The sequence below is a fragment of the Erythrolamprus reginae genome, chromosome 2 (assembly GCF_031021105.1).
Source record: "Erythrolamprus reginae isolate rEryReg1 chromosome 2, rEryReg1.hap1, whole genome shotgun sequence".
NCBI classification, from domain to species: domain Eukaryota; kingdom Metazoa; phylum Chordata; class Lepidosauria; order Squamata; family Dipsadidae; genus Erythrolamprus; species Erythrolamprus reginae.
In genome coordinates, this window is record NC_091951.1 from 182317035 (window position 1) to 182389123 (window position 72089).

Here is a 72089-nt window from a genome sequence, read left to right on the forward strand (position 1 = left end):
TTATTTATTTATTTATTTATTTATTTATTTATTTATTTATTTATTTATTTATTTATTTATTTATTTATTTATTTATTTATTTATTTATTATTTAGATTTGTATGCTGCCCCTCTCCAAGGACTCGGGGCGGCTCACAGCAGAGAAAAACAAATCATAAATAATCTGAATACATTTAAAACATTTAAGATTTAAAAAGAAACCCCATATAGTACATACACACTCACAAGCATACCATACACAATTAATAATTTGGGAGATACCTCCCTCTTACTTCAGTTTGACAGATTTATATTCATTCTTTTATTTTCTATATACATCTAATAATTTCTAAACATTGAACTCCTGAAAAACATTTCTATTACTCATTATTCAGCTACATGCTATTCCACTGCTAATGATCACTCTCTTCAACCAAAACATTTCAAAATCAATCCAGGAATGCTTACTACGTTCCTTTTGAAGGAAAGGCTGGAGAGATAGATGCCATAAATTGTTGTCCATTTCCATAGGTTACTAGTCAAACTTGACAAGACTGACTGCATTGCAGAAAACAATTAAAAAGACATTTCAAAACTTTTCAAAAGATTTCAGTTGTCAAATTTAATACCCATCTAGCTAGTAAATTATATAGAGTAAGTTTCTCGGAGTTAAAATATTTGTGAACTATTGCGAGATGTAACAAGGGTGAGGTAATCCCAAAGAAAATTAGCAATATTTAGCAGGTTTCAATAAAAATGGAATGGTTCAAAACCAAGCCCTTGAACACTTTGAATTACTTTCATTTCACTTGTCCAACCAAGCCTACTTTGGGTAGTCATACATAAAGGATCACTTTGCGGCGAGGCTATCGAACTGTATATCTCTTTATGGCTGTTACCATCACAATACAGAATTGACTGTTGAATACAAAAGTTTTAGGATGAAAGATGGGGTCAGGTACTGGATAGGACAGAAATAATTAAACCAAGGTGTAAAAGCAGAGGAGGAGCAGAGTTGGGTTTCAGCAGGTTCTGACCAGTTCTGGAGAAGCGATAGCAGAATTTTTGAGTAGTTCAGAGAATGGGTAAATATCACCGCTGGTCCTACAGCCATCTATTCTCTACCTCCAGAGAGCTAGCTGATGGGAAGAAAATGAGGATTTTGCAGTATCCTTCCCACAGAAGTGGGGAGGGAATGGAAATTTTACAGCATCCTTCCCCTGCCATGCCCACCAAGTCACACCCACCAAGCCATGCCCCTCCCATCAGGCCACTCCCATAGAACCATCAGTATTTTTTTTATGTGTGGGGGAATCCACCACTGGAGAGGAGTAAGCAGAAACTCTGGCTTTAATAGCAGAAGTCTCCATAATCTTAGTGGGGACAATAAGTATTTCCCAAACTATGATTTCCAGGAGGGACTTCCCATGGATGCAAGTTGATTTGGTGGTGGTCCTGGGCTTTCTTTAGGTGGGTTTGCTGGGACTGGATGAGACAATGGCAACTTTGGTAATGGTCAACGTAACCTCAGCTTTTTTAGCTCTGCTGAGTGATGTTCAAGTCTGCTATTACCACTTAAAATGGAAATTGACCCTGAGATGTTCACAAAGAAGAGCAAACTGAGAAGAAATTTTCCTGTTTCCATTGACAAGATGGGAAATTGAATATGAAGTTTGCATATTATGATAAGCTAAGCTTCAACTGGGAAATGAGCCTAGTCATACTCCCTGTTTTCTGCCTGCTTAATTGTATTTCCAGGGTTATACGAATCAGGCACACTAGTTTCTTCTGCCTTAAAGTATTAGGAAAACAAATCCTAAACAAATCATGTTCAAGAAGGAAAAAAACAGGAATTTGTGGTTTCCTTCTCCTGCCATGCCCACCAAGCCACACAGGTGGTTTATACAACACAAGAAGATAGATTAGACAAACTTTGGAAGGTTCCTAGCTACATCTGCTAGTGGGCAGGTAAGCAAAGATCAAGTATTTTTGTTTTGCGTCATAGAAAATATTTATTTATTAATTTAATTTATTTATTAGATTTATTAGATTTGTATGCCACCCCTCTCCATAGACTCGGGGCGGCAATACTCCTAACTGGTGGGCCCATGCTAAAAAGTGTTTCCACTTTTTAAAATGTTGATCTGTGTCTTTTATATTATGGATATTTGTCTGGCATCAACAAAGTCCTGGATGAAAATGCCTTGCTGGTGTTTCAAGACTTTCCAGAAGATATATGATTTATAGAAGAGATACTTGATAACTTTTGTGATGTCCTCTTTGATCTTTCTATAAAAAAAGACAAGCAAAGCAAACTACAGTGATATCTCACTACTGTCCATCCCAAGCAAGAGTTTTGCCAGCATTCTCCTGAACAGACTTGCCACTTTCTCATAAAGGAACTTCCTGGAAGCTTGGTATGGCTTTTGGCCAGAATGAAATATAGTAAACATGATATTTGCCAGGAGACAGGTCCAGAACTTGCCTTTTTTGACTTGACAAAGGCATTTGACATTGTAAATAGGGAGGCTCTCTGGATCATAATGAGATACTATATATCAGGGATGGGGACTGTTTATGGGCCCTTTATGATCTGTGAATTTTACGTCCCAGAATTCCTGAGTCAGCCATGTGGGAGTTGAAGTCATAAAGTTGAGATCATAAAGGAACCATAGCTGTCCACCCCTGCTATAGATGCCAAGAAAATTTGTGAACAAATTTCAAGGACAAGTCCTTTACAATGATTATATGTTAATTGCACTTGCCATTACCAATGAGGGTGAATCAGGGTTGTGTATAGGTAGTTCTTGACTTATGATCACAACTGAGCCCAAAATTTGCTACGTGAGGGATTGTTAAGTGAGTTTTGCCCCATTTTACAATTTTTTTTTGTCAAACTTGTTAAGTGAATCACTGCAGTTGTTAAGTTAATAGCACGGTTGTTAAGTGAATCTGACTTCCCCATTAACTGTGCTTGCCAGAAGGTTACAAAATATGACCCCTGGATATAAATACATTTCAATTGTCAAGTGGCCAAATTTTGATAACATGACCATGGAGATTTTGCAATGGTCATGATGGTTGTAAGTCACTTTTTTCAGAGCTATTGTAACGTCAGATGGTCACTAAATGAATCATTGTAAGTCAACAACTATCTGTAGTATGCATCATTGACCTTTCTGTCACCTTTCCTATGAAAGTTGGCATGCAACCAAAGCTCATCATTATTGCCATTGCTGTTCATTCGTGTCATGGATACTTTCATGTGAGATCTGCATCACACTGCTTCCTGGGCCTTTCTCTATGCTGCTGATAGTCTTCTTATGGTTGCCACCAGGGGAAAAGTGCAATGCTTTGTCCATATATGGAAAGAACATCTTAACCAATAAACTTAGAACAACCTTGTCACTTTAAATGTACACTAATCGCCATATATTAAAATGAATTTTTGTTGCATACTGCTTTCAAAGGGTCACCACCTCTAATATATACTACAAAAACATGACAAAATATAAATGAATAAATTCAGTTTGGACCTTAGTATCCAGAAGATTGAGTGTCTAGAAATTAGCTTGAGCAGCTCCACCTTCCAGATCAGTGGGGAGCCCTTTATATGTCATGAAGATGCACATATCCAATTATCATTAGTTGTTCCAAAATTGCTGAATTTGAATCCCATGGGAATCATGGATCTTGAATTTTGGATGTATTCTGTAAGTTATCCCATTTGAAGCAACTTTGTTGAAATACTTTTGCCCTTTGATTACTGTTTTGCTTAGTTCAAGCTTACAGGTACAAGAGTTTTAATAGTACAGTATGCATATTATTCATTTTGGCCACTGGACATTACTCTGTTTAGGGAAAAAACGTATCTCTGAAATGATAACCCAATGGGTCATGGATTGCCTAGTGCAGTGATGACAAACCTTTTTATCCTTGAGGGCCAAAAGAGCGTGGACATGGGCTATCACACCTGTGCAAATGGCCACACCCTTAATTCAATGCCTGGGGAGGGTGAAAACAGCATCCATCATCCCCTGGAGGCCCTTTGGAGGCCAGAAACGGCCTATTTCCCAACTTATGGTGGGCCCTGTAGGCTCGTGTTTCATCTCCCCAGGTTCCAAAGGCTTCCCTGGAGCCGGGGAAGGGTAAAAACACCTTTCCCCATCTCCCCGGAGGCTCTCTGGAAGCCAAAAACGCCCTCCCAGAGCCTCTGTGCGAGCCAAAAATCAGCTGGCTGGCACACACATGCACATTGGAGCTGAGCAGGGGCAACAGCTTGCATGCCAGCAGATATGGCTCCGTGTGCCACCTGTGGCACCCATGCCATAGGTTCGCCATCACTGGCCTAGTGGCAATTAAAACTGAAAGGTCAATAATGGAAACTTACTCTTGGTTATTGCCTGGTTTTACTATGGAAACCATGATGTAACTTGGTTTATAAATTATTTAGCAAAAGAGCAGAGATTATTTTGATTCAGCCTGGTGCTAATGAAGCATCACACCTGGTGAAATGTTTCAGATTTACAATAGCTGAATAAAGTTCTTCTCCCTGATGTTATTATAGTATTATTTTATCCTTCATTATTTATATAAAACTCAAGGCATGCCTAATTCTCCTGCCTCCTATTCCAGTTGTTTTGCTACTATTGTCAGGTTAATTGTATAGCCAATGGACAACAAACAAATATTTACAAATTAATTCATATACATATATAGGAGAAAACGGTTCTTGAAGTCTAAACATCAAAAGTAAAACATGTTACTTTTGGAGATACCTTCACTCCAACATAGAAATCAAGCCACCATTATATCTGCATATTATTTGGCATCAAAGTAGATATGTCATTGTATCAGGGGCTCTCCATGAAATAATGGAAAGATCAGGGCGACATACATGGCTGAGGTAAATTTCGTTTTTATTTCAACCAATAACTAATGGAACAACTGAATGCTGTAACTGAAAGCTCTTTTATATAGTGAAGCAATTCAAATTGACCAATGAAAACTGTCTTCAACAAAACTAACCAATGAGAGTCAAGTGACTCACGGACGCCCTCTGTCTAGCTTACCGACATTACACTCCACTCAGCCTGTTTGCTGATGAGATACTACATTTGATCAATCATTTATGGTTTACAACTGCAAAATAAAATGCTACCATTGTTTAGTTAATTGGGAGAACCACTGGGCAATGAAGTAATGTTTAAAAATTATTATTTCCTTGACAGACTTAGCCTAATCAACATCATTTTGGAAGTGAAGGAAAAGGAACCATCACCTTCAAATGGATCCTGACAATCTCTCGCAGTCACCGAAGAGTCCTGGCTCTATCTAAAGTAAAAGGGTGTGGACCATCCGGGGGAGCTGAGAAGGTCCAGAAGAATCTGGAGATGCCCGGGGTACTTAGCAGAGTATGTAAGCTCCAATTTGATGGAAAGGTGTGTAATGTCCCGGAAGGCCACTAGGAGGGCACTCCAAGAGTGGGAACAGTGGGAGCCCATGATTGGCTAATCCTTGTGGCAGTTGAATATAAAAGGGAGCTGTCCAACAGGGACAGCCACAGTTTTAGCCAGTCAATGTAATTCGCTGTTGTTGACAGCTACTGTGCTATTAAAGTTATGTTGGAACAGCCTTGGAGTCTCCTCAGTAATTACACCCATCGACCATGCTACATTTGAGTACGGACTCAAAGGAGGTCCTGTAGGGACAGTATTATAAATACATGGATGGAACAAACGAACACATTTATAAGAAAGAGACTGCTATGCTAGGGAGCCCTATGGCTATGATAAGGCTTCAGTCTTTACTGTTAGTGTTTTTTCTCGCCAGATCTTTCTATATGAGACTTTACAAGCGAGATATAAGCAGCAAAATGGGTTTTGGGTCTAATTCCTTCCTTTCTAAAAGCAACATTGCACCTCTCCCTGCTAGCAATTTTAATAACATTCTACTTTTGTTACCTCAGGAAAATGGCAGTTTGAAGCAGTAACATGGCTCCAGGATGTGGATGTTATCCAATAGGACTCACCTGCTCCAGATAGTTTGGTCTCTGCCCCCTAGCTTCTGACTTGAATGAATGCTGGGTTGTAAAATTACTGCCAATTCAACAGAAGTATCGCCAAAGGCTAGGGTGGATTTCCCTCAGTTATATTAATTTCCTCCAACCTTATTGTCAAGAGAGGGATTTCTTGCCAGTTTTCAAAAATAATTTGGCATTGCTTCATTTGCCTGTCCTGTTACCTTAAAAAAAAGCCAGAGGTCCTAATATATAGCATTAAAACAGGGTGTATGTAGGGATTAGGGATACAGTTATAGTTTAGTGTAATATAACATATATGTTATATCTTAATATAGTATATCAAGTACAGTTTCATGAGAGTGACTGGGGATGGTTTGAAGAAACTGAGTTTTTTAGGTCCCCAAGGAACCCAGCCAATTATTTATATTAACTTTAAGGATGTAGCAGTAGGTTCAATATTTTTCTAGCTTTTTGTGGATAATACAAAGATTCAATTTCAGGTTATCTATTTCCTTCCTGACTAGGACGTTCTGAGAGCTGAAGTCCACAGAGTTGCTAAGATTGAGAAACACTGCTTATTTATTTATATCCAATCTTTATTACATTTTTTTTACAAACAACTAAAGGCTGCAAACTTATCCAATACACCTTCCTCCTCATATTTTCTCCTTAGCAGCTCCAAAAGGTGAGTTGTGCCGAGATAATGTGACTGGCCCAAGTTCATCCAGCTGTCTTTCATGGTTAAGGCATGACTTGAATTCACAATATTCTGGTGCCTTAACTACTATCGTAGACTAAACTGGCTATTAATGGTTGTTTGGGATTTCACTATGAACCTGGTGCAGCTACAAAGACCAAAAGATATGTCAATTGTTGAAATAGTCAAATAATATGAAGTTCTTAGATTAACCAAGTCTAATGGTTTCCGGGAGGATAAGACCTCTCCAGGTTCCTAAGAGATCAGTAAGGGGTGTGCATAAGTGCACTAGTGTGGTTTCCATTCCCTGTCCAAATGTCTCTCCTTATCTCATTTATCTTTTCTTCCTTTCATATATCTTCTCCTCTATTTTTATATATTTTCTTCTATCCTTTTCTATATATATATTACTACATATCTATTCTCTTCAATGTGTATTGTGTATTGGAATAAATAAATAAATAAATAAATAAATAAATAAATAAATAAATAAATAATACTCTGCTTCTACATCTGTATTTTCTGTATGTTTCATTTCATAGCTACGACTTCGGTTGCCTCCAGCTGAAGCTACTGAGTTCTTGTTTTAAATCTCCTTTTTTTTAAAAAAAAATAATCACTAGCTGCTAATCAGGTCCTGACATGCCTTTCACCAGGGGTATACCATTTTGCCTGTGAGTATTTGAATAGTAAATGATGCCTAATATATATTAAGATATTTAGAGATAAAGTGAGTTGCAGAAACGTACCAAGTGAGCTGGATGGAGTGAATGTGCCCTGTCCCCGATGGGTGTTTATTCATTTCAAGTTTCATGGGGAAAGAAAAGTCTGTTCCTGCAATTGTGGGAGGAAGATTCTACACAAGCAGATTGAACTGTTTGATTGGTATAAGGTACATTCACCTGGAAGATTGGCTTAGGCTTGTTTGGGTTATTATTCCCCAAATTAAATTAAGAGGACATTCTAGAATAGATGAGGCATTTTCTGGACTAGATGAGGCATCATAAACTTTCGGAACCCAATACTTCTCAGAACATTGTCAACAATCGTAGCATAAGGTGCCAGTCTGCCATTCAAACTAAGGACAACCCTTAGAATCAAAACAATGCCATGTTCTCATTCATTTTAAGGAAAGATCAGGAGCAGGAAAGTTCTTAGTGAAAAGGTACTGAGAGTTGGGAATCCTTCCTTTTTTGCAGTTCAGGTTTGAGGTCCCTATAGGATCTAGCTGTGGTTGAACTAATCTCTCTCTCTCTCTCTCTCTAACCCCAAATAACCCCAAAGTTATTTTAAACCAGACGTTCAGGTTCATTCAGCTACAGTCCTACATTCATATCATTGTCCGGAACAAGATGTTAGTGCTCAACAGCCCCAGGCCTGCCGGCAAAGGTCAGTTTTTAGGACCTTGTAAAAGGCCAGGAGGAAGGGGGCAGTGCAAATCTCTGGAGGGAGTTGATACCAGAGGGCCGGGGCTCCCACAGAGAAGGCTCTTCTTCTAGAATAGAATAGAATTTTTATTGGCCAAGTGTGATTGGACACACAAGGAATTTGTCTTGGTGCATAAGCTCTCAGCGTACATAAGAGAAAAAGATACATTTGTCAAGAATCATGTGGTACAACACTTAATGATCAACACTTAATGATAGGTTCCACCAGCCAGTATTGCTTAGCCAATGGGACCTGGAGGAAGCCAACTCTGTGGGAGCTGACCAGCTGCTGGGATACGTGAGGCAGAAGACTCTCCCATAAATAACCTGGTCCTAAACCATGTAGAGCTTTATAGGTCATAACTAACACTTTAAATTGCATCCAGAGACCAATTGGCAACCAATGCAGCTTGCAGAGTGATGGTGAGAAATGTGCATACCTCGAAAGGCCCAGGACAGCCCCCAACATTCTTTACCATTTATATTGATTACATCTGCTGGGAGTTGTAGTTCAGCAACAGCAGAAGAACTGATAGAAGCTTGTATTTGATAGCAGTGCTGGACAAAACGTAGACTTTCTGACTCATAAAACCAGAAGCTGGAGTTTTGCTGCCTAAAGCACGGATGAGATTGGCCAAGGGCTGTTCCAAGAAATGGGTAAAGTTCTTTCAAAAGTATCCTGAGGAATAAGCAAGAGAATTGCATCAAATACCCCTCAGGGGAAGCAATCAACCATCTGCAATACCTGTGCTGGGCTATAGATTTTAGATTTTCAGCCAATGGTGGCAGGGGAGGTTGGGGTGTGTGTGTGTGTGCAGGTGGGAACCTCTACATAGCTTTGAAGTATGGCACAGAATAATAATCATCCACAATTAAAGCAAATGATTTTTTTTTAGCAATAAAAAAATTCTTTGTTGTCAGCTCTGTTAATTATTTTTTGGTTAATGCGTAGAGGCAGTGGTGGGAAAATTAATTTGTTAGTTTACATGGTTTTTGTGTCATGTAAGCCTGCAAGCTAAGCAATTTCAAGGCAGCGCTTCGCTTCAAAGGCAACTTTGAAACAAGTTGGAGAGATTTTTTACTGCTGCCAGATACAACCCAGCCCAGTAACGATCTGATCTTAGTTAATTACCTAATTCCAACCAAGCCCATCTCCACGTGTAGATGTGTATATATAGAGAAGGGAAGCCAAATCCGCACCTCGGAGTGGGGTGTGCTGTCCTTCTCTCTCTTTCTTCCTTTCTTCTCTAGCCCAACTTTTGCTCATCTGTCTTCAGCGCTCTTTGAATTAGGCACAATGAATAGGCAATTCAGTTCCAGATCTGGGGGAGGAATTAGGACATCCCGGGGATATACCTCTTCCACTACTGTCATTCCCAGTGGGACAAAAGCTAGTTTCAGCTCCGTTTCATTATCTCGTGGTGTGAAGGGAAGTGCAGGATTTGGTGGTGGCTTTGGTAGTAAAAGCCTCTACAATGTGGGGGGTAGCAAACGGATCTCTTATGGTGGCGTTGGAGGAGGCTTTGGTAGTGGCCTAGGATATGGTGGTGTAGGAGGAGGAGGAGGAGGAGGAGGTAGTTATTTTAGTGGCCTAGGATATAGTAGTACTGGTAGTGGCTATGGATATGGAGCTGGAGGTGTTGGTGTAGGTTTCTCGGTAGGAGGCTATGATGCTGGGCTAAGAATGGGGCCCATGGTTCCTCCTGGGGGCATCCAGAAAGTGACTGTCAATCCCAACCTCCTATCGCCACTACACTTGGAGATTGATCCTGAAATTCAAAAAGTGCGGCTACAAGAAAGGGAACAGATCAAGACCCTCAACAACAAGTTTGCATCCTTCATTGACAAGGTGAGTCACTTACGTCAATTATCACATTCTTTGCAAGTCTGTGAATAAGATTGCAAGGGAGAAATGGATAAATGAACCATCCGAGTACATCTTGGATGAAAATGAGGACAGATTTATTATTATTTTTGTAATACTCATTTATTGTTCTTTTTGAATTATATTGTTTTTCGATTTGTGAATAAAAACTTTATTTAAAAGAAAAGAAAATGAGGACAGATATGAGTGTTCCAAACCAAACATTTAATTTCCGAAAAGACAGAAGGAATTAAAGTAATACTTTAGCAGTCAGGAGATTGTATTGCATTGCTGTCCAAGGCCTGCAAAGTTTGCATAATAATCATGCAAATGTGAGAGAGCTTTCTGGTTTGGGGGTTTCTTAAAATTATTATTATTATTATTATTATTATTATTATTATTATTATTATTATTATTATTATTATTATTATTATTATTATTGCTACTACTACTAAAGTTTGATCATCTCAGAGATCACAGCTCAAAACACTACCATGAACCTCTTAAGCTTCAGAACAGCTGCTGAATTTTCAGGTTTTTCCAAGTTCCTGTTATTCCTCCAAAGCTGGAGGAGTCAAATGAAGATTCCCACAATGCATTGTTCACAGAACATATTTAGGAAATCATTCAGAGTTTCAGCAGCTACTTTACCACTCATCTCACATATTTTATACAAGACTGCAACCCCCAGAGTTCCATAGGAAAAGTTGACCAAAAAAACCCCACTTACATCTACCAGATAGGATTGTAGGTTTTTGTTGTCTACAGTATCTTCAAGCAGCATTTGCTATGTTTTATTCTAAGTTTTTTTTTTTTTTTGCAAATTTGAATACAAGTTCTCCTGAAGAGATTTTTAACTCAAGCTTGAAGATATTTTTGGGCCTGCAGCAGGGATGGTTCCTCCCAGTTCAGACTGGCTTGCCTGAACTGGTAGTGACCTGCTGGTGATGTCACAATGATGTCATGGACCCATTTCGGTTGGTACCGGTCTGTGAGGGCCACCATCTCTTTTTTTTTTTTTAAATAAATTTATTTTTTTCTTCTGAGCATGCGCAGAAGCAAAGTTTCTGGCACTGTACATGCAGTTGCCATCTTGTTTTTGATTAAAAAAAATATTATTTTTGGATTTTTTGGCATTGTGCATGTGTGCGTGTACAAAGCATGCACACGGTTATGAGGCGAGGCTACACAGCATGGGAGGAAGTGAACCAGTAGCGAGATAAATTAGAACCCACCCCTGGCTTGCAGCTCTTAAAATACAGGTAGTCCTTAACATTCAACAGTTCATTTAGTGACTGTTCAAAGTTACAACAACACTCAACAAAGTGACATGATCATTTTTCACACTTATGGCCATTTTTCACACTTATGACCATTGTCTCATCCCCATGGTCACATAATTTGATTTTGATTTGATTTTATTGGATTTGTATGCCGCCCCTCTCCGTAGACTCGGGGCGGCTAACAACAGTAGTGAACAGCATATGACAATCCAATATTAAAACAGTTAAAAACCCTTATTGTAAAACCAAACATACATGCAGACATACCATGCATAAAATTGTAAAGGCCATCCCTATATTCAGATGTTTGACATTTGGTTCATATTTATGACAGTTGCAGTGTCCTGGGGTCATGTGATCACCTTTTGTGACCTCCTGACAAACAAAGTCAATGGGGAAGTCAGATTGATTTAACAACTGTATTACTAATTTAACACTTGCAGTGATTCGCTTAAACAAATTTGGGCAGGAAAATCGTAAAATGGGAGCAAAACTCACTTAACAAATTTCTCACTTAGCAACATAAATTCTCATTTGTGGTTGTAAATGGAAGACTACCTGTAATGTATCCAGTGTGAGCAATAGTCAGAAGGCCTTTGGAAACAGATATTACAGTCATCTTCACAGAATTTAAGACCCTATACTCATAGATGTAATTGTAGTGGCAGTGATGATGGTCCTGTATTCTTTCTCAGTTGAGAAGATGTAAAATCACTCTAAGGCTACATCAAATTATACTTTAGCAAGGTTTATAGACACTGTGAAGCTACCCACTGATTTTGTAAAACTGTACCTTCTCAACTGTGCTATAAGAATTTTGATGTGAAATGTCAGTAAGGAATGTTTTTGCTGGGAAATTCCCCCCCTCCCTTGCACATTAGGATTGTGCTAAATATAACAAGAATACATATACTTCTCTTTTTTCTCAAAGTTAATTGGCAATCCTCATAATGCAGCCGTTCATGTAATGTTTAGACTGTCATAAAATGATACCTGTGGTTCTAGATTGAGCACAAAATTAACATGTGCTGATAGAAAGGAAGCTATTTTTATAGCCATTTGCTACTATTTCTTTCCCTGGTCAGTTTGCATTACTATTGGTGCCAAACTTTTTTTTCTTTCACAAAAGATTACACCATAATTTAAAGTAATTTTGCCCAGCTCCATATTCCTTAGAGCAGTGTTTCCCAACCTTGGCAACTTGAAGGTATTTGGACTTCAACTCCCAGATTTCCCCAGCCAGCGAATGCTGGCTGGGGAATTCTGGGAGTTGAAGTCCAAATACCGTCAAGTTGCCAAGGTTGGGAAATACTGCCTTAGAGTACCCATTACTAATGGGATGATAGGTGCTGTACTCCAACTTTCCTGAAGGACACAACTGGAAGCCAGATTTAGCCTTATTTTTTAGCAAATAAGTACAAAACCAATTGTCCACAACCCAATAAAATAATATATTTTTGTGTGTGCACATACATAATTCAATGGCAGTGCTATAAGATCTGAGCTGCAAGGTCTGGATTACTTCTAGATTACAGAAAAGAAAGGTACAAGATTCCAAATATTTGCTGCCATCCCCTGCTATCCCTATTAAGGATTTGGGTGGCCTCCTGGTTGTCTTGCCGCACTTGTGGTACTGTGGCTGTCATGCCTTCATTTGAATGCTGCTAGTCCTCATTATATAACAAGGTGTGTATTCCAATCTAAGAGGGCTTCTAAAAGCATTATTCTCTCTCTGTCTCTCTCTGTCTCTCTCTCTCTGGACTTCAGGTACGATTTCTCGAGCAACAGAATAAAGTACTAGAAACAAAATGGAATCTTCTTCACCAACATGGCAGCTCACCTCCAAAGTTTAACTTAGAATCCTTATTTGAGGGTTACATTAATAACCTCAGAAAACAAGTGGATCAGTTATTGGGCAATCGGGCAAAGTTGGATGGAGATCTAAGAAATGTACAGGATCTTGTAGAAGACTACAGAAGGAAGTAAGTGAGATTCCAAGGCCTACTTAGCAAAGGTGGGATGAGAAGGATCAGGATGGCAAAAGTTGTACTATTCAGTCTACAAGTGTGCATGTGAAGCATAAAAGATTTAAGGCCTTCCCTTATGGAAATGTAAACACAAAATGGAAAACTAAAACCTGCAGAAAATAAGCATATTAGACCCTCCCTAGTCACATTGTTTGCCTGCTGTCTACTGGAAGGTTTTAGCAGAGCCGTGCTTCTCAAACATTTTGGTCTCAGAACTCCTTTAAGGGCCCAAAGAATTTTGGTTTATGTGGATCCAGTACTATTGATATGTATTGGACATGAAAACAGAGAAATGTTAAAATATTGAAACTTTGACTTTGCAGACAACCCCCGACCTCCGAATGGTTTTGCCCAGACCCCTGAGAATCCCTTGGTGAAACCCTCTTGTGGGTCAGGAGGAAGCACCCAGATGCAACAGCCCATCCTACCCCAATTCCTTGGAACTATGCCCAACTGATAACTGGGGGCTGTGGCATTTTGGCATGAAATCGAGCTTGTGATTTAGGGTGGAGACATTTTTGATTTATCAAAGAAATGAGGACATTAAAGCAAGCAGTTACAGGTTCATTAAAATGCCTTTTGGCTCATGAAAAAGGGATTATGAAAACTCCTGATAGCAATTAAATCAAATGTGCTGAGGAGACAGTTGCAATAAAATGGAACTAACAGGAATCAAATATGATAATATAAATGGAATAATCAGTGAAAATAAGAATGTTTATAACAAAACAACTATATTTTGTAGCGCCGTCATACTTTCTAATGGCTACCCAGACTTATGATATATTTGACAAAGCTACTTGCCTCTTTGTTTGAATCTATTTTGGAAGATTATTATTTACATTAATAGATTTCAGATGTTGTTTCAGATTAAATTAAGAGTATTAAAAACTAGTGAAACCACCCACTTACACACACACACACACACACACATGTACAGAGTACGTGATACAGTAGAAGTGATATAGCCATGCTATATATGCTTTTTCTATGTCCATATATTATAGGGCTGTTCTTAAAAATAAAAAAAATGATTGCTTTTTTTACAACAATAATTAAAAATGTAAAAACTTTGGGCTAACCAAAGGGTACTGCCTCCGAAAGACTATTGCCTGTCCATCCTTGGTATGGGGTGCTGGTGGAAATTACCCCCCTTGGAATGGGTTCACAATTTGTGTGTCCTCCTAGACTCACAGCTAAGATTAGACCAACATCTGACAGCTGAAGTTAAGGGGACCTTTGCATAGGTTCACTTAGTGCACTAATTGTGACCCTACTTGGATCAGGAGACTCTTCTCACAGTCACTCATGCCCTTGTCACCTCACAGTTAGATTATTGCAACACATTCTACATGGGGCTACCCTGAAGAGTGTTTGAAGACTACAGTTGGTCCAGAATGCAGCCGTACATTCTGGATTGGTCTCCGGGCACAATTCAAGGTGTTGGTCATTACTTTTAAAACCCTATATGGCTTAGGGCCAGACTATCTTTGAGACTGCCTTCTACCACATAGCTCCCAGAAACCGGTAAGGGCCCACAGAGATGGTCTTCTCTGGGTCCTGTCAGCTAGTGGGTCCATGGGGGAGAGCCTTCTCTGTGGCTGCTCCGACTCTCTGGAATCAGTTACCTCCTGAGATCCAGATTACTCCCACCCTACTGGCCTTCTGGAAAGTGGCAAAGTTCTGTTTTTTCCGGAAGGCCTGGGGCAATTGATCTGATAGTGATAACCACAGAGATCTGACCATAAATGCTATGCATGGATTTTAATGTTGTATTTAAATTGTTTTTAAACTGTTTTAGAAGTTTTAATATTATTTGGATGTTTTATATGTTTGGTTGTGAGCCAGCTAGTGTCCTTAGGGAGTTGGGTGCCATAAAAATTGAATAAATAAATAAAGCAAATAACTAAACAAGCTAACATGAAGATAAATAGGAGAATGAAAAAAAATGAATTACTCTTCTATTTTTATGCAAATTTAATTCTCATAATTATACAGTAGCATTATAGAGCTCATGTGTGAACCTAGGGAAAAATTTAAATTGTCTGGAGAGGTTATAGCAGATTACTAAAAACCTTTGAATTGGGAGTGCTTCATAGCCATAATGTATTACATATGTAATATGAAGCAAGAATAACCCTTTCCTTTATGGTATTCCAAAAGCCTGTGCAATCTCAGCTATTGTGCAAAGTCTTGGAGACCACTGTTAGAGATTGCAGTGCTATGAATTAATGTTGATGAATCTGACTAAATTATATGGTGTTAATTTCTCCAATATAATTGTTTCAGTTCAGTTTTTACGTTTTTTTTTTAAAATGCATGTTCTTAGTCAAATTGTTTAGAATCACCTTGATTAAAGTGGTATAAATCATAAGTAATAAATAGCTGCTTATTTAAACACTAGAAATAGCATTTAGACTTATATACCACTTTATAGTGCTTTACAGCCCTCTCAGAGTGGTTTACAGAGAGTAAGCATATTGGCCCCAACAATCTAGGCTTTTCACCGATCTTGGAAGGATGGAAGGCTGAGTCAACCTTGACTCTACTGAGATTCGATCTGCCAAACTGCTGGCAGCTGGTGATCAGCAAAAGTAGCTTGCAGTACTGCATTCTAACCATTGCACCGCTGAAGCTCATTAACATCCAACACTTGTAAAGACCTATTGTTAGCAGCAGTGATGAAAGTTGACAGTCCCTCGCATGCAGAAATGCTGGCTTTGTTCCAGCAGCCGAATTAATGGCCTGGTAATGGAGACAAACTATTGAAACTCAGGTTCCTCAAGCATGGGATGTAAAATAAATTTATTTATTTATTTATTTATTTATTTATTTATTTATTTATTTATTTATTTATTTATTTATTTATTTATTTATTTATTTATTTATTTATTTATTTATTTATTTATTTATTTATTTATTTATTTATTTATTTATTTATTAGATTTTTATGCCGCCCCTCTCCGAAGACTCGGGGCGGCTCACAACACGTGGAAACAAATCATAAATAATCTGACAATTTAAAATAGACCCCATATACTAACAGACATACACACAAGCATACCATATATAAATTAAACATGCCCAGGGGAAGATCTTTCAGTTCCCCCATGCCTGACGGCAAAGGTGGGTTTTAAGGAGTTTACGGAAGGCAGGAAGAGTAGGGGCAGTTCTAATCTCCGGGGGGAGTTGGTTCCAGAGGGCCGGTGCCGCCACAGAGAAGGCTCTTCCCCTGGGGCCCGCCAACCGACATTGTTTAGGTGACGGGACCCGGAGAAGGCCCACTCTGTGGGACCTAATCGGTCGCTGGGATTCGTGCGGCAGGAGGCGGTCTCGTGCTGGTGACTTTAGTGAAATGCCCTCTCTGAATGACAAACAGGAGTGATATTTATAATCCCGTGCTTGACATTCCTTGCAGATGGTTTGATTCAGTATTGTAAAATAAATCTTCATTTTTTTTCTTTTTATATGGTTGCTGTGCCACAATTTAATTTAGAATTGACATAGAAACATATTTTCCCCTAGAAGAGGAACTTTTATGATAGCCTTGACAAGACCATTGAAGGCTATTTGATATAGAGTAGAATAGAATTATTTATTGGCCAAATGTGATTGGACACACAAGGAATTTGTCTTTGCGTATGCCCTTGATGTACATAAAAGAAAAGATACATTTGTCAAGAATCATGAGGTACAACACTTAATTGTCACAGGGTACGAATAAGCAATCAGGAAGCAATCAATATTAATATAAATCATAAGGATACAAGCAACAAGTTACAATCACATAGACATCAGTGGGAGGAGATGGGTGATAGGAATGATGAGAAGATTAATATTGATAGTATTGCAGCCAGTGAATAGTTTGACAGTGGTGAGAGAATTATTTGTTCAGCAGAGGGATGGCATTCAGGAAAAAGCTGTTTTTGTGTCTAATTGTCTTGCTGTGCAGTGCTGTATAGTGTCATTTTGAGGGTAGGAGTTGAAACAATTTATGTCCGGGATGCAAGAGGTCCATAAATATTTTGATTTGTGCCGTATACAGATCCTCAAGGAAAGGCAAGTTGGCAGTAACTGTTTTTTCTGCAGTTCTGCTTCTCCTCTGAAGTCTGTGTCTGTCTTATCGGGTTGCAGAGCCAAACCAGACAGTTATAGAGGTGCAGATGACAGACTCAATAATTCCTCTGTAGAACTGTATCAGCAGCTCCCTGGGCAGTTTGAATTTCCTAAGTTGGCGCAGAAAGAACAAGACCAGAATACCTCCGGGACCGCCTTCTGCCGCACGAATCCCAGCGACCGGTTAGGTCCCACAGAGTTGGCCTTCTCCGGGTCCCGTCGACTAAACAATGTCGTTTGGCGGGACCCAGGAGAAGAGCCTTCTCTGTGGCGGCCCTGACCCTCTGGAACCAGCTCCCCCCGGAGATTAGAACTGCCCCCACCCTCCTTGCCTTTCGTAAAGTTCTTAAGACCCATCTCTGCCATCAGGCATGGGGGAACTGACACATCTCCCCCGGGCCTATACAGTTTATACATGGAATGTTTGTGTGTATGTTTGCTTTTAAATAATGGGGTTTTTAGTGGTTTTTTAAATTATTAGATTTGTTCTTACATTGTTCTTGTTATCGTTGTGAGCCGCCCCGAGTCTGCGGAGAGGGGCGGCATACAAATCTAATAAGTAATAATAATAAAAATAATAATTGTTTGTTATGCTTTTTTGATGATGTTTTTGATGTTAGGTGACCATTTTAGGTCTTGAGAGATGATAGAACCTAGAAATTTGAAAGTCTCTACTATTGATACTGTGTTGTCTAATACTGTAAGAGATGGTAGATTGGGAGGGTTTTGAGCGTGTTCAGTTCCTGATTGTTCTGGTCACATGAGGCTAATTGTTCAACCTCCCGTCTGTATGCGGCTTCATCCTTGTCTTGAATGAGACCAATCACTGTTGTATCATTTGCAAACTTCAATCAATCTGCAAACAGATGGATCGTTTGAGATGCAGTCATTGGCATATAGAGAGAAGTGGTGAGAGTACACAGGCTTGGGGGGCGCCGTGCTAATTGTACAGATATTTGATGTGATTTTGCCTAGCTTCACCTGCTGCTTCCTGTCTATTAGAAAGCTTGTGATCCACTTACAAGTGTGTTTAGGTACTGCTAGCTGATTTAGTTTAGTTAGAAAAATGTCCAGTATGATGGCATTGAATGCTGAACTAAAGTCTACAATGGGGACCCTTGCGTAGGTCTTTGGAGATTCAAGATGTTGTAGGATGTGGTTCAGAGCCATATTAACAGCATCATCTGTCAATCTATTTGCTTGGTATGCAAATTGCAGGGGGTCTAATAGTGGCTTCATAATAGTTTTCAAGTGGGACATCACTAGCCTTTCAAAGGTTTTCATAACTATAGATATTAGAGCAACTGGTCTGTAGTCATTTAGTTCCTTGATGGAGGGTTTCTTCAGCACTAGGATGATAGTGGAGCATTTGAACAAAAAGGAACATGGCACATCTCTAGTGATTTGGTGAAGATTTGGGTGAAGGTGGGGACAAAATGGTCAGCAAAGACTTTTAAGCAAGAAGGAATTATCTTGTCTGGACCTGGTGCTTTTCCAGGCTTCTGCCTGTGAAGTATATCTTGCACTTCATTTTCTGTGATCACCAGGGGTTGTGAACCTAATGGGATGGGGTTAGTTGTAGGAGGTTTAGCTGTTCTTGGTGTGTCTGGGATGGAGGTTGTGGAGATAGGTGGCTGTAGTTGCCTTTCAAACCTCGAGTAGAAAACATTCAGATCATATGACATTTTCTCTGCCTGATGACTGAAAGTCGGTATTTCTTCTCTTCCCAGATATGAAGACGAAATTAACAAACGCACAACTGCTGAAAATGATTTTGTTGGTATCAAAAAGGTGACTATACTAAAACAAAAGAATTAAGTTAAGAAAAAGAAAAAATAATATATGGGAGAATTTTACACACAGAGAAAAAGCACTTTTGTTCAAGTCTTAATTAGGCTGAGAAATTTACAGCATTTCAGTCATTGCTGGACACAACTCCTATAATTTCTCATTCTTCACTTTGGTTGATGGCCATCAGAGTCCATTAATACCTGCAAACCCATTCACTTTTTACTGTCTAAAGCAAGAAACTGCATCAAGATTATCAGACGATTACCAAAATATTTTGAATGGACTTTTCATTGGAACATTCACATTTATTATTGAATGTAAACTGACCACTGATAAAGCCACAACTTAAAATTATGCTTACATTTTACATCACTTTAAGGAAGAGTTCATTCTTTACCTATTGTTATACAATATTAAACTTGCATTAATTTATCAGGCAGTGAGCTTGTAGTATATGCATGCTCAGAGTAAGATGTTGAAATAACAGATATAGTTCTAAATAGAAATACACATCATACATAACTTTGTAGCAATGTTGAAGTGGATTGGACAATCTGTAATTTTCCACAAGCAGCTACATCTCCCAGCCTTGTTTACCAATAGCTGTTTTGGCTACATCTGCAAGAGATTGTAATTCAGCCACTTTTGAAGGACCTCAATTTCTCCACCCCTTTTATATGATATAAAATACTTAGAGGACTCCTGTTCCCCAATGTTTTCCTTTGTTGTGAAAAGGCATAAATTCAATGCTGAGTTTGTTAATTAAAAACAAAGAGTTAGAAGCTTCTGTGTGACACTCTGAAGAAATACTACCAGTTGGAGTACACTCTATGGCAGTGATGTCGAACCTTTTTTCCCTTGGGTGACAAAAAAGTATGCACACATGCTATTGTACATACGTGAGTGCCCACACCCATATTTCAATGCTAAGGGAGGGCGAAAACAGCTTCCTCCACCCCCCAAAGGCCCTCTGGAGGCTGGAAATAGCCTCTTACCCAACTTTTGGGGGGCCAAATGGGCTTGTGTTTCACCTTCCCCAGGCTCCAAAGGCTTCCCTGGAGCTGGGAGAGGGTAAAAATGCCCTCCCCCATCCTCCTGGATGCTCTCTGGAAGCCAAAAATGCTCTCTCAGAGCCTCTGTGCAAGCCAAAAATCAGCTGGCTGGCACATATATGCATGTTGGAGCCAAGCTAGGGCAAAGATTCACACGCCAGCCGATATGGCTCCACAGGCCACATGTGGTACCCATACCATAGGTTTGCCATCACTGCTCAATGGGCTAAACAAATTAAATATCTGAAGTGGTATGAAACAGCTGTCTAGGAATTCTTGTAATTTTGGTGTGTGTTGCATTCTTGCAGGATGTCGATGTTTCATTCATGCAAAAAGTAGACCTGCAAGCAAAGGCTGATAGGCTGGCAGATGAGATCGAATTCCTGAAGATTCTCTATGATGCCGTAAGTGTTGAATGTTCTTATCGTTGAATCCAAAGTAATGAAAAGACCTTCAGGGCCAGAAAACATACTGCATTTGGGGAAGAAATCGAATGATCTTGCCAGGAATAGAATAGAATAGAATATAGTACAAAAACACAAATAATCTATAAATTCTACCTACAACATTCGATGACTTGAACAAGCAACCCTCAATACAAAACAGAAGCAAAACCTATAAGATTGGAAAGAATATTCGAACTACACCATTGAAACGGACGTCGTAAATATTCATAATCCTAGCCAGTGGCTAGATGGACTCTATTACCCCAACCTTCCCCTCTCTTTTCCTCTTATCCTTTCTCTCTTCGTTATCTTCTTCTTTTTTCCTTCTATCTTTTCTATCGTTCCTTTCCTTTCACACTTTCCTTCTTCCTTTTCTTTTCTTCTTCTTTTCTTTTCTTTCCCTTTTTTCTTTATTGTCAATAATAGTAATATGATTATATATTTTACACATTCTATGCTTTTCAATAATACTAATATGACTATGACTTTATTTGTTATGAATATCAATCCACATGCATTATTGGCCTTCCTTTATTTTGTTTGTTATTTCTTTCTGTCAATAAAGATTACTTTTTTTAAAGAATAGAATAGAATAGAATAGAATGGCCAGTACACACTATATGGACTTGGGAGTCTCCTGATTGAATTCACACATCATGCTAAGGTATGATTTTGCTAGCCCGGATTTGTTGATTAAGTCACAATTGCCTGGACCACATTTTGCATCAAGATGTACAGTATTTTTATTTCTTTCATGTTGGCATGACGTAATGTGAGAACCTAACTGCAGTACTGCTACATATACCTATATGCTATTTAGCTTCTTTAAAAAGGTGTTGATTGACACACAATGTAGAGGCACCACTGAACTACAAAGGAGAAAGAGAAAGTCAGCCAGATCCACTAATCAATTATGAATGCAGTCCTCTTATCATTCTGAGCTTTGCCAAGTCCCTGGTGAGATTTCATTTGGTGAATCTTCCAAGGGAATTTAGCCCTACCACATCTAGGCTGCAAAATCCTGAATGATCAGCAGATAGCAACAAAAAGGCAAAAACTGTATATTATGATTGCATCTAATTCAAGGGTGTCAAACTGCTAGCCCGTGGTCCGGATGTGTCACATACAGGCCACACCCACCCAGCTCTGCGAAGGCGAAAAAAACATTGTGATACATCATGTGACGGCAATGTGATGTGGCAAGTTTGACACCCATGATTTAATTGGTCATGTGATTTTTATTTTGTCCAAATCAATTGGCTCTCATTAATTGCCTTGCATTAACCCCAGATACTAGATCGTGTTCTTTAACAGGGTATGGTTCCATCTTTATAGCACATAACTCCTAGATTGACATGCCATTTTTCTAGATAGGACTAGACATACCTCCATCTAGAGCAGTGTTTCCCACCTTGGCAACTTGAAGATATCTGGACTTCAACTCCCAGAATTCCCCAGCCAGTGAATGCTGGCTGGGGAATTCTGGGAGTTGAAGTCCAGATATCTTCAAGTTGCCAAGGTTGGGAAACACTGATCTAGAGCAGTGGTTCTCAACCTTTCTAATGCCGTGACCCCTTAATACAGATCCTCAAGTTGTGGTGACCCCCAACCATATGTCTAGCATCAATTCTCCCAACAGAGCTTTAAGCTGATTGGCAGGAAGATCAGAGGTATACCCCCCACTGAATGATCGGATTGTAAAAATATGTTCCAAAGAGCCAGAATAGAAGCTTTAATTCCTAACACCATGGGAAATTTGTCTTTTCTCATGGTCTTAGGCGACACCTGTGAAATGGTCGTTCGACCCCCAATGGGGTCCCGACCCCCAGGTTGAGAACCACTGATCTAGAGTCTCCAGTGATGCTGTAGTCTGTGATGAAAACACTAACTAGACAGCCTGCTGACAACTTCCTGCTTTGCCAAAATTAGGCACAACCTTTATTTTCAGTTGGCTTCCACAGAATATTTTGCTAGGCAAAGATGAACTTGAATGAGTGAGTAGCAATGGGAAACATCTGGATGGATAGATAATAGCATCTTGTTTTTCCACAAAGGAAATGGTTCAAATCCGAGGACAAATTAGTGACACTAATGTTGTCTTGCAAATGGACAACAACCGAGATCTGAACCTCAACAGTATCATTGCTGAAGTGAAAGCGCAGTACGAAGACATTGCCAACAGGAGCCGGGCTGAGGCAGAGGCATGGTATCAAAACAAGGTAAGACTCGGTATAACATTTCCAGAGATGATTGTGGAGTTAAAATAAGCTTTCAATTTGGAATAAATGCTCTTCTTAACTAGAAGGAAAGCCTTGAAGTGAGAGGGTTGATAGTCAGACCATGGGTTTAGACTTTGAATTGAATCTGATGTAGAACATTTGTCTTGTCTCCTAGATTCCTTTATAATACTTCTAGGAAGAACAGAAAAATCCTAGACATTAATTGGATTTAGGACGTTATATTGTTCCGTTTTATGTTGTAAGATAGATGAGATATAGATAGATAGATAGATAGATAGATAGATAGATAGATAGATAGATAGATAGATGAGATATAGATAGATAGATAGATGAGATATAGATAGATAGATAGATAGATAGATAGATGAGATATAGATAGATAGATAGATAGATAGATGAGATATAGATAGATAGATAGATAGATAGATAGATAGATAGATGAGATATAGATAGATAGATAGATAGATAGATAGATGAGATATAGATAGATAGATAGATGAGATATAGATAGATTATATATATATATATATAGATAGATAGATAGATAGATAGATAGATAGATAGATGAGATATAGATAGATAGATAGATTAGATAGATAGATAGATAGATAGATGAGATATAGATAGATAGATAGATAGATAGATGAGATATAGATAGATAGATAGATGAGATATAGATAGATAGAAAGATAGAAAGATAGATAGATAGATAGATAGATAGATGAGATATAGATAGATAGATAGATAGATAGATAGATGAGATATAGATAGATAGATAGATAGATGAGATATAGATAGATAGATAGATAGATAGATGAGATATAGATAGATAGATAGATAGATAGATAGATAGATAGATAGATAGATAGATAGATGAGATATAGATAGATAGATAGATAGATAGATAGATAGATAGATAGATAGATAGATAGATATTTGAGGAGCCATGATGGATGGACCTCAAGAGCTTTGCAATTTCTCATAATACAACTACAAGTTCCATACCTATCATTTTAACCAAGATTTGCCGAAACACAAACACAGACTGTGATGCCATTGTCTCAATATGTAATATATTCCTAAGAGGCAAAAATTCAGATTCCACTTTTTGTTTTGAAATCAGATTTAGGTTTAGAGGTGGCAAATTCAGCAAATCTTTTATTTGCCTTTCCCAAGGAAAGGTGACACATGGAGTTCTCCCCATACCCAAAGCCACTTGTGTAATTTGTGAAGCTGGTATTGCTTCCTATCAGTCATAACGATTCTCTTTTGGTGTTAACAGTTTCAGGAACTTCAGAGCTCAGCTGTTGGTCATGGGGATGATCTGAAAAATATCAGGAATGAGATGGCGGAACTGAATAGGGTTATACAGAGACTTAGAGCAGAAATTGACAATTTGAAGAAACAGGTAAGCGGGCATTTGAATATAGCAATATTCCTATCTGCATGGGTTTATCTGTTCTCTTTTTTGCATCTTTGTTGCAGGCCCATCTTCTCTTAGTTTGCACATTATTTTGCAGTTCATTCATGTATGTGTGCTAGGAACATTTTCCTACCAAATTTCAACAGGATTTATTTCCAAGGAAAAATAGTCCAGAATGCAGCCATGCGAGCTGTCATGGGTGTACCCCAGTACACCCTATAACACCAACACTCTACGTGCTGCAATGGCTACTGTCTTTGGTCACAATTCAAGGTGTTGGTTATTATCTATAAAGCCCTATATGGCTTAGGACCAGACTATTTACGGGGCCGTCTCCTTCTACATACCTCCCAGAGACCAATAGGATCACACAGTGTCAGCCTTCTCCAGGTCCCGTTGACTAAGCAATGCAGGTTGGCGGGACTGTGAGGAAGGGCCTTCTCTGTGGCTGTCCCAGGTCTATGGAACCAGTTCCCTCCCGATGTCCGTACCCTGTCTCCTACCCTGCTGACCTTACAAAAAGATCTGGCTTTGTTGTCAGGCCTGGGGCCCCTGAATATTACATTGGTCACAGCCGAATTGTTTATGAGTGGTATGCATGTATGTTGATTGTACTGTTTGTTTGGTAGGCTTTTATAATGGGATTTTATTATTTTAATATTAATGTCAAATAAATGAATGAATGAATGAATGAACAAACAAACTAATGAATAACTGAATGAATGAAAATGACCAAGCATATCCATTCAAGTTGGATAGCTCCTTGATTAAATGATCCCCTTCTGCAAGAAGTGTTTATATGGAGGTGTTGTTCTTTGATTGTCAGGACTATCTGTCCGTCATGCATTACCATCTTTGAATGGGCGCCAACTGCTGTTCTGCTTGGATAAAAATAGCTTCACTTCATTCATCTAAATTCTAGTAACCTGTGACCCTACTATGCCAACATTAGATCCTATTTTATAGGCAAAGTGCAAAATTTATTCACAAGACACATAGAAATGGGCTCACCAGCTTCAGAGAGACTATGATTTGAAAAAAATACTGCTCAAAGTTGAATAGCAATAGAACTAGCAGACTCATATATCGCTTCATAGTGCTTTACAGCACTCTCTAATCAGTTTATAGAGTCAGCATATTGTCCCCCCACCCCCCAATCTGGATCCTCATTTTACCGATTTCAGAAGGATGGAAGCCTGAGTTAACCTTGAGCTGGTCAGAACTGAACTACTGGCAGTAGGTAGAGTTAGCCTGCAGTACTGCATTCTAAGCACTGCACCACCCTATATTATATTATATGACTTGCAATAATGGCAATGATTCCTTGGTTCAGAGAGGTTCGGTCTCTCATTTGTAGGAACATACAGTATTTGATAATTTTCTGGTTTACATTTTTGTTGGCTTATGCCGATAGAATCTCAAAAACCACCCACAAGCAAAGCCTTTGCACCTATTTTTCTGAATGCATGAAAAATTCAAGATGCAAGATCTGTTTTTGTTATGATACTGTATGCATTTCCTCAAGATTTTTAAGGGAGGGGGAGTATTTGTCAATAATTTGAATCAAGCCTTAGGCACAAGGAAAAAAAGAGGATCATGAAAGGCTTTATTGGCATTTGGCACATCAAACCAGAGTAAACTTTTTAATTATCTAAGCACATTTTCATGTTATTAACCTACATCAGTGATGGTGGACCTTTTTTACCTCAGGTGCCGAAAGCGTGTGCGCGCATGCTATCGTGCATGTGTGAGTGCCCACACCCATAATTCAATGCCTGGGGAGGGCTAAAATGGCCTCCCTGCCCCCTGGAGGCCCTCTGGAGACCAGAAACACTCCATTTCCCAACTTCTGGTGGGCCCAGTAGGCCCGTTTTCATCCTCCCCAGGTTCCAGAGGCTTCCCCTCCGGAAGCTGAAAACGCTCTCCCAGAGCTTCTGTGCAAACCGAAAATTAGACAGCTGGCACACACATGTGCGCTGGAGCTGAACTAAGGCAACAGCTCACGTGCCAACAGATATGGCTCTACGTGCCACCTCTGGCACATGTGCCATAGGTTCACCATCATTGACCTAAATGATTCTTATCATCTTAAGTCTCATAGTTGGAGGTTGCTTAGGAACATAAGGTGGCACTCCCTCTGAGGTGGTTTGCTGAAAAATAAACTTGTTGATGGAAAGAGAGAGTGAAGGAGACCTCAACTTACAACAGTTCATTTATTGACCATTCAAGGTTGCAATGGCCCAGGAAAAAGTGACTTATGGCCATTTTTTTACATTTGTGACTGTTGTAGCATGTGATCAAAATTCAGGTGCTTGGAAACTGACTCATACTTATGATCGTTGCTGTGTCCCAAGAATATGTTGTGACCAAAGTCAATGGGGAAGCCAGAGTCACTTAATAATCGTGTTACTAGTTTATCAGCTGCAGCGGTTCACTTAACAAATATGGCAAGAAAGGATGTAAAATGGGGAAAACTCACTTAATAAATGTATCACTTAACAAGGACTACCGGTATTACAATTCACAGAGGGATCCCTTGAGTTACATACACTGGTCAAAAAAATAAAGGGGACACTTAAACAACTCCAAGTAAATCAAACTTCTGTGAAATCAACCTGTCCACTTAGGAAGCAACACTGATTGACAATCAATTTCACATGCTGTTTTTGTACATTCAACTTTGTACAGAACAAAGTATTCAATGTGAATATTTCATTCATTCAGATCTAGGATGTGTTATTTATATTTTTGAGCAGTGTATCTTGTTGAAATTCATTGTACTGAAATTGAGTTTGCCCAGTGGCCTTTCAACCAGATTTTGAACTTGTCCACTGAAAGATGAACGAGTTCTGTTGAATCTGTTCACCTCATCAATTTAATAACACATACTTTTATCAATATCCTAGTTGAGGTAGGGATCTGAAGAATAATTGGGGCAATGAAATGTTACCATCTGATTTTTTTTTGAGGCTCTGAGATTCAAATAAAAGCCAGTGTACAATAATGTGATCCTGTTTGCAATCCTCTTGTAAACACTTAGTTGTCTGCTAGTAAAACAGAAATGAGAGGCAAAGTGTTGACTCTTACCAATGAAGTTTTAAGACATCTATATTTAATACTTCACAAAAGCAATGCATCCTATGACATACAATTAAAAATTGGAGCCTAATTAATATACCAATGTATCCAGATTGCCAATTTGCAAGGAGCAATTGCTGAAGCTGAACAGCGTGGGGATCTGGCCGTCAAAGATGCCCGAATGAAACTGAGCGACCTGCAACTGGCTCTGCAAAATTCGAAGGATGAGCTGGCGCGTCTTCTGCGGGATTATCAGGAGCTGATGAATGTCAAACTGGCTCTGGATATTGAGATTGCTACATACCGCACGCTGCTCGAAGGCGAAGAATGCAGGTGGGTGCTATCTTGCAATGTATTATGTCTCTGAGTGAAACATATCTTTGTTTGGGGGGGGGGGGTTTATAATTTTTTTTAAATTTTTCTTTCAACATACAATAAAACAACATGAGCAATAAAAAACACAGAATCAATGCTTAAAATAATAATTAATAATATTTCTTAGATATGTTAAACATTCGGAGAGAGAGAGAAAAGCTAATAATACATTCAATATGTACATTTTATCCTCTTCTTTGCTAAATTAATTAAAATTAACCACACATGAGATATATTTCATCTACAAATAACAATATTATAAAACCCATTTCCTTATATTCCTTTTTTCTATTTATAATAAAACATGAACATCTTAACATCTTAACTCAATATCTAATTTAATCCTTTCATCTCTGTGTTGACTCCTTATCCAATGCTGCCACCAGTCCTTATTTCATCATCTGGGTCTTTAATAGATTAAAATTAAATCATCATGTATTTCTTCAAAAGTAAGTAAAAGAAAATACTTTTCAATTATTTTTAATTTCCAACCATTCATAAAACATTCCCGAAATCTTATAGTAATCACACTTTATCTTTAAGTTTTAAAGTATTTCAGCACAGTCTAAAATCTTATATAATATTTCTCTTTCGTTTGGAATTTTATTCAGCTTCCAATTTGGTGCATCTGCTATTCTAGCTGCTGTTAAAATAAGTATAATCAAATATGTTTCTTCTTTATTAAAATTTTCTGGTAAAATACCTAATAAGAATATTTCTGGTTTAAATTCAATAGTCTTTTTCAAAATCTTCTGTATCCATTGCTGAATCTCTTTCCAAAATTTCTTAACTTATGTGCATGTCCACCACATATGATAAAAAGAGCCTGGTAACTGATTACATTTCCAGCATTTCATTGATCTATTCTTAAACATTTTTGCTAATCTTTCTGGTGTCATATACCATCTATAAAACATCTTATATATATTCTCCTTATAAGCTGTTGACATTAACATTTTATAATTTCTTTCCCAAATTTGTTGCCACTTATCTCTATCTATTGAATATCCTATATTCTTCATCCACTTTATCATTGTATCTTTAACTTGTTCAAATTATAAATCGATAGAAAATAACCATAAAACTTTTTATCATATACACATCTGAGCCAAACAAAATTTCATTTAGTTTAGTTTTTTCAAGATTTATATCTTCTTCTTTATTATCTTCATTATATCTTGCCTGTAATTGTATATATGTATACCAATCATGGTTTATACCTTGTTTTTCTAATTCTATCATTGTTTTCAACCTTTTGACTGTCCTATTAAATCTTTATATCTTGAAATTTTATTCCACTGTACTCTGCTGGCATTTGTATTATCAAAGCAGTGGCAATGACATGGATTAAAGAATGGACAATGCTCAGAAACAAAAGACTTTACTTTAGAAGGACACGATTTACAGATAGGATGGCATTCATTTTTATGGTATGGAAAATGGACTTTCAATAGGTACTTTCAAAGGCAAACTCTTTAATTGAAACTTGGGAAAAAATTAAAAACAAACATTATTCTAGCGTACCTTATTGGACTGCACCTTTGGAAGCTCAGAGTGAAACGTATCTATATGCATGTTTCTTATGTGTTGATTTTACCCAATCTCAAACATAGGAATATACACGCGTGTACCTGTCATAGTACCTGTTCTGCTTTTTCTATAACTATATGAAATGCAGCCTGTGCATCCACTATTATTATTGTTTGTTCATCATTCTTTTTTGGCCTGTAACAAAGATCTTGTCCTAGGTTTTCTATTGCTTCTCTTTTCAGAGCTCTGGAGGCATCCTCCACTGATTGTTTTCTTAGAAAATTCCCAGGATTTCCAGTCGGAGATGAATAGTACATTTGATGGATGCCAAATTAGGGAAAAAATGCATTTAGTTCACCCATTTTAGAAGTTGTCTTTCTTCAACCATACTGTCCCTGGATTTGATCCTTAGTTTATTCAGTTCTGAGCAGTTTTTATTCCTTCCTCTTTCTCTCTCTTTCGGTTTCCTTTTGCCTAGCACAATTTAGTGTGTAGGATATAGTTCCAAATGGCTCCAAAGAGAGGACATGATATAGAGGACATTTTCTCCAAACTCAGCAATAGGAAAAATTTTCATTGAAAACAACAAGAGTTCTGTCAATGAAAAACGATATCAATTTTTTTGTAGCTAAAATGATTTCTCTCTTTCTGCCTCTAAATATGTTGTCTCCTTATGATGTCTAACTTTATCCCCAAATCTAGAGTATATGTTATAGTCTATTCAGCCAGCAAATAAAAGTGATTCTCAAGCTGTCAGAAGGAAGTCTAGAATGTGGCAAGTGTGTTTGTGTCTGTGTGCCTGCATGCAAATATTAACATTTGTATGGCATTCTTCCAAAAATGTTGAAATGTCTGAATGTTTAATGTGCATATTTAGGAAGTACTACATGCTGTTCAATATCATCAGTATAATATAAGACATTTCCATTTGCTTAGTCATTATTCATAGTAAGAATTGGTTCCTCACTTGGAAAAAGACACACAGTTATCCTTCACTCCTGATATTTTTAATTAGTAGTGAAAATTCAGAAGGGAAAATCCTGCACATATATAGAAGCAATCTTTCCCCAAGTAAATGTGCCTTAGGCTTTTGTTCTACATAAAAATGTGTGCTGGAAATTAAATCTGGTTCTCTCTCTGCAATATCTTTACATTTTAAGATTTCATCAATTTGCAATCCAAATGTGTGTATATTTACTCCTAAAGTAACTCCCCCTATGTTTGACAGATTTTCTTCCAGGTTAGCTGCCTTGATTCATACCATAACTTAATCTCCTACCATCTGATGCCCTTCAGATGGTTTGTACATATTTTAATTTCCTAGGGCTAATAGGGTTTGGTCTACACCAGATTGGAAAAAGCTGTCCTAAACTTTTTTAGGCCAAGAGTTGTGTTGTCTTCAACCCAGTGACTATAGTAGTGGAGAATGAGATGAAAACCACTCTGTTCTTCTTTAGAAGAACATCTATGGCTTTACCAATCTCTTTCCCCAGCCCACTCATATCAATAGGTTTTTATTGAAAGAGGAAGTAGAAGATAACTAGAAATGTGAGGGCACCATAATCATTTGTGCTATACCAAGAGTTTGCAAGATATGTCCAAGACATCTGGGTAAGGCTCAAAGCCCATCATTTTTAAACCAAGAAAAGGTATCTAATCCTTTCAAAAGAAAAAATAGCAGTTGCATTACCATAATACAAACGAAGAAGAAGAAGATATTGATAATGTAAAAACAGGGTATCAAACTTGCAGCCCACGAGCCGGATGTGTCATCTGCTGGCCACGCACATGTCCGGTTTAGTGAAGGGGAGGGAGTCACAATATGTCACGTGACAACATGAGTTTAACACCCCTGCTTTAGAAGGAGTGCAGAGAAGAGCAACAAAGATGAATAAGGGTCTGGAGGCTAAAACATATGATAAATAGTGATGGGTGAACCCAACGGTTTTTGGGTTCGGTAAGTTCGGCTGAATTTTACGCAAAATTCAGCTGAACCTGAACCGAACCCGAACCCGAACAGGGAATCCCTCCCACGAAGAGATTCTGGGGGCGGAGCTTTGACGTCACCGGCAGGTTGCTAAGGACGCCAAGGTGATCACTTCCTGGATTCCATGGAATCCAGGAAGTGATCACCTTGGCGTCCTTAGCAACCTGCCAGTGATGTCAAAGCTCCGAACGCCGAACACGACCCCGAACTTTGCCCGAAGTTTGGAAAAATTTCGTGTTCGTGTTCGTCATACCGAACACCGCAAAATTCGGTATGGACCCGAATTGTGCGGGTTTGGTTCGCCCATCACTAATGATAAATGGTTGCAGTCTAACAAAGAGGAGGACTGGGGTGTTATGATAGTAATCTTTCAATATATGAAAGGTTGTCACAAAGAATATGATGACAGCTTATTTTCCAAAGCTCCTGAGAGTAAGACAAGAATGGAATTGATGGAAACCTCTCAACGAGAAATTCAGCCTAGAACTAAGGTGATCTTTCCTGACAGTGAAAAAAATAAATCAGTGGAATGGCTTGCTTTAGGAAGTTGTGAGCCCATAAAACTGGAAGTTTTAAAGAAAAGATTGGACAGGCATTTGTTTGGAATGGTTTTGGGTGTCCTGCTCAATTGTGGGGAGGGGTTGGACTAGAAAACCTCCTGATCCCTTCTAACTTATTCTGTATTTTTTCCTTGTTGGGATAATGAGGCAGGACAATGGGAAAAAAGATAGGATTTAAAGTCTTTGACTTCTCTGAAAGGACATTAGCTTCTATTAACCTTATGAGGAAAACCTGTTTTTAAATATGAAGAGCTCCTACCTTTCATTTTGTCCTCCACTACTTAACTATGCTTTGAAGCATGATACGAACTAATGGCAGAAGGACTTGCTGGGAGGCAACTGGGCAAAGTGACATCTTGTGGTCACTTCTTTTGTTGACATGCTTTGGGAGCTTAACTGATTTTGTGCCAAAATGCTCCCACTAATGCTAGGGCAGAAAGGCCGTGCTGTTCATTTTCCTCATCCCTCTGAGATATCGTGCTTCCATGGTATTCTGGGAATTTCAATGGTTGGCTGGATTTTGGTACTTGGTGTCAGCTGCAGCAATATCTTCAGTTTTGTTGAACATTAATTGTAAGACCACACCATTCCCAGAATTCTGTCAGCTATTGAAGGGGTTGGGAGTGTTGATGCTAAATTGCAATGCACTCTTCTATATTCACCAAGATATAGCTGCAGTTATTTCTGGAAACCATAAACCAACTCTGATGCCCACAAGAATAGAGATCGGGGCTCACTGTGTGAAATAATGAAGCATGGAGCATGACCACCTGATAGAAGGAGCAAGGAGTAATTTTAGATAATAAAGACAATGGTTTAATGTTACTGGCTAAAATAGTCCAGGATCTAAAATCACTGAGTTACAGACCATGAAAAAAAAAGAATTGTTATGAAATACATTCTGTCTGAAGAAGAAGAAACCTCTGACTTATGTGTGTTGGTGCAGTTTGTTTCTGAGCCTTCCTTCAGGCCACTGTCTGATTCAGTACATTGGAAAAACCTTTCGCTGTAGTAACCCTTGGACTAAATGTATTTTTTTCTGGGGGTGAAATAATTGCCAGTAGTTACACCTATGTAAAAAAGGAATAATCTGTATATTATTGTTGGCTGTTGTGAAGTTGTGTCCGACCCATCATGACTCCATGGACAATGTTCCCCTAGGCCCATGATGGTGAACCTATGGCATGAATGCCACAGGTGACACGCAGAGCCATATCGGAGGGCCCATGAGGCGTTGCCATATGTTAGCTCCAGCGCACATGCGCAGGCCAGCCAGGTGATGTTTGGCCTTGGGAATGGCCGTTTCACACTCCGGAGGCTTCAGGAAGTGCAAGAAACATCACAATAGACAAGTCTGTTCTTCTGAAATTCTGGTTTGCCCGTTTGGCTGTCTTTTCACTGCCTCAGGCTTCAGTGAGGCCTGTGCACATGGACAGGGATGTGTGTGTGATTGTGCACATGCGCAGGGGGCAGTCTGGAGGTGGTGCACATTCATGGGTGGTGGTGGAATGGGTATGAGCATGTGCGCACACAAGCCACAAAAGGTTTGCAATCACTGCTCTAGGCCTTCCTGTTTTCTACCATCCTTTGCAATCCAATTAAGCTCACGCCGATGGCTTCAGTGACTCCATCCAGCCACCTCATTCGCTGTCATCCCCTTCTTCTTTTGCCCTCAATCTTTCTCAGAACTAGGCTCTTCTCCAGTGAGTCCTTCCTTCTCATTAGGTGTCCAAAGTATTTGAGTTTCATCTTCAGGATCTGGCCTTCTAAAGAACCAACAGGTTTGATCTCCTCTAGGACTGATGGGTTTGATCAACTTGCAGTCCCAAGGACTCATAGGAGTCTTCTCCAACACTAGAGTTCAAAGGCTTCAGTTCTTTGGCGCTCAGCCTTCCTTATGGTCTAACTTTCACAGCCATACATTGCAACTGGGAAAGCCATAGCCTTGACTATACGCACTTTTGTTGGCAGGATGATGTCTCTGCTTTTTAGTATGCTGCCTAGATTTGCCATGATTTTTCTTCAAAGGAACAAGTGTCTTTTAATTTCTTGGCTGCAGTCCCCAGCTGCGATGATCTTGGATTGAATCCATGAAGGAGAATCTGTATATATAATAATAATAATAATAATAATAATAATAATAATAATAATAACAACAACAACAACAACAACAACAACAACAATAACAATAACAATAACAACAACAACAACAACAACAACAACAATAATTTATTAGATTTGTATGCTGTCCCTCTCTGAAGACTTGGGGTGGCAACTTTTATTCATGTGCTTAACTCTACTTAATTTCTGACTCTGGCGAACAAACAGCAGATGCTATGGTGGACTCTTGTTGCCATCTACATAAGCCTGAAATTCAATAAAGGTCAGGGTTGTTTCCCCTCACAATGTTTTTGTACAAAGCAGATGAGCACTGCGGCCTCAGGAGGGCGCTCTTAAGACAACCCCATCAAGGCAGCTTGTGGCTGAGAGCACAATGCTAACTGGGCACAGAAGACAGGTTTTGCATTCTATGAGAAGATGAGGGAAGCTGGTAAAGAGGTTGCACCATCTGTGTTGCAACAACACAGTCAACGATTGCTACAAAATGCTTTCTTGTGGGTTTCTGGCTGAGCCGCAGAGTGAGCATGGACATTTTGCGCAAGGTTGTTTCCTCAGGACTGAAAGATAAGTCCTGCCAGCACTAGAGGGCAGCCTCCTCTCCCCTGCTTCCAACTGAAGTCTACTGTGAACAAGGACCTATAGGAATTTGTTCTGCTCAGACTTGGAGGGCAGGATCCCCCGAGGGAGGGGTGAACCCCTGCAAGCCAGCTGAAAAGACTTCTGTGCAACCTGTTGCATTCTCCTCCCAAATCCTAATCCTTCATGTGTGCTTCAGATGGTGCATAAATGTCATGCAGTTGCCCTACCTCTTGAACAATCCCTTTTATAAGCGGATGTGTGTAGATTGTTTAATCTTCACAAGTTTCCCTAGGATTTTGTTTTGTTTTAATTTGTATCTGATGGAGAACTTAAAGTGACAGGATGTTCCTTGTTTTCACTTAATACTTTTATACCAAGATCTTTATTTGCAAGGACAGGGTTTTATAGGCTATGAGCTAAACATGATAATGGCAATTGACTTATACACACACTGTTTCTTCTTTCTTGCCTATAGGATGTCTGGAGAACTCACTGCCCCTGTGAGCATGTGTAAGTATTTCATTTGTACTAATTAGTCATAAGGGCCCATGATAATACACTTGTTTGCACAGACTGTATTGTTTAATATTAATACTGAATAATTTAGACATCTTGAAAAATACACTATCACTGACAAGAGGATCAAATAAGAAGTATTGCACTGTGTGTGTGGGTAGGGGTGCTGCCTTCCCTATTTTATGCTATTGATGAAAATAATAATGTAGATTAATGGAAACTAATCAAGGAGAGAAGCAACTTAGAACTAAGGAGAAATTTCCTGACAGTTAGAATAATTAATCCATGGAACGGCTTGCCTCCAGAAGTTGTGAATGCTCCAACACTGGAAGTTTTAAAGAAGATGTTGGATAACCATTTGTCTGTAGGGTTTCCTCCCCAAGCAGGGGGTTGGACTAGAAGACCTCCAAGGTCCCTTCCAACTCTGTTATTCTATTCTATTCTGTACTATTCTACTCCAAAAGTGAGACATGAAGCTTTAAAAAAATGGATTGCGTTGTGGTCAATTCAAACTAGGACTAGGACATTTGCCAGTATTTGAAGGGCTGCCACAAAGAAGAGGTGCTCAGCTTATTCTTCCAAAGCACCAGTCACAATGGATGGAAACTAATCAAGGAGAGATGCAATTTGGAGTTAAGGAGAAACTTCCCAACAGTGAGGACAATTAACTAGTGGAATAGCTTTCCTCCAGAAGTTCTGGGTGCTCCCTTACTAGTGTTCTTTCAGAAGGGATTGAACAACCATTTGTCTGAGTATAGGGTTTCCTGCCTGAGCAGGGGGTTGGACTAGAAGACCTCTAAGTTCCTTTCCAGCTCTATTCTGATTGGCCGGGAAAAGAAAGGAATGATCAGTTAAGAGATAGCGTAATGGCAGCTGAGTAGTGTGCATGGCAAAAAGCTTAGTTTCTCTGGCTGAAAAGGAGAGTGGGCAGTGAGGAAGGATTGAACATTCAGACTGGCAAGGGTCTGTCAATGAAACTTGACAAATAAAGCAGTGTCAGCTTGTCTGGCTATTGATTCCTGTCTAGTTTGCCTTGCAAGGCTGACAAAAGCAGATGAAGAAGCAGACACTATGTAGATTGAAAGCTACTTTTATTAGAACAGCTATAGTAACAGAATTGCACAAGTCTGAATGTGCTCTGCTTTCTCCCTCTTGTATATTCATGTGAATTAAAGTTGGGTGGGGCCATGGGGGATGCCGGCTGATTTCCTAAACCACTTTCCTTGCTTGGTCTCAAATCTTGCTTACCGGATCATCGCCTTGGTAGTAGATCTTCAATTTCTTCTCCAAGGCCATCGTCTATGAGCACCCCATGATATTTAATTTGGAACGGCATCCCAGAATGATGGGAAATATGAGCGAGTAATTTGGCAGTAATGCTACTTATTTTACCTTCAACAGGTGGCAGCACCTGTAACTAGTGATGGGTGAACCCAACAGTGTTCGGGTTCGGCAAGTTCGGCCGAATTTTACACAAAATTTGGCCAAAACCGAACTGAACCCGAACTCGAACCCGAACAGGGAATCCCTCCCATGAAGAGATTCCGTGGCGGAGATTTGACATCACCAGTAGGTTGCTAAGGACGCCAATTTGATCACTTCCTGGATTCCATGAAATCCAGGAAGTGATCACCTTGGCATCCTTAGCAACCTGCCAGTGACGTCAAAGCTCCGAACACCGAACACGACCCCGAACTTTGCCTGAAGTTTGGAAAAAAATTGTGTTCGTGTTCGGCATACCGAACACCGCAATATTCGGTACGGACCTGAATTGTGTGGGTTCAGTGCGCCCATCACTACTTGTAACCTTAAAAAGCTAAGCAGGGTCCTACCTTGTTAGAATTTGGATGGGAGTGTTTCATAATTTCAGGGCCAGGGCCTATAGTGGGGAAATCAGCATCCTGGAATATGAGAATGACTTGGATATGTCCTTGTAGTCCCAAAGACTTGAGCATGATGGTCATCCATCATGTCTTGGAGCAACTAAGATGATCAAAGTCCTGGAGACTACAGCCTATGAAGAACGTCTGCAGGATTAGGGTTCAGCTAGTCCAGGGGTAGGAAAAGTCAGCTTTTCTATGACTTGCGGACCTCAACTCCCAGAATTCCTGAGCCAGTCATGCTAGCTCAGGAATTCTGGGAGTTGAAGTCTACATGTCATAGAAGAGCTAACTTTGCCTACCCCTGGGCTAGTCTAAAGAAAAGCCTGGGAGGGATGAGGGAGGACATTTTGCCCTCCTCCAGCTCCAGGGAAGCCTTTGGAGCCTGGGGAGGCAGAAACATGAGCCTGCTGGGCTCACCAGAAGTTGGGATACAGGCTGTTTCCAGCCTCCAGAGGGCCTCCAGGGGCAGGGGAAGCTGTTTTCACTCTCCCCAGGCATTGAATTATGAGTTTGGGCATAATGATAGTGCACATGCATGCTCTCTTGGTACCCGAGGAAAAAAAAGGTTCACCATCACTGGTCTAGACCAATGATGGTGAACCTATGGCATGCATGCCACAGGTGGCACATGGAGCCATATCAGAGGGCATGCGAGCTGTTGCCCTATGTCAGCTCCAGCACGCATGCACACACTGGCCAGTTGATTTTCGTCCTTGGGGAAGGACATTTCGCCCTCCAGAGGTTTCAGGAAAGTTTCCCTGAAACCCCAGAGTGTGAAAAATAGCCCAGCAGGCAGACCAGAAGTCTGTTTTTTCCAAACTTCTGGTTTGCCTGTTTATTTCACCGTCATTTATTTCACCGTCATCCATCACTGGCCTAGACAGTCACTTATCTGAAATGGTATAGGTTCTCCTGCTTGAGCAGGGGGCTGGACTAGAAGACCTCCAAGGTCCTTTCCAGCTCATCCTATTCTAAGATCCATCCCTTCTTATAAGTTACAGCCAATGGTTGGAACAAAATTTAGTAACACACCTGTGTTTTTCTTGCAGCGGTGATCAGCAGCTCATCTACCATGAGCGGAGGTGGTCGTATGAGCAGTGGCCTGGGGATCGGTGGAGGAGGAGGAGGATTTGGCCTGGGGATCGGTGGAGGAGGAGGCGGCGGCAGTGGTGCTGGAGGCAGCCTGGGCCTGTCAGTGGGAGGGGTTGGTTCTGGCGGCTTTGGTATAAGCAGTGGGGGGAGCAGTTACAACGCCGGAAGCTATGGTGGAGGAATAGGTGTTGGAGGTGGAGGATGCTCTTCCAGCATGAAATATGTCTCAACCACAACTTCATCGTCCAGCCGAAAAGTGGTCAGATAAAAAATATTAAACAAACAAACAAACACATTGCCCATTGATTCCAGGGAAAAAGTCCCTACTCACCAGCATCAGCACAAGTCCCCAAGTTAGTCATCCTTCTCTCCCACGCCCCCCGAGAAATTTAATATGAACAGACATTGTCCCTTGTCTCTTGAACGAACACATCTGAGCAGGTGTTAGCGTTCATGAAAAATGGCTCCTATCCCCCCCTTCGCCAGGCAGTTTCAGTGTTACAAGGTCTCTTTCCTAACCAACGTGACTTGTGGCTGTCGTGGTGTCTCTGATTTCCCCCTCTCTGTTGTTATTCTGCCTGCAGTACCATATTTCCCACATTGGACAGAACTGATTGTTTCCTCCGCTATTCTCTTTCGGAAAGATGATGATGCTCTTTTGTGATAGGAATTCAGACAGTTTGGCAGGACCTTGTAGGTTACCTAGTTCAACCCCCCTCCCCCGAATGAATTGGCAAACAAGCTGATTTTAGTCAAAAGCAAACAAACCAGAAAGCCAAGCTTCTGAGTATTATCCCTAAAAGGAACCCCCTTCCCCATATCGAATACTATTGTTATAGTGCAAACTTTTAGGAATCAGGCCACACAAAACATTATTTTAACACCCTAAATTTTAACACCCTGCTGATTTCAGTGGGAGGTGAAGTACTCAGTCCACTCTCCATATTTGAGATCGACAGGATGGGGAAAATTTTGTTCCGGTTGCTTTTAAGAACCAAAACATGACTGAAGTGCTTTCAGCATTGGCATTCATTTTATGGATATAGTTTCACTTCTCTTTTCACATTTCTGCAATATTTTACGCTGCTCTTTTTTGTTCAGTGCTTTGCGCCAGCAGATGCATGCGATATAATTACATCCTTTGAAATCCCCTTGAAAGCAGGAGGAAAGTATACGGTAATCCAAACTGGTCTGTATTATCAGGGTCTGTACTTTCCCCACTTAAGCCCCATTGTTCTGTTTGGCATATTTCTTGGTATACTTTTGGTTTTTCCCAGATCACTTAAGATTCTGCTAAAATGGCATTTGAGAATGGAAAGGGCAATTTAATGGATGGGCTGATTAAAACAATATAGTTCTCAACAGAAAAACAAAGAACTCCTGTATTTTAATTCAGTTGTAATAGTAGGCAGGCCACTTCCAACACCACGAGGAATATACACAGTCAAAACAACACATTGTTTAATAGGGAATTAGGAGACAAGTGCTTATGTCAGCCATCTTTTTAAAGGATGTCTTTTGTTGTTCAGCACCGAGAAGAAGCATAGCATTTGACTTCATGAACCACAGAAAAACAATTTTAGTATTCTTTTGGTTGACCTTCGCTTACCCCCTGCAAAATGATGATTTTTTTTAACCCATTAAAATAAATTTCCCAATCGATGAAGAACATTTTAAAAATGCGTAATAGCTTGTATGGCTTATTTTGTAAGTTGTCCCCAAATGCTTGATGTAAATAAAATAGCAACCGTTTGGCTACTTTTGCTCGGTCTATTGTTCTGCGTAACTTCCTGCTTGAAATTGCAAATAAACTGCATTGTGATAACTTGTTTCTTGCTGGTGTCTTCCTTCTTTTTACTCATGGACGTTCATTACAGCTCAATGAAGAACTCAAACATGGAGAACCTTTAACTGAACAGAGAAATAGGAGACTAGGAATTGTTCTGCCGGGCTCTCTGATAGGAGCCTCCCAAAAATTCAAGGGTACAAATTTCAGACACACACACATTTGAAAATTCAAAACAATGTTCTTTATCACAAAAGTCAAAATAAACTAAGCACTCTTTTTGTATTGCAAAGAGCACTCTTCCCAAAACAACTGGGTAGTCTGTACAATTTCCCTTAAGCAATCATTAAGTACTTAGCCAGCAACTGTGAAGAAACTTCACATCCCTTCTTCTTCCAACGATGTGACACACACACACACACGTTGCTCTGCTTTGGTTTCAAATGCGTGAAAAAGCAACGAAGTCCAGCACATAAGATTCCTGACGAACTGCAAACAGATATTCTTCCACAATGGCCAAACCCACATGCTGCTATTTATAGCAGCAGCCCTAATTACCAGAGCCCCACCCAAACACAGGTGGCCTCCCTTATTTCCTGTAATATGTTCTTACTTGGTCTCTTCTACACATAATTCTGCGGTTGCGTGGGTCCAAAATATCATCATCTGAAGCAGTGTTCCCTATAATTTTTTTTTTTGGGGGGGGGAAAGTATAGTGTCTGAGCGGCAGTCCCTTTGGGACTGGGCAGCACAGAAAAAATAAACAAACAAACAAATAAACAAATAAACAAACAAACAAATAAAAAACCCACCCTGTTTTGCCTCAGAGAATTTCAAAATAAAATACTGTACTGTGTGTCTATAACAGTGAGCTCATAATAGGGCAACTCTATCAATATCAAAATGCCACTTAAATAGTTGAGCTAGTTTCAAACTAGATTTTGATTTTCTTTCTCTCTTCCTTACTCCCATTCTTTTTCTTTCTCTTTTCCTTCCTCTCTTTTTTCTATCTGTTTCTCTCTCTTCCTCTCTTCCTCTCTCTTCCCTTCCCTCTCACTCTTTCCCTCTCGGCTTCTGGGCAAGTTTGGAAAACTCTGAGTTGATGATGATTTTTAACCCTGCTGTTCTGTTTCGGGTCTATTTGACCCGAAGCCAAGTTTGAGTCCCTGTAAAAAATTTTCCCTGAATATCTGAAACTTGAAATTTCATGAATGTTCATCATTTCAGGGGTTCTCTCTATGAGAATTTTTTTTGGGGGGTGGGGGGCTTAGTTTTTGCTGGGCAAAAAAAGTTACAAATCTTCTGTTCCCGGGTCACCCTGACCCGGACCGAAAACTCTTTATTTGCAGTGCTTATGTTTGATCTTTTTGAAAGCTTTTTTCACTTGGAAAGTAGTCTGAACATTTCTGCACACAATGATATGAAAATTGAAATGAAAAAAGTAAATCTTATTGGTTTATTTTGCTGATATAATGCACGCCCCCCCATTTTTGTGAAAGTTTTTTCAATTTATGGATAGTTTTGCTTGCAAAATGCATTCTATTTTACTGCAGTTGGTGTGGGATTGGTAGCTTGAACATTTCTGAATATAAGAAAAATATAAAGGAACTGAAAAAAATGATTCTTACTGGATTTTTAACATCAGAAATAAGGCCTCTCCCCCCTCAGCTGCTTGCAACCATTTTCACTTTTTATTTTTTTATGCTCCAAATCCGAAATATTCTTTAAAATCTTAGGCATTCATTTACTCAATTTAACAATGCTGATCATCAAAAAAGTATTTGTGGGGGTGGGGGAAATTTTTTTTTTCTGGGCAAAAAAAAAAGTCACGTTTAGTCTGTTCGGGTCATATAGACCCGGACCAAAATGATTTTTTTTAGGTACTTGAATTTGGTCTTTTTGAAAACTTTTTCAACTGGAAAACTAGTTTAAACATTTATGAACATAATGATATGAAAATTGAACTGGAAAAATTGAGACTTATATTTTTATTTTGATCAAAAAGCCCCTCCCCCCATCCTTTCTGAATTTCGTGTCAATTTCTATTTTTTAAGGCTACAAATCCCCAAGGAATTTTCCCCCAAAAGGTTTGATATACTAAATTGAACATTTATGAATATAAGAAAAATATAAATGAACTGGAAAAATGGTTCTTATTGGTTTATTTTTGCCACAAAAGGGCCACACACCCCCTCGGCCTTGCTGTGTGCCATTATTGTCACTTTTTATACATATTTGGCTAGAAATATTTGGAATATCCTTTTGAAAATCAACCACATTGTAGCCAGAGAACTAATTTTATGAAACAAATCCATTTTACTAAAAAAAGTATGTAAGTTTGAAATTAACAGCATAATTTTTATATAAATTGAAATAATTGAACATGGGGGGAGGCATACATTTATGTGCAAAATAAACCAATATGCATCAATTTTTCCAGTTCAATTTTCATATCATTATGTTCAGAAATGTTCAAGCTACCAATCCCACACCAACTTTAGTAAAATAGAATGTATTTTTCTAGCAAAACTATCCATAAAGTGAAGACTATTTTAAAAAATGGGGGGGGCATGCATTTCATCAACAAAATAAACCAATATGAATCAATTTTTCCAGTTCAATTTTCATATCATTATGTTCAGAAATGTTCAAGCTACCAATCCCACACCAACTTTAGTAAAATAGAATGTATTTTTCTAGCAAAACTATCCATAAAGTGAAGACTATTTTAAAAAATGGGGGGGGCATGCATTTCATCAACAAAATAAACCAATATGAATCAATTTTTCCAGTTCAATTTTCATATCATTATGTTCAGAAATGTTCAAGCTACCAATCCCACACCAACTTTAGTAAAATAGAATGTATTTTGCAGGCATAATTATCAATAAACCTAAAAGAAATTCACAAAAACGGGGGGGGGCATATTTATGTGCAAAATAAACCAATAAGGATTAATTTATTCAGTTCAATTTTCATATCATTGTGTGCAGAAATGTTCAGACTACTTTCCAAGTGAAAAAAGTATTCAAATTGACCAAACATAAGCACTGCAAATGAAGAGTTTTCGGTCCGGGTCAGGGTGACCCGGGAACAGAAGATTTGTAACTTTTTTTAAACAGAACAGCAGGGTTTAAGTGAGTGATTGCTCACTGCTCAGCTTAGGGGGAACTATGATCTGAAGCAATAGAAGATAAGGAAGACTGACTGCCTTGGCTGTGTGCCAAGCCCTCCTCTGACGAGTCACTCCCACCTTCTTCTTCGTCCGAGAAACTAAACTCTGAATTGATTATGTCGGCAATAACACAGGCCTGTGACATGTTGAAGTTTCCCCTGCATCCACCTCCCCATTCCCTGTGGCAGGAGCTGGGCCAGAGCCAACCACAACAAGGAATATTTGGTTTACACCCTTATGAAATGGTTTTAATTGACCAACTCATTTAAGGTTCACCTCATTTACCTTTGGTGTCTCACTGATGGACATTACTACAAGTATAAAAGAGATATTCCATTGTCAACAGGGACAAGGTACTGATTTCTTACCAGAAAGTGTTTTTTCCCTAATGACAGACCTAGCCTAAGTAAACAGTTCAGCTCACACCAAGAAATATATACAGTATATACGTTTGAGATTATCCAGTGAAATCATTTTTTTCTTCTTCTCCCCCACAGCAGACATTCTCACAATTTAGATGACAGTTGTAGATATAATAGATAACATTTCCCAATTAAAGCCATTTCTCATTTCAGAGATTAGGAAGAAATTTGGCTCTTCCCCAAATGGCCCGAGAGGACAAATCAGATCAAAGATGGGCATGGAGGGATCTTTCAAATTCCCTTCCAAACTTTAAGGTGGAGACCAATGTATTTTCAGAATTTCCCTGGGATAATTAAGAAATTTCTCCGGGTGCAAATAAGAGTTTCTCAAGTGAGGGTAACAGCAGAATTTCTCCAGAAGAAATACAGTCATGATGATATTTATGAGGATTTAATAGGTCAAGGGCCCAGGGCCCAGCATGATGATAGTGCAGTGAAAGGCTGGATATTAACATATACCCCATTGGTCACTTTGTAGTGATAGAAGCCGAAGAGCACATTGTTTCACTCATGGGAAGTTTTCCAGTTTTTCTCCCCCTTAGGAAGACTTTCAAAAGCAAATTCATCACATTGAATGAGAGCTGGTAGGAAAATCAGGAACATATCTCCATATCAGATGTTACCAAAGCATGAGAAAAAGCTTTTTGCCAAATGCTGATATAGCATGTTTTTCACCCCTCAAATTGCTGAGGGGGTGCTCTTTCAAGAAGAATTATTTCTTCCAACCCCAATTAGGGGTAGGAGGGAGGGGTTAATAAACCCTAGGGGGGAATATCCATAAGAGGAGGGGTGTGAGGAGAGGGAGCAGGGAGGAAAGGAAAAGAGCTGAGTTCCTACACTCCCTTGCTAAGCTTACAATCCATTGTAGCATTCAGAGACAAACCAGTTCCAACCTAGCAGATCTGCCCCTTCAACCTCATTGAGAAATACAAGAGCATGACACAGCAAGAATAGAAAGGAAATATTTATTTATTTATTTTTATTTTATTTTTATTTATTTATTTTGTCCAATACACAATACATAGAAGAGAATAGACATGAGGTAATATATATAAAGAAAAATATAAAATAATAATAATAAAACACCAGAGGAATTGGCACCCTCATGAGGCTGGAGGTCCCCAAGGAAAGACTGGATGGGCATTTACGATTGAATAAAGGTCTCCTGCCTTGGGATGGAGTGGGGTTGGACTAGGCCAAGTCGGCTCCTCTGTGACATGTGGACTTCAACTCCCAGAATTCCTGAGCTGGCATGACTGGCTCAGGGATTCTGGGAGTTGAAGTCCACAAGTCACAGAAGAGCCAATGAGGCCTACCCCTGGGCTAGATACCGGCAGAGTTAAATACCGGCAGAGTTAAATACCGGCAGAGTTAAATACCAGCAGAGTTAAAATGAATCCTAGGAAGAAGGACTTGGTTGGAAATATGTTTCCCTAATGAATACCACTCTTACGTTTTGGGAGGTGGTGGTGGTGGTGCCAAGAACATAGCAATAGCACTTAGACTTATATACGAATCCCAGCAACCAGTTAGGTCCCAGAGAGTGGGGCTTCTCTGGGTCCCGTCAACTAAACAATGCCTTCTCTGTGGCGGCCCCGGCCCTCTGGAACCAACTCCCCCCAGAGATTAGAATTGCCCCCACCCTCCTTGCCGTTCGTAAGCTACTTAAAACCCACCTCTGCCGCCAGGCATGGGGGAATTAAGATTCCTTCTCCTCCTAGGCCTTTACTATTGTATGCATGGTATGTTTGTATGTATGTTTGGTTTTTTATATTAAGGGGTTTTTAATTCGCTTTCAGTATTGGATTATTATTGTACACTGTTTATGATTGCTGTTAGCCGCCCCGAGTTTTCAGAGAGGGGCGGCATATAAATCCAATAAATAATAATAATACATAATAATAATAATTTACAGCACTCTCTAAGTATGCTTACAGAGTTAGCATATTGCCCCCAACAATCTGGGTCCTCATTTTACTCACCTCAGAAGGATGGAAGGCTGAGTCAACCTTGAGTCAACCTTGAGCCTACTGAGATTTGAACTGCTGAACTACAGCCAGTAGTCAGAAGAAGCACCTTGCACTACTGCACTCTAACCACATGGTCTTACACAGAAGATTGGTTGGGAGGGAGTTGCACATTCTTCAGAAGGATGTGACTTTGTTCTTGCAGAGGTTTTAAAAGGGAGTTTTAAAACAAGGAACAAGTGGTTTACAAGGGGATAGTTAGGACAGAACCCCCGTTGACAGGATCAATTGTCTACATCAGGTTGGAGATGAAAGTGTGATTGTAGTTCAGAGACTTAAGAAACCTTCTGTGTAGGGACAAAGAATGCTTGACCTCCAAGTAGGCTAAGTGTGTGTTTTATGAAGTTTTCTTTTAATCTGTAGCTATTAAAAGTCATGTAAGATGAGGAGTAAGAGGTAACAAAACATATTTTACTTATCCTTGAGGATTCTTTTATATTAAGGGCAAATTCTGTTCAAAGTAAAGAAGATGAATGAGAGAATTGAGGTACCCAGCCATCAATGATACAAGTGAGTAGCAAAAAGGGGAAACAATGGAGATGTCTGCTCCCCATTCATTCCTTTTTAAATTTCATCCTCCTTATGGAGGGTAACCAGAGGAATGGATAGGAATGGCATGCAGACTTCCTACTCTCCCTGAATTGTTTCCACCTCTCTTGATGGATTTCATAATGATCAAACAGGTCTGGTAATCCCAAGCATATTCATTTGGAAAAGCCATTAATCTCAAGGAGATTTGTCATTTGCGACATTGTAATCATTGCATGAAGTTTGAATTTCCTTACAGATTAAAAAAGATATTGACAAAATTGAACGGGTCCAAAGACGGGCTACAAGAATGGTGGAAGGTCTTAAGCATAAAACGTATCAGGAAAGACTTAATGAACTCAATCTGTATAGTCTGGAGGAAGGAAGGAAAAGGGGGGACATGATCGAAATGTTTAAATATATTAAAGGGTTAAATAAGGTCCAGGAGGGAAGTGTTTTTAACGGGGAAGTGAACACAAGAACAAGGGGACACAATCTGAAGTTAGTTGGGGGAAAGATCAAAAGCAACATGAGAAAATATTATTTTACTGAAAGAGTAGTAGATCCTTGGAACAAACTTCCAGCAGACGTGGTTGGTAAATCCACAGTAACTGAATTTAAACATGCCTGGGATAAACCTATATCCATTGTAAGATAAAATATAGGAAATAGTATAAGCGCAGACTAGATGGACCATGAGGTCTTTTTCTGCCGTCAGTCTTCTATGTTTCTATGTTTCTAAATACCTCTGTCAAAGTGTTTGGATTGCAAGTGAAAGTGTGAATGTATATGTGTGTGTTTGTGTGTGTGGGAGGGGGGGACGACGCTTTCTCCAATGCCTTGAGAGTTTGAACCCTAGACCTAACCCTTTTCCATCACCCTACTAAAGTGATCTGTTCCCAGCCCAGCAGCTGCCTATGAACTGAATTTAGTAAAATTTCAAAATTACAACAGCACTCCTATTGCAGATTTATACTTGCTGGATAAGGTCCAAGTACCTACTGGGCTTTCTGTTCTCTTTCTCTATTATTTTCTTTCCTTTCTTATCCCTATCTCATGTATTTCTCCTCTCGCCACCTGTCCAGACTCCTTCCTTCCTCATTTTGGATCTGTCTTATTTTGAAATATGGCCACTAGCCATTATGTGCACACATATTGTACATGCGGCAATGCACAAACATGTACAGTACAGAAGTATTGGAGGAAGAAGAATCAGCAATTATGGTTTGGAAATGGGCACCACATAGAGCTTTAGTATAAATTTAAATATATTTTTGTGTAATTCTACTTATTTTTTTCCCCCAAAGGATCATCTTAAATTCAAGATTGTCTTCCTTTCAAGTAAATAGGATATGTGATACTCAGGGCAACGACTAAACAAGTAAAACTAAAGATGATTTGCAAAGCAATAGTTAAGAATTATGGGTTCTTGAGGATGAATTGAGAGATGAGTCAGTTTATTTTTACTTAGAATTGTATTTTGAATGATCTATCAATTAATTCATCATGTGAGTCACTTTTTTAAAGTGACCTAGAATTTGCATTTAAATCCAGTTCAAACTATGAATTAGTTCAACCAGTCTAACTACTGATCCATGTTTGTTAGTTAATTAAATTTCCCAACAGTCAATTCACTTGCAAGTATTCAACTCTAAATTTATTTCCTCCATTCAGAAATACAAAAGAATGCATGCAGTCTCCCTAATGTGCAGATTTGTACATTAATTGTACAATTTGGATTAAAAAGTTTATTTGAAAATTTACAAAGAGTATCCAGCCCTTAAGAACTGGATGGAGTATGGATACTGCAGAACATATTTTGTTTTATCACTGTGACCTACATACATACCAAATCTTCTGTGTGAACTTTCTGGGAGAAAATAGATTGTGGCATGAAGCTTCTTTTCTGCAATACATACACCTACTGAATGATTTGGACACAATTCCTTTGAAGCCTGATATATTAATTATAGGGTTTTGTGATGCCCAAGGCCATTTATTAATTAATTGTTTTTAGCCTTGTTTGTACACCGCCCAAAGTCATTTCTTTGTAAGATGGGCTGGTACATAAAAATTTGATAAATAAATAATACATCTACCTAGTATTCATCAATCATACATAAGGAATCCAAAGATATTAGTTCTGCCTTGTTGTGCCAAACCACTGGAATTAAAATTTACCTAAAGAACTTAGGCTTTTTTCCATTTGGCCCATGTTCAGTTTGGAAGCTGGTGAAAGGAAGACATTCAGGTCATACATAGAAGTTTCCCAGGAAATTCAACTAAATTGGTATTCAACCCAAGTTATAATTTCTATGTCCCAAGACCTTGTGATTGAGCTATAGCTTCTTCAGCAAAATGTGAAGGGCCACAGATCTTTTTTCCCTTGAATTACTGTCCTGGGAAAGATAATTAAATTGCTGTTATGAGTCTGCGGAGAGGGGCGGCATACAAATCTAATAAATAAATAAATAGATAGATAGATAGATAGATAGATAGACAGACAGACAGACAGACAGACAGACAGACAGACAGACAGACAGACAAACAACAACAACAACAACAACAACAACAATAATAATAATAATGTAATATGAGTTATGGTTCAGCCATGGGTTCACCTCCAAGCTCATAAATCTGTGCCATGTAGGTTTTGTAGCTATCTGTAAATTGAAAAATGCTTGCAGATAAATGTCATGTTAAATATTTAAATAAATGCATATTTGGAAAAAAAAATCTAAGCATATTTTTATTTTTAATTTTTTTATAATAAAAAGCATTTTAGTAATGATGGGCGAACCCAACAGTGTTTGGGTTCGGCAAGTTCGGACGAACTTTATGCAAAATTCGGCCGAAACCGAACCGAACACAAACCCCAACACAAACCCGAACGGGGAATCCCACCAAGAGATTCTGGGGGCGGAGCTTTGACGTCACGTATACCGGCAGGTTGCTACGGATGCCAAGGTGGTCACTTCCTGGATTCCATGGAATCCAGGAAGTAATCGCCTTGGCATCCTTAGCAACCTGCCGGTGACGTCAAGGCTCCGCCCCCGGAATCTCTTGGTGGGATTCCCCGTTCGGGTAATTGGAGATGGGCTCAGAAGAGAAGATTGACTTAGGGCAAGGAGAAACTCTGCTTGAAACAGAAAGGAAACAAAATAGAGTAGAGATGGGTTGAAAGAAAGAAATTACCGAATAAGAAAGCATTAAGGTTCCTGGAGGGTTATTCTTCATGTTGACTAATGTTTATCAAACTATTGAGCTGATTGATTGATTGAATAATATTGTGTATTGTTTTGACTCTTAGTGATCAAAGTGGATCACCACTCACAACAGAACATCTTATGCAACTAGATTTACAATCCTAGGTTTAGAAAGCTTAGAACTAAGTCACCTTAATAAACACAACCTAAGCATAGCCCATAAAATCATCTGCTACAATGTCCTTCCTGCCAACGACTACTTCAGTTTCAACCACAACAATACATGAGCACACAACAGATACAAACTCAAAGTAAACTGCTCCAAACTCGACTGTACAAAATAAGACTTTAGTAACTGAGTAGTAAATGCATGGAACTCACTACCTGACTCTGTAGTATCATGACCTAATCCCCTTAGACTACTCACTGTTGACCTCACCTGATTCCTAAGAGGTCAGTAAGGGGCGTGCATCAGTGCACCAGTGTGCCTTCTGTCTCCTGTCGTAATGTCTCTCTCATTAGTTTCATGTATATAAACATTGTTATATCTTTGTATACTACCAATACGTACTTGACAAAAATAAATAAATAAAATTAATAAATAAATAAATTTTCTCCATGATAAGCTATCCCTAGTTGGGGTCATCTCTTCCAACAGTGCTCCCATCACCAGTGTTCCCTCTAATTTTTTTTGGGGGGTGGGCGGAAAAGTATAGTGTCTGAGCGGCAGTCCCTTTGAGACTGGGCGGCACAGAAATAATAAATAAATAAATAAACAAACAAATAAACAAACAAATTAAAAACCCACCCTGTTTTGCCTCAGAGAATTTCAAAATAAAATACTGTACTGTGTGTCTATAACAGTGAGCTCATAATAGGGCAACTCTATCAATATCAAAATGCCACTTAAACAGTTGAGCTAGTTTCAAACTAGATTTTGATTTTCTTTCTCTCTTCCTTACTCCCATTCTTTTTCTTTCTCTTTTCCTTCCTCTCTTTTTTCTATCTGTTTCTCTCTCTTCCTCTCTCTCTCCTTCCCTCTCACTCTTTCCCTCTCGGCTTCTGGGCAGGTTTGGAAAACTCTGAGTTGATGATGATTTTTAAGTGAGCGATTGCTCACTGCTCAGCTTAGAGGGAACTATGCCCATCACCACTGTAATTGAGTCCCTCCATCTTGCTGCTGGTGATTGTCTCCTTTCTCCATCTTTCCATCTTTAGATGCTTTCTAAGTCTATTCACCAGCATAAGCAGAAATCTGGATGAAGGCAACCCTCCCCCCCCCCAAGAGTTGGCCGTCTCATCTCCACTTGCAATGTTCTATGTATGAACAGCAGCAACTACTTATAATGATTGCCAATGCAGACTGCATGTTCTGTGTTACATGATCTTACTCTTTACAATCCTCCCCCGAATATCCTGTAATTCAAGATCTTTCTGCATCTGATACAGTGGATAGTAATCTTTGAAGATTAATAGGGCGATAAATATGTCTATGAAGATTAATAGAGTGATAAATGCATTAGACTTCAAACTCGTTCTTTGGTGACCCCTTAAGAGTATATCTGAAGAGATCTGAGTCAGCTTGTCGACTCAGATTCCAAGCATATTTTGAAACAAAGGCCAGTGATGCCTGCTTTCAGGTGTTAGAAAACTTGTTTCTGGTGTAGGAGACTGACATAACTGCCATACCCAGAAAGTTCTCCTCCATAATTTAATTTCCAGCATCAACATGAGAGAATCATATCGCCCTCCCATTAAACTTATTTTCTTTTTCATGTTCGTAAAAATAGCACTTCCAAACATTTTTGACAGACCAGTAGTGATGGGCGAACCCAAGGGTTTTCGGGTTCGGCAAGTTCGGACGAACTTTACTCAAAATTCGGCCGAATCCGAACCCGAACGGGGAATCCCACTAAGAGATTCCGGGGGCGGAGCTTTGACGTCACATATACTGGCAGGTTGCTAAGGACGTCAAGGTGATCACTTCCTGGATTCCATGAAGTGATCACCTTGGCGTCCTTAGCAACCTGCTGGTGACGTCAAGGCTCCGCCCCCGGAATCTCTTCGTGGGAGGGATTCCCCAGTTCCTTCAAAGGGAGGTCTTCACGTAAAAATAAACATTGTTATTTTTACGTGAAAGGACACTGGAGTGGTGCTGCAAGCAAAGGGCGGTCCTTTCACGTAAAAATAAAAATAAAAAGTCACAATACATCACGTGATGACAACATGACATTGCGAGTTTGACACTTATGCTTAGAGCAGTGGTTCTAATGCCTTTCTAATGCTGCGACCTCTTAATACAGTTCCTATTGTTGTGGTGGCCCCCAACCATAAGTCTAGTGCCAATTCTCCCAACAGAGCTTTAAGCTGATTGGCAGGAAGCTCAGAGGGACACCCACACTGTAAACGCCTGATTGGTTGGCTTATAAAAATGTGTTCCAAAGCACCCAGGTTCCAGCCCCCAGGTTGAGAACCACTGGCTTAGACAGTTAAAGAGGGGTTTTATTTTATGATACCATCGTCCTTTCTTGATACAAACCCAATGCGAACCAATCACATGGTGGTTTCTCCTGGCTTATAATGTTGTGTAAAGGTAGCCAGCTGTACCAAATAGGTTGTGGTACAATTCGAACAACTGCAATTTATCCATTCTTGCTAATTAAAGCTGTTCGTATTGTGAACATCCGTATAGTACATGAACAAAAAGCAGCACAAACAGAGTAACTTTAAAGAGGAGGAGATTGCTTTAGCAGGTGTCAAATTATGTCAGGTGATCCGGGATGCCAAGTAGCTGATAATTACCCTGGGACAGTTGATAATGTGTGTTGTACTGCTGGCATACCAAAACTGTTATGACCTCTGGGTTTGACAAGGATGAGGCAGTATCTCCTTTGATCTGAGATACCAATTTATTTTTAAAATAATTTTTAAAGGTTTTTATTAAAAAGCCTTGGTGTCTTAGCCTCGTTACACCACTGCTACTCTGGATACTATATGCTTACAATGTGGAGTTCACTGCAATCCAAGACTCTCCTTTTTTTTTGCTTTGTTGGCCAGTGATAGAATAATTGTTTCTTCTGCAGGCACCATAGAGACAATCAGTTCTCAATGGAAGACTTTATCAGAAACCCAGAGAGGCCCTGGACAAAGTGACTTATTGGGCACAACCCTAACCCTAACCCTAACCCTAGCCCCAATCCCATCCCCATCCCCAATTGTAACTGTAACTGTAACTGTAACCGTAACCGTAACCGTAACCGTAACCCTAACCCTAACCCTAGCCCCAATCCCATCCCCATCCCCAATTGTAACTGTAACTGTAACTGTAACTGTAACTGTAACTGTAACTGTAACCGTAACCGTAACCGTAGCCCTAACCCGAACCCGAACCTGAACCCGAACCCGAACCTTAACCCAAACCCGAACCCTAACCCTAACCTGAACCCGAACCCTAACACTAACACTAACACCAACACTAACACTATCCCTAGCCCCAATCCCATCCCCATACCCAATTGTAACTGTAACCGTAACCCTAACCCCAACCGTAACCCTAACCCTAACCCTAACCCTAAACCCTAAACCCTAAACCCTAAACCCTAAACCCTAACCCCTAACCCTAACCCTAACCCGAACCCGAACCCGAACCCTAACCCTAACACTAACACTAACACTAACACTATCCATAGCCCCAATCCCATCCCCATCCCCATCCCCAACCGTAACCGTAACCGTAACCCTAACCCTATGGCATTACTAGATAGCCATAATCTTTATAAGTTGCTAGACAGGACTGTAGCACACAGAACTCAAGCAAAATGGCTGGCACTGACATTTGTTTCTCACTGTCTCAAAGAAAGAAGTCTTTACTAAGTGGAGATACTATAGTGGAGTCTTGGAAGTTCCCTATGCTACACACCAGGAGTGGGTTCTACTTATCTTCCCTACCAGTTCTGATTGTGATGGAGGTGGTTTTTTTGCATGTGCGTGTATGTGCCTCCATAACATCATGCAAAACACCTGGAAATGACCCTCTGTGCATGTGCTGAAGACTTTGTGCATGTGCCGAGGTTTTTTTTCCCCCAAAGCCATGGTGACCAGAGGATCAGTTCAGGAGCATGGACTGCTGATCGTCGCTGCCGGTTTAGCGAGAGGTGGTAAATTTCTGCTACCAATCCTGAAGAATCAGTCCAAATCGGCAGCAACCCACCATTGCCACACACTAAGATGTAAGCTATTCCTTTCCAGAAACCAGAAACCCCTTCAGGGAAGGGTTTTTCTTCCATATAATGTTAACTCACTCGATTTTCTTCTGAGTGAAAATAATACCTCTTAGATCAGGGATGGGCAGCCTGTAGCTCTCAGGCTTCATGCAATTTTCTGGAACTGTCTCAATTAAAACTCCTGCACACTTTTTTTTTTTTTTTAAAGTAACCCAATTTCTGCAAAGCCTAGTATGAACCACAGACCTTTCCAGGTGCAAAATCTGGGTGTTGCAGAAAGCACACAATCATTGCAATGTTGATAAGTAATTTTTAGGGATTTCCCTTTTTCTAAATATGGCAGTCCAAGGCTCTTTCTTTATTTTTCTGATTTTACTGTGCTCGTTGCTCTTGCTATGCCACTGAAATTCTGAAGACGGTTAAGAGAAGCAGGCAACAATCACAAAGTGATGGAATAACAGATGTGGAAGGGATCTTTGGAGGCCTTCTAGTCCAACCCTCTGCTCAGGCAGGAAAACATACATTCAGACAAATGGTTCTGTTCTTAAAAACTTCCAGTGTTGGAGCAGTCACAATTCCTAGAGGCAAGCTGTTCCACTGGTTAACATTGACAGGAAATTTCTCCTTAGTTGCAGGTTGCTTCTCTCCTTGACTAGTTTCTATCCATTGCTTCTTATCCTGCCTTCATGTGCTTTGCAGAATAGGTTATTTTATTTATTTTATTTTATTTATTCATTTTTCCAATACACAAATACATAGGAAGAAAAATAGACATGCAGTAATATATATAAGGGTAAAAGTGAACTTAGAGGAGAGGATATATGAAAGGAAGAGAATATATATGATAAGTGAGAGAAAGGAAAGACAATTGGACAGGGGACGAAAGGCACACCAGTGCACTTATGTACGCCCCTTGCTGGCCTCTTAGGAACCTGGAGAGGTCAATCGTGGAGAGTCTAAGGGAGAAGTGATGGGGGTTAGGGGTTGACACTATTGAGTCTGGTAATGAGTTCCATGCTTCGATAACTCGATTGTTGAAATCATATTTTTTTACAGTCAAGTTTGGAGCGGTTCGTATTAAGTTTGAATCTGTTACGTGCTCTTGTGTTGTTGCGGTTGAAGCTGAAGTAGTCATTGACCGGTAGGACGTTGCAGCATATGATCTTGTGGGAAATACTCAAATCGTGTTTTAGGCGCCGTTTTAGGTTGACCTGCTCCTCTTTGTGGCAGCCCCTCAAATATTGGAGCCATGTCAATGATGTCACTCCTAGCGACACGATAGAAGAAAAGACCTATCTTTCCTCCATAACTTTCTCAGCTCATTTAGGTCACTGGTCAATTTGTGTGGTTTGGGCTTCAAAGAAAGCATTTGGGTGTAAAATGACACCCACATGACACCCACCCCAATCATCCAGCATTGCAGGTGGCTCTTCGTCCATCCCTAACCTAGATTAGCAAACTACATCTTAGTGGTTGTGATTCCGCAGCCAAATTGTAGGGTGGACTTATTTTCTTCATCCTTCTATGGAGAAACACTGCGACTTTTGGCCCGACCTTGGCACCATTCGGTGAAACACCGGTGTATCTATCGTGTAGTCAAACATGTACAGGCACAGCCCAGGAAAGAGTTTCAGGTTTGAAAGATTTGATGCTATCAGGGAAGCACTTCTTTTTGCTCAGTCATGTTCAATCCTGCATTATTAAGCAGTAGCTGGCGATTAAGCTGGCCAAGGATGACTGAAAATATTTCCTGTTCAAAGAAGAAAAAGAGGGCCAGGAGGCAGCCGGCGGTTCCCATCCAGCTGCCATAGATTTGTCATTATGACAAATCATTCCTCGGCTTTTGACCAAAACTGTAGATCCAAATATAGCTTAATGAAAAGAGGGTGTTTTTTCCTTAACTTAAGCATTCTATTCTGCAATATATTCCACTTTCTCCTAATATACACATGTCAATGGCAATGGCAGTGAATTCAGTCTTGATGTTACATCAACCCTGAAAAGACTGAGTGGCTGTGGTCATTGCTACTGAAGGACCATTCCATATGTCCATCCTTGGTTTGGAGGGGGGGAGATCTTAACCCCCTCAGAACAGGTCTGCAATTTGGGTATCCTCCTAGATTCGCAGCTGAGATTGGAACAACATATCTTAGCTAGGCGGACTTTTGCACAGGTTTGCCTAGTGCAAGGGTAGGCAAACTATGACTTGTGACTTCATCCTAGCTCAGGAATTCTGGGAGTTGAAGTCCACATGTCATAGAAGAGCCAACTTTGCCTATCCCTGGCCTAGTGCATCAATTGTCTCCATATTTGCAGTCAAATGCAAAAGGACACGACCTTCATTCAGGCTGGCATTACTATTTATGGGGGGGGGGGAAATTAAAAACGCATAAATACTTTACCAACCACCTTGTTAGAAAATCTCTGGTGTACACCTGGAAAAAAATTAGGAAGCAGCTATATAAAGGGATTCCACTATGGTATGCCCCGTTGGAAGCCTATGTACACCCTAACTTCTACCAAAAAAATAATATAATAAGATATAAAGATAATAAACACTAATGGAAAAATTAAATCTAGAGCAGAACTAGACACTCTTGGCCAAAAAACAGAATGGTGGGAGTATCTACAAATACAATCAAAATTCAATAAAGACAAAAGTACATTAGGAATAGCCAAAAATGCCCTTTTAGACAAAATATGTACAGGACCCCAGGATCAACTGATCAAAAAATTCTACTGTTATCTAACTACTAATTAATTCGATAATACTAATATAAAAGTCAACGTCAAACAATGGAACCTTGACCTGTTATGGAGTAGAAACTTTAAACTAAGTATAGCTACATCTTATAAGGAAAACTTAATTAAAATATTCTATAGATGGCATATCACCCCAATAAAATTAGCTAAGCTAAACAATAAATTATCACCCTATTGCTGGAAATGCCACCAAGAACAAGGCACTTACTTCCATCTATGGTGGCAATGTAAAAAATCACAGATTTACTGGAGTAAAATTGGACTCTGGATAGAGGAAATGTTAAATTCGAAAATAGATAAAACCCCGGAATGCTTCCTTTTAGGTATCCTAAGACAAAATCTACCCAAAAATCAAGCGCATTTAATTATTCATATAACCACTGCAGCCAGATTAACCTTCGCATAATGGTGGAAAAACGAAGATATACCCCAAGAGGACTTAATAATAAGGAAAATTAAATATTGTGCAGAGATGACCAAGTTAACTATGGCAGTTAGAAACGAAACTGAGTCTTCATTTAATAATTGCTGGGATACTTTCTACTGTTGGTTAAAAAAAAAGAGAACAACTCGCTTAACAAATGATAAGAATTGTATATATTTGAACAGATACAAATCTGGTATAAAACTTTTCCCTTTCTTTTCAGTAGTTGTAAGAGATATAGATATTTAAAAATGGAATGAACTTTTGTTTTCAAAATCTCTTTACCGTGATTTATTCAACCCCTGCTTTTACTTATCTATACTACCAAATTTTGATGTAAGGAAACGAGCTGCTGAAATGAAAACTAGTTCATATTCTTAACACAGCTCCACCGCACACCCGCCCATTCTTTTCTTCCTTTCTTTTTTCTTCTTCTTCCTTTTTCCCTTTTTTTCTTTGTAAGTTTGTATGTTCATTGATTGTTTTGTTTTTATATCTTGGCCTATCGTCCAAACACACGACTATTGCCTATGTAATTTGCCATGTTTTAACTGTCAATTGTCATTATATGTTTTTTATGTATTCATTGTATATTTGTAAATAAAAACTTTTTCAAAAAAAGAAATGCCTTCATATTTGGATCTGGAATCACTCATGCCTTTGGAGACTACAATTGATCCAGAATGCAGCCACACGAGCTGTTGTGGGTGCACCATGTACACCCACATTACACCAACACTCCATGAGCTGCACTGGCTCCCAATTAGTCTCTGGTTGCAATTTAAAGTGTTGGTTATCACCTATAAAGCCCTACATGGCTTAGAGCCAGGTTATTTACAGGACCGCCTTGTGCCGCATAGCTCCCAGCGATCGATAAGAGACCACAGGGTTGGCTTTTTCCAGGTCCTGTTGGCTAGACAATATCGGATATTGCATGGGAGGGCCTTCTTTGTGGCAGTTCCGGCTCTCTGGAATCAGCTATCCCAGGGGCCCATACTGCCCCCACCCTACTGGCCTTCTATAAAATGCTTAAAACCTGGCTTTGCTGGCAAGCCTGGGGTCATTGAGTGTGATACCACTTAGATCCGGCCGAAGGTATGGATCATTTTTATTTTTTTTTCTATGGGGTTTTTAACTGTTTTTATATGTTGTATGCCACCCAGAGTCTGGAAGGAGTTGGGCAGCCTATAAATTAGATCAATTAAATTAAATTAAATTAAATTCTTTTACTGAAACCTGGCTGGGCCCGGAGGGAGGTGTTCCTCTCTCTGAAATTTGCCCAGCTGGGTTTCAGATATGGCATCAACCTCGACCCCAGGGAAGGGGGGGAGGAGTGGCTATTGTAGCCAGGGAGAGCCTTTGCCTGCGTAGACTCATTGCTCCAGAAATTGTGGGTTGCGAGTCTCTCTTGATGAAGTTGGACTTAGGGGTTCAGGTGGGCTTATTTCTCACGTACCTGCCTCCCAGCTGTGTGTCAAAAGCCCTGCCTGTGCTACTCGAGGAGGTAGCCAGGTTGGCGGTGGAGTTCCCCGGACTCATTGTCCTGGGGGACTTCAACCTGCCGTCACTCGGCGAAACCTCTGGGTTGGCACAGGAGTTCATGGCCACCATGACAGCCGTGGACCTGACTCAAGTAGTACAGGGTCCGACTCACGAGGGAGGGCACGCACCTGACATGGTATTCCTTTCCGAGCAATTGAGTAATGGTCTGAGACTAAGGGGCTTAGAAGTATTGCCTTTGTCATGGTCAGATCATTTTCTACTGCGGCTTGACTTCCTGGCTCCAATCCTCCCCCGCAGGGAGGCGGAACCAATGAAGATGTTCCGCCCCAGACGCCTGATGGACCCAGAGGGCTTTCAGATGGCGCTTGGGGTTATTCCAGAGGCACTCGTCCACAGTTCGGCGGAGTCTCTTGCGGAGGCCTGGAACAGGGCTGCGGCGGGGGCTCTTGACCGGATTGCGCCTTTGCGACCTCTCCATGGTGTTAGACCCCATAGAGCCCCATGGTTCAACGAGGAGCTCCGGGAGTTGAAACGCCAAAAGAGACGTCTAGAGAAGCGATGGAGGAAGAGTAGGTCTGAATCCGATCGAACACTTGTAAGAGCTTTTATTAAGACTTACAAAGTGGCGCTCAAGGCGGCAAGATGTGCGTAGCATGCCGCCTTGATTGCATCAGCGGAATCCCGCCCGGCCGCTCTGTTTAGGGTGACCCGCTCCCTTCTTAACCAGGGGGGAGTTGGGGAGCCCTTGCAGAGTAGTGCCGAGGATTTTAACACGTTTTTCGCTGATAAAGTCGCTTGAAGGCCTGAAGATCCTATTGGGCAGTGTACCTGATGTTGCAGTGGGTAGTAATTTAATTGAAATGTAAATAACATTAACTCCATAATTATCCTTTAAAAAAAAAATCTGATCATCTGTTATTGGACTACATTTCTAAAAGAATGCAAATGATCAGCTGTCTTCAAGGAGTATAAATCCTTCCATTTAACACCATCCAGTCTTCAGAGGGGGCGGCATACCAATCTAAATAATAATAATAATAATAATAATAATAATAATAATAATAATAATAATAATAATAATATAATATCAAACATGGTCATGTGAAAACTGTGACCAGCAAAGAGTACATCCAGAGGACCAGAAATTTTTTGAAGAGCAAACTGAATAGTGGCAATATTATCAAGGCTATAAGCACTTGGCCATACCTATCATTTGATACACAGCTGGCATAGTGAACTGGACTCAAGCAGAGCTGGACAACTTGGACAGGAAAACCAGAAAATTAATGACGATCTATCATGCACTACAGCCCCACAGTGACGTTGACAGGCTGTATTTACCAAGGAAAATAGGTGGCAGAGGACTTTTGCAAGTGAAGCAGACAGTGGAAGAAGAGAAGCATGCATTAGCTGACTATGTGAAGGAGAGCAAAGAGTCAGTGTTGATGGAGGTCAACTATAGGAAGCTTCTCAAGGTGAAGCAAACTAAGGACCAGTACAGAAAAACTGTAAGTCAATGTTGTATTGGCAGAACAAAGCATTGCATGGCCAGTTCTTGGAGAAGATTGAAGGCAAAGTGGATAAAGAAAAGACCTGGACATGGCTTACAAGTGGAACACTCAAAAAGGAGACAGAAGGACTAATACTGGCGGCACAAGAACAGGCCATTAGAACAAATGCTGTCAAAGCCAGAATTGAAAAATCAACAGACAATCCAAAGTGCAGACTCTGTAAAGAAACAGATGAAACAATCAATCACATACTCAGCTGCTGCAAAAAGATCGCATAGACTGACTACAAGCATAACCACGATGATGTGGCACAGATGATCCACTGGAACTTGTGCCAGAACTACCATCTACCAGGGGCAGAGAACTGGAGGGATCATAAGCCCGAAAAAGTGGTCAAAAATGAGCAAGCAAAACTACTGTGGGACTTCCGACTTCAGACTGACCGAATTCTGAAGCATAACACACCAGACATCCTGATTGTGGAGAAAAAGAAAGTATGGATCATCAACATCGCAATCCCAGGAGACAGCAGAATTGAGGAGAAGCAGCTAGAGAAATTAGTGAAATACGAAGATCTAAAAATCGAGCTGCATAAGCTAGTGAAAGTGGTCCCAGTGGTACTTGGCACGCTGGGCGCAGTGCCAAAGGATCTCAGTGGACATTTGAAAACCATCGGAATTGACAAAATCTCCATCTGTCAATTGCAAAAGGCCGCTTTACTGGGATTGGCAAACATAATTTGCTGCTACATCACGCAGTCCTAGGTGCTTGGGAAGTACCGAAATCCAGCATAGTGATCTCGTTTGCTGTGTTGTATTGACATAATAATAATAATAATAATAATAATAATAATAATAATAATAATAATAATAATAGTAATAATATAAAAATAAGCCTTTGTCATGGTCAGACCATTTCCTCCTATGGCTTGATTTCCCCACAGGGAGGTGGAACCAACTAGGTGGTTCCGCCCCAGACGCCTGATGGATCCAGAAGGTTTTCAGAGGGCGCTTGGGGCTGTGACCTCTCTGTGGCACTAGACCCCGTAGGGCTACTTGGTTTACCAAGGAGCTCCGGGTGTTGAAAGGCCAGAAGAGACGTCTAGAGAAGTGATGGAGGAAGAGTACATCCGAATCTGACCGAACACTTGTAAGAGCTCATATTAAGACTTACAAAGTGGCACTCAAGGCGGCAAGATGCGCATACCATGCCACCTTGATTGCATCAGTGGAATCCTGCCCGGCTGCTCTGTTTAGGGTGACCTGCTCCCTTCTTAATCAGGGGGGAGTTAGGGAGCCCTTGCAGAGCGGTGCTGAGGATTTTAACTCATTTTTCGCTTATAAAGTCGCTCAGATCCGGACAGACCTTGACTCCAATTGGATAGCAGTGTCGGCTGACAACGAGTCAGTCGAGGTGACTGGGGCCTGTCCTTGTCTATCTGTCTGGGTGGAGTTTGACCTGGTGACACCCGATGAAGTGGACAAGGCCATTGGAGCTGTGAGTTCTGCCTCCTGCCTCCTGGATCCGTGTCCCTCTTGGTTGGTTTTGGCCAGCAGAGAGGTGACACGGAGCTGGGTCTAGGAGATTGTCAATGCCTCTTTGAGGGGGGGGGGCTTTTTGGCTCCTTACAAGGAGGCATTTGTGCACCACCTTCTCAAGAGGCCTTCCCTGGACCCAGCCGTACTTAATAACTATCGTCCAGTCTCCAACCTTCCCTTTATGGGGAAGGTTGTCGAGAAGGTGGTGGTGCTCCAGCTCCAGCAGTCCTTGGAAGAAGCCGATTATTTAGGCCCTCAACAGTCAGGATTCAGGCCTGGCTACAGCATGGAAACTGCTATGGCCACGCTGATGGATAATCTCTGGCAGGCCCGGGACAGGAGCTTGTCCTCTGTCCTGGTGCTTCTTGACCTCTCAGTGGCGTTTGATACCATCGACCATGATATCCTTCTGCGCCAGCTGGAGGGGTTGGGAGTGGGAGGAACTGTCCTTCAGTGGTTCTCCTACCTCTCTGGTCGGTTGCAGTTAGTGTTAGTGGGGGGGCAGAGGTCGACCTCTAGGTATCTCCCTTTTGGGGTACCTCAGGGGTCAATCCTCTCCCCCTTGCTATTTAATATTTACATGAAACAGCCGGGTGAGATCATCCAGGGGCATGGGGTGAGGTATCATCAGTATGCTGATGATACCCAGTTGTACATCTCCACCCCATGTCCTGTCAGCAAAGCAGTGGAAGTGATGTGTCAGTGCCTGGAGGCTGTTGGGGTCTGGATGGGTGTCAACAGGCTCAAACTCAACCCTGACAAGAAGGAGTGGCTATGGGTCTTGCCTCTCAAGGACAATTCCATTTGTCCATCCATTGACCCCCTCAGAGAGGGTTCACAACTTGAGTGTCCTCCTCAATCCACAGCTTACATTAGAGCACCATCTTTCAGCTGTGGCGAGGAGGGTGTTTGCCCAGGTCTGCCTGGTGCACCAGTTACGGCTCTATTTGGACCGGGAGTCACTGCTCACAGTCACTCATGCCTTCATCACCTCGAGGTTCAACTACTGCAGTGCTCTCTACATGGGGCTTCCTTTGAAAAGTGTTTGGAAACTTCAGATCATTCAGAATGCAGCCGCGAGAGCTATCGTGGGGCTTCCAAGATCTGCCCACATTTGCCAACACTCTGTGGCCTGCACTGGTTGCCGATCTGTTTCCAGTCACAATTCAAAGTGCTGGTAATGACCTATAAAGCCCTACATGGCATCGGACCAGAATACCTCTAGGACCGCCTTCTGCCACACGAATCCCAGTGGCCAATCAGGTCCCACAGAGTTGGCCTTCTCCGGGTCCCGTTGACTAAATAATGCCATTTGGCGGGACCCAGGGGAAGAGCCTTCTCTGTGGCAGCCCCGGCCTTCTGGAATCAACTCCCCCCAGAGATTCAAATTTCCCCTACTCTTCCCACCTTCCGCAAGATGTTGAAGACTTATATATGTCGCCAGGCATGGGGGGAATAACTATCTTGTCTTCCCAGCACCACCTTTTCTAACTGTAATATATGAGAATGGTATGATTGTGTAGTAATGATCGTTTTTAAATATTTATGGGTTTTAAATTGCTTTTAACTTATATTGGATTTGTACTTTGTATATTGTATTGCTGTTGTTGTGAGCCGCCCCGACTTTTCGGAGAGGGGCGGCATACAAATCTAATAAAATTTAAACTTAACTTAACTTAATGATAATTACAATAATAATTACATCCATAGCAAGCAAAACTCCGAGGCAGGTAGATTCTTCAAATAATAGTTTTATTGGATATATCATATTAGCACAGTTCACCTAATTAAAAGTCAGTCACATGGTCCAATCAAAAGTTGCTTTGCCTGGTAGCTAAAAAAAGAGTCCGTCAGGAGTTGGGCAGCCTATAAATCCAACAAATCCAACAAATAAACTTCACTCCTCCTGTCTCTTTGGGCACCTGTGGGAAAGGCCTTGGTCCCCAGGAGCAAGTCTTTTGTTTGTCTGTAAAACCCCAGCTACAGGGTGCGTTCCAAAAGTAATGCAATTATTTTTAAAAAGTTATTTATTGAACAGATTTGCACAAACACTTAAAATTCTTCAAAGTACTGTCCTTGGGCCTCTACACATTTTTTCCAGCAACTCTGCCATGACCGGTACATGCCCTGGAAGGCGTCTTCGGGGACCTCTCGCAAGGTCTTCGTCATGGCTGATTCGATCTCTTCTATGGACAAAAAGGGCTGCCTTAATCCGAAAGAAGTCTGCTGGGGCAACGACAGGACTATGGGGGTGGGCAGCATTGGCACCTGGTGTTTGGCCAGGAACTCGTGGACTCATAGCGCATTATGGCAAGGTGCGTCGTCGTGATGGAGTTGCCAGGTAGCAGAGATGTCTTTTCTCATCCTGTGGACCCTTTTTCAGAGTCTTTACCGCACATCTATATAGTAGGCTGTGTTAACTGTCTGTCCTTGAGGAATAAACTCCTTATGGACCATTCCTTTACTGTCGAAAAAGACAACTTTTGATTTGCTCATTCTTGCCTTTTTGGGCTTGGGGAACTGATCAGTGTGCCACTCAGAGCTTTGGCATTTCGTTTCTGTGTCTGGGTGATGATGTTGTCCAAATAATCAGGTTCAATTTCTATACGTTGCAAAAGTTCACTTGAAATTTCCGCTCGGTTGGTCGATTCCATTTTTTTCGTGACACAGTCGGCGCGCAGAGGTTTACAATAACTGACGTCCTGCCACTTCCACAGCTTGGAGAGCACTGAGACCAAAGCTTAGCATCCCCCCCAACCTACTCCAAGTGCTTTCGTCCCACTCTGACCAATAGGAGCGGCACGGAAAATTCAATTACATTACTTTTGGAATGCACCCTGTATCTCTATTCCCTAAAGTGACCAGATTTTAACATTGGTAAAGTGGGACACCATTGACAAGGGTGGGGGGGAGGTGTTTCTGGATTAATAATTTGGTCTAAAGTGTAAACGCCTCTGTAAACATCTTCAGAGGTATGCAAGAGTGATTGATACAGAAATTTGATAAGTCAAATCTAGATTATCTTTGCATTTGAGAGTTAAATGTTAGATTTTTAAAAAAAAAAAATTTGAAAGAGGTACAGAACAATTAGAAATAGAAAATTACTTGGAAATCTAAAAAGAAGCATGGATAGAAGCATTCAGAAGAAACCAGAATTTTGGACTTGATACTGGGAAGTTTAAAAACTGCAGCCATAAAACCAAGAATGAATCTGGCCAATGTAGTAATAGCTTGCCTATGATAAGATGTGGACTTGATTTGGCAATATCAATTCAAACTGGGAATTTTTGTTTTATACTGCAAACAGTAAAACATTTTTTAAAATGCTAAGAGGACTAATCTTACTTTATTTCTGTTGCACACTAACTCCCTTAAGGTAAATCTACAAGTCTGCATGGATTGCAAAAATCCACATGACCATTGCAAAGGGCTTAACTTTCCAGCAGTCAGCCCAGATTTTGTCACTTAATTTCAGCAGAATACGCAGGACTGAACCTTTAGTTGACTAAACTCGTAGTTTCAAACTAAATTTTGCTCTCTCCCTTCCTCCTTCTCTATTTCTTTCTTTCTCTCTCTCTCCCTCCTTCCCTCCCTCTAGATCTCTCTCTCCCTCCCTCCCTTTCTCTATCTTTCTCTCTCTCTCCCTCCCTTTCTTTCTCTCTTTCTCTCTCTTCCTTTCTTCCTCTCTCTTTCTCTTTCTTTCTCTCCCTCTCCATCCCCTCCGTCTTTCTTTCTTTCTTTCTCTCTCTCTCTCCTCCCCCCTCTCTTTGTCTCTCTTTCTGTCTCAGACTCTGCAAGTGGGTTTGGGTGGACACTGTGACGGGGAAGCTGGTCTTGGGAGGGTCGGAGCAGGCACTACCAGTTGCAGCCATCAGGCGGGGAGAAACGGTGCCCAGCTCCACTCCCGAAGTAGGAGAGGTGAGGTGGCTGTGAAGTTGGAGACTCTTGGAAGGGGATGGGAGGGAAGAGAATCTTTTTGTGGCCATGAATGTTTGGGTATGTGTGTGTGGGTGTGAGAGAGAGAGAGAGAGACAGAGAGAGAGAGAGAGAGAGAGAGAGAGAGAGAGAGAGAGAGAGAGAGAGAGAGAGAGAGAGAATTGGGACATTTTTGAAACACAGCGGGATGCAGGACAAATTATTAAAAGTGGGACTGTTCTGCCAAAAGCGGGACATCTGGTCACCTTACTATTCCCCCCTCCCTATCCCTCAGCTCCAGTGTGTCAACACTAAAGCTTCAAAATGGCTCTGGTCAGATCAGGGAAAATAAATGGATAGATGTGGGGACACAGAATAAAAAATAAAGGGGAAAAAAATCCCATTGGGCCATTGGAAATGACAAAAATGAATGACAATTGTAACGGTCGGTGGGTAACTAAGATACATGGGGTACTTATACATCTATTCAACTGTATGCATGAATACAATGTTAATAAATAAAAATAGATTTAATCTGAAATTTATTACAAGGGTTGAGAGAAATAATGAAGGATATAAGAGAGGAGAAATTTTGCATATGGGACAAAGAAATTTTGGGTGCTGCAAAGACAGTACAGTTCCTGTCTTAGGGGAAATGGGCATATAGGGAAATGGGAAGGGTGGGAAGAGTAAAAGTAGGATACATGGGTCTTAGACAGGCAGCCCTCAACTTACGACCCCAATTTAGCCCCACATTTATGTTGCTAAGGTAGACGTTTATGAAGTGAGTTTTGCCCCATTTTACAACTTTTCTTGACACAATTGTTAAGTGAATCACTATAGGTGTTAAGTTAGTAACTCAGTTGTTAAGTGAATGTGGCTTCCCCATCGACGTTGCTTGTCAGAAGTTTGCTAAAAGTGACGACATATTTATTTATTTATTCATTCATTCATTCATTCATTCATTCATTTATCAGATTTGTATGCCACCCCTCTCCGCAGACTCGGGGTGGCTAACAACAATAAAAAGACACTGTAAACAAATCTAATATTAAAAATAATCTTAAAAACACCAATTTAAAGAACCAATCATACATACAAACATACCATGTATAAATTCTATAAGCCTAGGGGGAAGGGAAAATTTCAATTCCCCCATGCCTGACGACAGAGGTAGGTTTTGAGGAGCTTACGAAAGGCAAGGAGGGTGGGGGCAACTCTGATATCCGGGGAGAGTTGGTTCCAGAGGGTCGGGGCCACCACAGAGAAGGCTATTCCCCTGGGTCCCACCAGACGACATTGTTTAGTCGATGGGACCCGGAGAAGGCCCACTCTGTGGGACCTAACTGGTCGCTGGGATTCATGCGGCAGAAGACGGTCCCGGAGATATTCTGGTCCGATTCCATGAAGGACTTTATAGGTCATAACCAACACTTTGAATTGTGACCGGAAACCGATCGGCAACCAATGCAGACTGCGGAGTGTTGGAGTAACATGGGCAAATTTAGGAAAGCCCATGATAGCTTTCGCAGCTGCATTCTGCACGATCTGAAGTTTCCAAACACTTTTCAAAGGTAGCCCCATGTAGAGAGCGTTACAGTATTCCTAGGACATTGTAATCATCATAAGTATGAGACAGTTGCCAAGATTCTGAATTTTGATCACATGACCATGGGGAATGCTGCAATGGTCATAAGTGTGAAAAACAGTCATAAGTCATTTTTTTTCAGTGCCTTGTAACTTCGTACAGTCATTAAAAGAACTGTTGTAAGTCAAGGATGGCCTCTGTAACATTTACAGCTGGGATCTGAAATTCATACGAATTGCCAGCTTATCAATGGGCCACATTCATACGCTTGCAAAAATGCACAGATACCAAATATTAATGCTAATCCACAAGTAAAAGAATTACGGAAAAAAACAATTCAGTACTGTTTGCATTGAATCATAATTCAGCAATTAAATTAAAATGATTGTTTTTATTACAGCATTCTTGATGGTTTCATAAAAGCAAGAATGTATTCCCTCCCTTAAAACCATAATATATGTTTTATAGCTGTGGGTTCTCAAGGGAAACAAAAACTAAAACCACTGTGTGTTTCATCTCTCCTGGTTGCATCAAAGGTGCTTTTTCAAAAGTCAACTGGACTATTTTATCTTTCCCTTGAGGAGGAGGAAGAAGAAAACATTTTACTTCTCATCCAAAAAGCTTTATCAGTTGGAAGGGTTATATATTAAGGTGTAAATAGTGTGAAGCTGTTTACTCAAAGAGCTGCTCTAGGAAGTGGAAAAACCAAGACCGCTGATTGGTTGAACCAGCCGGCAGCTGTCTATTTAAAGCAGTGTTTCTCAACCTTTCTAAAGCTGCGGCCCCTTTATACAGTTCCTCATGTTGTGGTGGCACCCAACCATAAGTCTAGCACCAGTTCTCCCAACAGAGCTTTGAGCTGATTGGTAGGAAGGTCAGAGGGACACCCCCACTGCAAACGCCTGATTAGTTGGATTGTAAAAATATGTTCCAAGGCGCCAGAATAGAAGCTTTAATTCATAACACTATGGGGAATTTGTCTTTTTCCATGGTCTTAGGTGACACCTGTGAAACGGTCGTTCGACCCCCAAAGAGGCCCCAGCCCCCAGGTTGAGAGCCACTGATTTGAAGAGAGAGCTTCCCAGCTGGTTCCTTTGCTGGATCTATGTGATATACAATAAGGAGCTGTTAGTTATTACTGTCTCCAAGTCTACTCTGTACCAGAACTTATTAAGGAGCTTCTTGGATGAGAAGCGAAATGTTTCTTCTCCTTCTCCTTCTCCTTCTTCTTCTTCCTCCTCAAGTAAACCAAACCAGTCCAGTTGCCTTTCGAAAAAGCACCTTTGAGACAACTGTGACCTGGATGATTGAGAGTCTCCACAGACATTCTCCTGGTTGCGAGCCCCAACTTGTGCATTACTGTATATTTCAGCCACTGTTAGGTTCTTCATGCACACCTTGGTCCCAGCACAATCATGCCTGTGCACAAGATTTGATCTTCTAACATAGATGTCCCCTTCTAAAAGCATGAACAGAGAGCAGGGAAGACAGCCAGTCAATGAAGAAAAGCCCAAGAGAGAAAAATCAAGGCAGGACCACAATGGAGAGCTGGGATCTCCAAAGGCACATGGAAATGGAAAACTCAGTGTGCTTGACACTGCCTGCCCAATGCAATCCAACAGTGCATTTAAGTGAAGATTAAAAGAGGCAGAGAGACTGCAGAATGATGTTGATTGAAAAACAATGGCTCTGGAAACGGTAGAAGAAAGTTCAATAGCCCTTGAACAGAGTAAATGGGATTAAAAATTCAAGTAGAGAATCCCATCCTCGTACCCAACTATTCAACACCACCGACAATGTTGCTACCCTTCAAAAAGGCCTTGACTGTACCATCATCAGGCTGAAGTTTCCAAGCTTCGTGCTGTTGTAAAATGGAATGTTTGCAACTGTCATTTCTTCCTAGTATATAGTGTGGGGGTGGAGATTTGGTTTGAATGTAGCAATTAGATTGGGTGATTATGTTTCAGTGATCTGATTGGTTGGTGTAATCATAATTATTAGAAGGATTGACATGGTGATTTTTATGAAGTGTTTTTTGTTTAAGGTTGGTTTCCAAATTCCAAAATTCCAAATTCATAATTATTAGAAGGATTGACATGGTGATTTTTATGAAGTGTTTTTTGTTTAAGGCTGGTTTCCAAATTTCAAAATTCCAAAATCATAATTATTAGAAGGATTGACATGGTGATTTTTATGAAGTGTTTTTTTTTTGTTTATTTTGTTTAAGGCTGGTTTTGGAAACTTCATAAAAATCACCCCCACACTATATACTAGGAAGAAATGACAGTTGCAAACATTCCATTTTACAACAGCACGAAGCTTGGAAACTTCAGCCTGATGATGGTGGATGTGATTTCACCGAAACGTCGCATAAACATGCAAAATATTACACAGGGCAAAACCCGAACTCAGAACAATCTACATACATATACCCGTGAAAATAAGGCCGAAATAGATCTATCCTAGTCTCCCTTAATTTTCAAATTCAGCTTAAACATGTGACATATATATATATATATATATATATATATATATATATATATATATATATATATGACGGTTTTGGTATATTCGGGTTTCTTCCCATGTAGGATTTGGAAATTTCTGGCGACGTTTCAACGAGGTCTCACTCGTCATCTTCACCTCGTCGAAACGTCGCCAGAAATTTCAAAATCCTACACGGGAAGAAACCCGAATATACCAAGACCGTCATACCTGTACCCATGAAAATCTACGAAAACACACACACACACACACACACATATAAAAATGGCCCTGGGTTGGGCCGAGAGGCAAAAAAGGAGCTGTGATGTTCCTTCAATATACCAGAGTGATTCGACACAAAATGTAACCCTTCCCTGGTACAGAGCAGAAAGGATTGGATACTGTAGCCTAGAGGTTAATTCTCTGCCTTACAAGAGAAAGGTTGCAGGGTCAAGTCCCAGTGAGGGTATGGCTAGCTAATGAGGCCAAAATAAAGCCGAAATATATATCTCAGAATATAAAATACAAACTGGATGGACATGACCTTGTTGACAACCCCCACTCTGTCAAGGACCTTGAAATACTCATCTGAAGTGATCTAACTGCCAGAGCCCACTGTAACTACATTGCAAAAAGGCATTAAGAGTTGTTAATCTAATCTTGCATAACTTCTTCCCTGGTAATATTGTACCACCAACTAGAGCATACAAAACATTTGCTAGACTAATGCTAGAATACAACTCATCTCTCTGAAACCTGCACTGCATATTGGACATTAATATAATTTAGAGAGTCCAGAGATATTTCACAAGAAGTGTCCTTCACTCCTCTGTTCACAAGATAATACCTTATGTCACCATAAGGCGAGAGGATGAATTTCTTAAGTATGCTTGGGAAGGCGTTTGGCTGAATTCTGATTGAAATAATACAAAGTAAAATTTGAGAATTTGCAATTTGACCTTATTCTAGGATAGGCTGCTAGTTTAGATTTGTGTTTTTCAGCAAGTTAGTAAACAATGCATGAGCATTCTTTGAGCGGTCTGGTGGCCTAATGGCGAAGATGCTCACCTCCCACTCGGAAGGTCGAGAGTTCAATCCTTGGTAGCAGCAGGTATTTCTTCCCTACAGTGCAAAGAAAAATGATCACACTCAACACCATCCAGTCCTGCCTTAACTCTCCCCCGAATTAAGGGATTAAGGTTCATAAAAGGGAATTCAGTAAAGAATGCATGAATGCAAGAGACAAAGTTTACCCACTTTGTTGACTTAGAGGAAGTGTGTGATAAATGAATAGGCTTGAATTATGGAATATTCTAAAAATATGAAATAGAAATTTGGATGCCGAATGTGATTGGGCTAATATATGATGGAAGAAAAGCATCTGTGAGAATAAATAGAATGCTTAATGAATGATTCAACACAGAACAGAATAAAATACAGGATAAGTTATGTCTCCTTGGTTGTTATATGTATTAATGGAATGTTTGTGGTGCCATTAAAGTTTGGCTGGGGGTCATGTGGATTTTATATGCTGATAATGCCCTGTTGTTGGCTGAGAATATGATTGACTTTCAGCAAATATTAAATAGATTACAATATACTTGGTGTAGATCTGAAAAACAAAGTACAAGAAGCAAGGTAATTGTGTTTCACAGGAAAAATTGTGAGAATGTGATTGCAAATTATACATAAATGATAAAAAAATCAAAACAAGTTTTTAAAATCTATTTTTGTATCTTTATACTACCTTTAAAAAGTAGTAAAAAGATGGTGAACTGGATGGAGACATTTCAAACTTGTATTAATGGTGGTGGAAAGTGTTAGTAATCTGTACTCTACTGTTTATCAACAGAAATTAAAATGGCATTGCATAAGAGTATGTCTTACCCATTTTGTCATGTGGAATCGAGAACTGAATACCTGAGGATAAATGTAAGAAAGGTTCATTGTGTAGAAATAGGTTACCTAATAATTTTACACAATAAAACATACAGAGGTAGAGTTAACAAGAATGGGCAGAAAAATGTGCTGCTGACATACTTGAGTCAGAAGTAACAATACAAGTATGTAATTGTGTCATTTCTATCAAAATGCCATTGTGTACACGTCATCATTTTGTGGTTTGTTATGGATGCTGCTGAGGGGAAAGACAATTGTCACAGAGAGTTGACAAGATCTTCAAAATGATAAGTGTGAAAAGGAGTAGGAGAAAATTGGCCTCCTGTGAACGTTTTCTACTCATACTTAGGCTTGTGCAGAATATGAGAGGCTGGTCGATTTAACACCCAGCCGACAGTTGCCAATGGTGGGAACCAACTCGGTACCGCCTATCAGCTGGGGGCGTTCACCGCAGTAGTGTGGGAACGCCCCTGACTACCCATTGGCTACTCGGGTATTCTGGGAGGCCGGGGGCGGGGAGTGCACCCTTTATCAGGGCTGGTTCTCACCCCCCGGCTTCACTTGCCCCCCGAGCTTACCACCGAGCAGGCACCCACCCACCCTCCACTCAATCCAGGGTGTTTTTATAGGTCGCCTGGTTTGGGGGCGAGTAGGAATTTTTTGCAATCTTATAGCATTTGCTACAGATTGTTTTTTCGCCTAGTCCATCCTGGATGAGGAGAAGGATTTGAGGTTATTAGGAGCATATGTATGTAAATAGGTTTTGACTCAACAATTGGATGTATATATACTTGGTCACTATATGGCAGAAACGGGGCGGAAAGGGTATCAGTAGCAACTGTGTGTTCTCCTTTGGGCATCTATTGTAAGATGATTGGCACCCTCGTCGCACAACTCATGCTTCCTCCACGGACGGAGCGGTGTGAAGGGGGTGCCCTTGGGGCTCACCCACGTCATTTCTGGTTCCGGGTCATGCAGGGTGAGCCCTCCCACATGCTGGGCATGGCTT

At 40.3% G+C, this 72089-nt stretch overlaps 1 protein-coding gene across 1 annotated transcript; it reads left to right on the plus strand.

Moving 5' to 3' along the window:
- The first annotated feature begins 9422 nt into the window (after nucleotides 1-9422).
- Nucleotides 9423-38356, plus strand: LOC139159461 (keratin, type II cytoskeletal 5-like). Its single transcript, XM_070736780.1, has 9 exons — nucleotides 9423-9974; nucleotides 13040-13254; nucleotides 19146-19206; nucleotides 20567-20662; nucleotides 22759-22923; nucleotides 24227-24352; nucleotides 27558-27778; nucleotides 35073-35107; nucleotides 38046-38356. Exons 1-9 carry the CDS (start codon nucleotides 9423-9425, stop codon nucleotides 38354-38356), a joined length of 1782 nt encoding a protein of 593 aa, XP_070592881.1.
- The last annotated feature ends 33733 nt before the right edge of the window (nucleotides 38357-72089 follow it).

Excerpts from the sequence above, each read along its gene's own strand:
- LOC139159461 (XM_070736780.1), top strand. The coding sequence starts at position 9,423 with ATGAATAGGCAATTCAGTTCCAGATCTGGGGGAGGAATTAGGACATCC. Across the intron at positions 24,353-27,557 it reads TTGACAATTTGAAGAAACAG|ATTGCCAATTTGCAAGGAGC; the intron begins GTAAGCGGGCAT and ends CAATGTATCCAG. Across the intron at positions 27,779-35,072 it reads CTCGAAGGCGAAGAATGCAG|GATGTCTGGAGAACTCACTG; the intron begins GTGGGTGCTATC and ends TCTTGCCTATAG.